General features: G+C 46.9%; 5 protein-coding genes and 4 pseudogenes across 5 annotated transcripts; 6 read left to right on the plus strand and 3 right to left on the minus strand.

Annotated features, from left to right (window-relative positions):
* Positions 1–14,337: 14,337 nt before the first annotated feature.
* On the plus strand, positions 14,338–15,279 carry LOC130609417 (olfactory receptor 1019-like). The gene has a single exon (XM_057428365.1). The coding sequence runs from the start codon at positions 14,350–14,352 to the stop codon at positions 15,277–15,279; it is 930 nt and encodes a 309-aa protein (XP_057284348.1). The 5' UTR covers positions 14,338–14,349.
* A 3,588-nt stretch (positions 15,280–18,867) lies between these two features.
* On the plus strand, positions 18,868–19,692 carry LOC130609408 (olfactory receptor 1019-like). Its single transcript, XM_057428360.1, has one exon. It carries the CDS (start codon positions 18,868–18,870, stop codon positions 19,690–19,692), a length of 825 nt encoding a protein of 274 aa, XP_057284343.1.
* Positions 19,693–24,286: 4,594 nt separating this feature from the next.
* LOC130609409 (olfactory receptor 1020-like) lies at positions 24,287–25,254 on the minus strand (annotated as a pseudogene).
* Positions 25,255–34,450: 9,196 nt separating this feature from the next.
* On the plus strand, positions 34,451–35,365 carry LOC130609411 (olfactory receptor 1038-like; annotated as a pseudogene).
* Positions 35,366–36,958: 1,593 nt separating this feature from the next.
* Positions 36,959–37,912, plus strand: LOC130609412 (olfactory receptor 8I2-like). Its single transcript, XM_057428361.1, has one exon. The coding sequence runs from the start codon at positions 36,959–36,961 to the stop codon at positions 37,910–37,912; it is 954 nt and encodes a 317-aa protein (XP_057284344.1).
* A 3,413-nt stretch (positions 37,913–41,325) lies between these two features.
* Positions 41,326–42,943, minus strand: LOC130609413 (olfactory receptor 1052-like; annotated as a pseudogene).
* A 7,706-nt stretch (positions 42,944–50,649) lies between these two features.
* Positions 50,650–51,590, plus strand: LOC130609414 (olfactory receptor 1038-like). The gene has a single exon (XM_057428363.1). It carries the CDS (start codon positions 50,655–50,657, stop codon positions 51,588–51,590), a length of 936 nt encoding a protein of 311 aa, XP_057284346.1. The 5' UTR covers positions 50,650–50,654.
* A 10,537-nt stretch (positions 51,591–62,127) lies between these two features.
* LOC130609415 (olfactory receptor-like protein COR3) lies at positions 62,128–63,213 on the minus strand. Its single transcript, XM_057428364.1, has 2 exons — positions 63,148–63,213; positions 62,128–62,808 (listed from the first exon to the last, which is right to left on the minus strand). Exons 1-2 carry the CDS (start codon positions 63,211–63,213, stop codon positions 62,128–62,130), a joined length of 747 nt encoding a protein of 248 aa, XP_057284347.1.
* A 3,757-nt stretch (positions 63,214–66,970) lies between these two features.
* The window catches only part of LOC130609416 (olfactory receptor 1020-like), a 13,892-nt pseudogene continuing 10,103 nt past the window's right edge, over positions 66,971–70,759 (plus strand).

Below are 70,759 nucleotides of genomic sequence, written 5' to 3' on the forward strand. Positions count from 1 at the left end.
CCCCAGCACCATGGATGCGGGTGGCTTCCTGCATGCAAGCCCATGGCTGCCCTCCCATCAGATGAAGCCTGCGGGTGAGCGCTGCAGGTACGTGCTGAGGCAAAGGGGCACCCCCATGGGTCAGCCCCCAAGGATCTGAGCCTAATCCTGCTGCATCCCCATCCCTGCATGCTGGGGCTGCTCTCTCATTAACGGTGTCCATCAAGGGATGGGGCTTCCCATGGCAAAGGGGCTGGAGGCTCCTCAGCTGCCAAGGTCCACCTGGAACTGCACAAGAGCGAGCTCTGGGGCTGCCTGCAGGGATGGATCCATCAAAGCACAGGAAATGCAGGCAGATGCTCAAGCTCTCCTGCTCACATTCCCGCTTTAGGGCACTGCAGCTCCCAAAGCTGCCTTGCTGTGACATCACCCATCACGTATGACGTCACAAAGCACCGGCGCTTCCGTCACGCAGCCGGGTATAAAAGCGGGGCCGTCGCTGTGTCTGGGTCAGGAGGGAAGAGCTCTGCGAGCGGTTGGGACGCTCGTGAGGAAGCTGCATTGGTGGTACCCGCACCTCAGCGGATGCAGAGAGAAAGCTGCAGAAAGACAACTCCTGACCAAGTGTGTGTGAAAAATCCTCCTCTGCCTTCCCCAAGTGCATTTTCCTCCTCATCAGAATGGGGGGAGCAGGGGGGTTACCCCATCTCATCGCATCCTAACCTCATCTCCTTGTGTGCCATCCTACAGGTCAGCTCATCTTCATCCCATTTCACCTTCGTCTGACACCATCTCAAGTCTCATCGCATCTTATGTCATTGCATCTCATCACATTGCATCCCATTGCAACTCATCGCATCACATCCCATTGCATCGCATCATAGCCCATTGCATCTCATCGCGTCTCATCTCATCTCATCTAATCTCATGTCATTGCATAGCATCCTATTGCATCTCATCTCATCTCATCTCTCTCATCTCATCTCATCTCATCTCATCGTGTCTCATCTCATCATTGCACCTCATTGCATTCCATTGCATCTCATCTCATCGCATCGCATCCAATGCCATCTCATTGCATCTCATCGTATTGCATCTCATCGCATCTCATCTAATCTCATGTCATTGCATAGCATCCCATTGCATCTCATCGCATTACATCACATTACATCGCATCTCATCACATCGCTTCCCCTTGCATCTCATCACATCTCATGCCATTGTGTCGCATTGGATCCCATTTCATCTCATCACGTCTCATCTTGTCACGTCGCATCCCTTCCCTTCCCTTCCCTTCCCTTCCCTTCCCTTCCCTTCCCTTCCCTTCCCTTCCCTTCCCTTCCCTTCCCATCCCATCCCATCCCATCCCAATCCAAGTCATCGCTCCTCGCCTCGCCTCGCCTCGCCTCTCCTCTCCTCTCCCCTCATCATATGCGGTAGAATATGATAGTGTCATATAGCATATTATAGCATCTCATAGCATAGCATACCTTATCAAAGCATAGCATAGCATATCTTATGTAGCATATTATGTTTTATCATATCATGTTACCATATGATATAATTTGATTATGTTTCATTTAATTTCATTACCATTTCATGTCCGTTTGATGTCATTTTGTTTAATATCATTTCATCCTCTTCATCTCTTAGCATATCTTGTATCATATCATGTCACATACTATGTTTTATCATGTTATATCATGTTACATCCCGTTATAGCGTCATATCTTATATAATTTCGTTTCATTTCATTTCATTACATTTCCATTTCATTTCATTTCATTTCATTTCATTTCATTCATCCTCAACATTTTCTTTCCTCTCCAAAAATAATGTCGTATCGGATCATATCATATCGTATCATATTTGTTCTTATTTTACCATATCATAACCTATCATATCATATATCTGTGCCGCGCCATACCGTACCATGCCCTACTGTTTCGTACCGTGCCGTACTGTTCCGTACCGTACCATATAATTCAATTATATGTAATTTAATTTAATTTCATTTCATTTCATTTCATTTCATTTCATTTTGTGCCATACTGTGCCGTTCTGTACCGTACTGTGCCGTACCATGCCGCGCTATACCGTACCATGCCCTACAGTTTTGTACCGTGCCGTACCCTTCCGTACCGTACCATATAATTTAATTATATGTAATTTCATTTAATTTCATTTCACATCCATTTGATTTCATTTTGTGCCGTACCGTTGCGTACCATACCGTGCCCTACCGTGCCGCGCCATACCGTACCATGCCCTACCATTTCGTACCGTGCTGTACCGTTCCGTGCCATACCGTACCATGTCATTTCATTTCATGTCATGTCATGTCATTTTGTGCCGTACCGTTGCGTACTGTACTGTGCCGTATTGTGCCGCGCGATACCGAACCATGCCCTACTGTTTTGTACCGTGCTGTACCGTTCCATACCGTACCCTACCATATAATTTAATTATATGTAATTTCATTTCATTTCCTGTCCTTCATTTCGTGTCCATTTGATGTGATTTTGTGCCGTACGGTGCCGTACCATTGCGTGCCGTACTGTGCCGTACCATGCCGCGCTACACCGTACCATGCCCTACCGTGTCGTACCGTGCCGTACCCTTCCGTACCATACCATATAATTTAATTATATGTAATTTCATTTCATTTCATTTCATTTCATGCCGTTCCGATGCGCACTGTACTGTGCCGTACCATGCGATACCGTACTACCGTGCCCTACCGTTCCGAACCATACAATTCAATTATATGTCATGTCATTTCATTTCATTTCATTTCATTTCATTTCATTTCATTTCATGTCCATTTGATTTCATTTTGTGCCGTGCCGTGCCGTACCGTACCGTTGCATACCGTTGCGTGCCCTACCGTGCCGCGCCATACCGTACCATGCCCTACCGTTTCCTACCATGCAGTACCGTTCCGTACCGTACCGTACCATGTAATTTCATTTCATTTCGTTTTTGTGCCATACTGTGCCGGTCTGTGCCGTACCTGTGCCGCGCGATACCGTACCATGCCCTACTGTTTCGTACCGTGTTGTACCGTTCCGTACCGTACTGTACCGTACCATATAATTCAATTATATGTAATTTCATTTCATTTCATTTCATTTCCATTTGATTTCATTTTGTGCCGTGCCGTACCGTTGTGTACTGTACCGTGCCCTACCGTGCCATGCCCTACCGTTTCACCGTGCCGTATGTACCATGTCATTTCATTTCATTTCATTTAATTTCATTTCATTTCATGTCCATTTGATTTCATTTTGTTACGTGCCGTGCCGTGCCGTACCGTTGCGTGCTGTACCATGCCCTACCGTGCCGCGCCATACCGTACCATGCCCTACCGTTTCATATGGTGCCGTACCTGTTCGTGCCATGTCATTTCATTTCATTTCATTTTTGTGCCATACTGTGCCGTTCTGTACCATACTGTGCCGTACCATGCCGCGCGATACCGTACCATGCCCTACCGTTTCGTACCGTGTCGTACCGTTCCGTACCATACCATATAATTCAATTATATGTCATTTCATTTCATTTCATTTCATTTCATGTCCATTTGATGTCATTTTGTGCCGTACGGTGCCTTACCGTTGCGTACTGTACTGTGCTGTTCCGTGCCGCGCGATACCCTACCATGCCCTACCGTTTCGTACCATGCCCTACCGTTCCGTACCATACCGTACCATATAATTATTTATGTAATTTCATTTCATTTCATTTCATTTCATTTCCATTTGATTTCATTTTGTGCCGTGCCGTACCGTTGCATACCGTACCGTGCCCTACCATACCATATACCATACCATACCATGCACTACCGTGTCGTACTGTGCTGAACCGTTCCGTGCTGTACCGTACCATGTCATTTCATTTCATTTCATTTCATTTCATTTCATTTCATTTCATGTCCATTTGATGTCATTTTGTGCCGTACGGTGCAGTACCGTTGCGTAGTGTACTGTGCCGTTCCGTGCCGCGCGATACCGTACCATGCCCTACCGTTTCGTACCATGCCGTACCATTCCGTGCCGTACCGTACCATGTCATTTCATTTCATTTCATTTCATGTCATTTTGTGCCATACAGTGCTGTTCTGTACCGTATTGTGCCGTACTGTGCCACGCCATACCGTACCATGCCCTACCGTTTTGTATCGTGTCGTGCCGTTCCGTACTGTACCGTACCATATAATTTAATTATATGTAATTTCATTTCATTTCATTTCTTTTCATTTCATTTCATGTCCATTTGATGTCAATTTGTGCCATATGGTGCCGTACCGTTGCGTACTGTACTGTGCCGTTCCGTGCCGCGCGATACCCTACCATGCCCTACTGTTTCGTACCGTGCCCTCCCGTTCCGTACCGTACCATATAATTCAATTATATGTCATTTCATTTCATTTCATTTCATTTCATTTCATTTCATTTCCATTTGATTTCATTTTGTGCCGTGCCGTACCGTACCATTGCGTACTGTACCGTGCCCTACCGTGCCGCGCCATACCGTACCATGCCCTACTGTCTCGTACAGTGCCGTACCGTACCATGTCATTTCATTTCATGTCATTTCATGTCATTTTGTGCCAGACAGTGCCGTTCTGTACTGTACTGTGCCGTACCGTGCCACGCCATGCGGTACGATGCCCTACCGTGTCGTACCGTACCATACTGTACTGTACCATATCATTTAATTTTATGTAATTTCCTTTCCTGTCCTGTCCATGTGATGTCATTTTGTGCCGTATGATTCCGTACCATTGCGTACCCTACTGTGCCATTCCGTGCCGCGTGATACCGTACCATGCCCTACCGTTTCGTACTGTGCCATACCGTTCCGTACCGTACCATATAATTTCATTATATGTAATTTTATTTCATTTCATTTCATGTCCATTTGATGTCAGTTTGTGCTGTACGGTGCCCTACCGTGCTGTTTCGTGCCGTGCCATACCGTACCATGCCCTACTGTTTCGTACCGTGCCGTACCGTACCATGTCATTTCATTTCATTTCATTTCATTTCATTTCATTTCATTTCATTTCCATTTGATGTCATTTTGTGCCGTAGCGTTCCGTTGTGTACTGTGCCGTACCGTGCCGCGCTATATGGTACCATGCCCTGACGTTTGGTAATGTGCCGTACGCTACCGTACCATACCATATATTTTAATTATATGTAATTTCATTTCATTTCATGTCCATTTGATTTCATTTTGTGCCGTACCGTTGCATACCGTACCGTGCCCTACCGTGCCGCGCCATACCATGCCATGCCCTACTGTTCCGTTCCGTACCGTACCATGTCATTCATTTCATTTCATTTCATTTCATGTCATTTCATGTCATTTTGTGCCGTACCGTTCTGTAGTGTCCTGTGCCGTACGGTGCCACGCGATACCGTACCATGCCCTACCGTTTCATACCGTGCGATACTGTTCCGTACCATACCATATAATTTAATTATATGTAATTTCATTTCATTTCATTTCTTTTCATATCCATTTGATGTCATTTTGTGCCATACAGTGCCATACCATTGCGTACCGTACTGTGCCGTGCCGCGCCATATTGTACCATGCCCTACCATTTCATACCGTACCATACCATATAATTTAATTATATGTAATTTCATTTCATTTGATTTGATTTCATTTGATTTCATTTCATTTCATGTCCATTTGCTGTCATTTTGTGCCGTACGGTGCCTTACTGTTGCGTACCGTACCGTGCCCTACTGTGCCGAGCCATACCGTACCATGACCTACCGTTTCGTACCGTGCCCTACCGTTCCATGCCGTACCGTACCATGAGGAAGTGTGGACTGGATGATCAGGTCGTGAGGTGGACTGTGAACTGGCTGAAGGAGAGAAGCCAGAGAGTTGTAGTCTATGGGGCAGAGTCTAGTTGGAGGCCTGTAACTAGTGGAGTGCCTCAAGGGTCAGTACTGGGACCGGTATTATTTAATATATTCATCAAGGATTTAGATGAGGGAATTGAGTGTACTATCAGCAAGTTTGCTGATGACACTAAGCTGGGAGGAGTGGCTGACACGCCAGAAGGCTGTGCTGCCATCCAGCGAGACCTGGACAGGCTGGAGAGTTGGGCAGGGAATAACTTGATGAAATATAACAAGGGAAAGTGTAGAGTCCTGCATCTGGGCAGGAACAACCCCAGGTTCCAGTATAGGTTGGGGAACGACCTGTTAGAGAGCAGTGTAGGGGAGAGGGACCTGGGGGTCCTAGTGGACGCCAGGATGCCCATGAGCCAACACTGTGCCCTTGTGGCCAAGAAGGCCAATGGCATCCTGGGGTGTATTAGAAGGGCGGTGGTTAGTAGGTCGAGAGAGGTCCTCCTTCCCCTCTACTCTGCCCTGGTGAGATCCCATCTGGAATATTGTGTCCAGTTCTGGGCCCCTCAGTTCAAGAAGGACAGGGAGCTGCTGGAGAGAGTCCAGCGCAGGGCAACGAAGATGATTAAGGGAGTGGAGCATCTCCCTTATGAGGAAAGACTGAGGGAGCTGGGTCTCTATAGTTTGGAGAAGAGGAGACTGAGGGGTGACCTTATAAGTGTCTATAAATATATAAAGGGGGAGTGTCACGAGGACGGAGCCAGGCTCTACTCGGTGGCAAACAATGATAGGACAAGGGGTAATGGGTACAAACTGGAACACAAGAGGTTCCACTTAAACTTGAGAAGAAACTTCTTCTCAGTGAGGGTGACGGAACACTGGAACAGGCTGCCCAGGGAGGTTGTGGAGTCTCCTTCCCTGGAGACATTCAAAACCCGCCTGGACGCATTCCTGTGTAACATTATCTAGGTGTTCCTGCTCCGGCAGGGGGATTGGACTAGATGATCTTTCGAGGGAAGAAAGTTTCTTGTTATCCCCAGCTAATTAATCTCTGATGGCTTGTTATGAAGAATGAGGGAAGTCACATCCAAGTCTTCTGAGAAGCTTTCATGGTGATGAGGAAGCTTCCTTGCTAAACCCCAGAAGGTCTTGTTAAAGCTGATGGCTCCTGGAAGGGTGGTTGGTCCCCAAGGACCACTTCTTGCTTTGGCAAAGTGAGCAGCATCACTTGTGATGGAAACAGCTGTGAGTGCTTGCATTGTAAAAGCCTGGATCTCTGGCCTGCTGGAGGGCTTTCTGTGCCCATACAAGCTTGGTCCTACTCTCTCTTTAAAGACACATCCCTGTCTTCATGGCATGTGCAGGTAATGTGGTTCTTCCTAATGGGGTGCTTGGTCCCTTCCTGCTTTTGACCCCTAATAAAGGGAGCTGGGGAAGCTCATTGCATTTCTCCTCACCTTTGGACCTGCTCAAGGACGCCTCATACTTTAAACTTCTTGTCATTATTTGCCTTGGGATGGATTTGCTTGTGTCTCTTAAGCTGTGAGGCAAGTTGAAGTCCACTACATCCATCCTCCGTGCCTGACTGGGTTTAATAAATGTGGTGTTCCAACCATTATGTGTTTAGTATTGGAGAATAAGCATGGGAATGGGGTCACCTGACTCAACATCTGAAATTCCTTGTCTAGTTATGAGATAGTCAGGTCCCTTCTAGAATGGATGGGAATAAGAGGATGCTTTATCACATCCTAGGACAGTTGGTGAGGATGGATGTGGTCCAGAGCAGGTCTGAACATCAGAAGGACTTGTACCATGCACTCTCTGTCCATGGTATATGCATCTCTGAATATCTTTCTCTGGATTAATGTAATTCCAGTCAGGATGTGAAGGCCTCCTGGAGGTCTAACTGGATCAGCTGCCTCCCTCAAACCTATTTTCAGTTTGTTTTAATCCAGAAGACAGGACAAGAGGAAACTGCCTCAAGCTGCGCGAGGGCAGGTTTAGATGGAGCTGAGGAACAATTCCTGCCCCAGAGGGTGCTCGGGCATTGGAACGGGCTGCCCAGGGCAGGGCTGCACCAACCATCCCTGCAAGTGTTCACACACTGTGGAGATGTGTCCCTCAGTGCCATGGGTTAGTGGTGGCCTTGACAGGGCTGGGAATGGTTGGACTGGATGAGCTTGAAGGGCTTTTCCTACCTGGTTGATTCTAAGAGTCTAAAAGGAGCCCAGTTCATGCAGCCTGACCCCAGCCTCTGATGGGGATGGAAACACAGTGAGGGGAGGTTGCTCTATGTGTGTGTGTGTGTGTGTGTTCAAACTTGAACTCTTGAAACTGCTCTCTTTATCTGAACAAATACTAGAGATACAGAAACACACCTTCACTGAGCACAGGTGGAGACACAAAACTCTGATTGAATGACTCAACTTTTATTCATCTAAATTTGAAGAAAATGAAACTACTTCAGATCTCCTAATCCCTCCTCCCAACACTCTTAAAAGAGGTATTTTAGTTTTCCTTTCAGTTGGACTAAAACTTCATAAAGAAAAAAGAAAGATAATGTAAGAGCCAAGAAACCACTTTTTTGCATGTTTTCTTATAGGTGGTGGTGGAAACTATCATTTCAGTTGCAGGGAAGGAGACAGATGCAATGAAATGCCCCAGGTCAGGTTTGCTTGCCCTCATACAGATATGTGGTGCCATTTGCTCTGTCCTGAAGGGCCAAGGACATTGCCATGCACTTGACATGTACATCATGCAACCTTCAGGAGGGTTGGGTCATTCTGGAGCAACATTGAAAGCTCAGAGGCACACCCAAGGGCATCTCCAGTGTGTTAGTAGTCAATGTTCAGGCAACTGAAGTCAGTCTCAGATGCCTTTATGCTTCCTGATATGGGTTGCTCCAATCTGACCTGCTCTACCCATGCTCATGTGTATGTTTCATTGGGATAATAGTCTAGGACTACGGAATTGTGTGTATGTGGTGCTGGCATCATTGTGAAGAAATAACTGGGACAGCTCAGGAACAGGCACATGTTATTTCATGACTTCTGGTTGCCCAAAGCAGTGGTAAATGCTCCATCCCTGGCAGTGCTCAAGGTCAGGTTGGATGGGGCTTGGAGCAAGCTGCTCTAGTGGAAATTGTCCTTGTCCATGGCAGGGGGCTGGGGCTGGATTAGCTTTAAGGTCCCTTCCCACACAAAACATTCTCTGACACATGGAGCTCCAGTTGAGCTACTGATTTGGGCATGAGTAATGAATGTTTAATTCAGATAAAGCACAGTGCGAAGGTGATGTGCAACAATCCCAACTGCTGCTAACATCCCATTTTATAGCAGATATATTTTGCATATGGGGGGAGGTGGAAGGGAGAGGAGGTCTGTCTGCACAGTGCCATCTCCTCTCCATCATGATGAACTTCAAGATCAGAAGAGCTTATGTCCCTTGCATGGGCTGTGAAAAGTGACAAAGGAAGACACAAGCAAGACAAGGTCGGTGCGCTTCTAGCTGTGTGCATCCTTGGGGACATAAGCCCTGGGTTTCGTCCAGAGACAAAGAACTGAGCAGCACACCCAGCAAAGGAGATGCTCTTTTCCTCAGAGATGCAGTTCAGAAGGATCTTGGGGGTGTAGACAGAGGAATACCAGAGGTGCAGGAAGGACACATTGCCAGTGAAAAAGTACATTGGGGTATGGAGGCGTGAGCTGCAGTATATCACCACTATGAGGGTGATGTTGCTCATGAGGGTGGTGATGTAGGCTAAGGTGAACACCATGAACAAGAGAAGCTGCAGCTTTGAGTCAGTGGTGAGCCCCAAGAGGATGAAGTTGGTGACTGAGCTGTGGTTCCTCTCTTCCTTGGTGAGGGAACTGAACTGGAGACATGGATCCCAGTGGCTATTTCACAGCTGCAGTGTGGGGTCTTGATCATGGGTTAAGAGAAGGGCTTCTATGGTGCTGGCATTGCTGTCTGTACCAAGACACAGCTGTACACACAAAAGAGAAAAGCAGAGTAAATTCTGTATTGAGAAGACCTGTTGTGCTGATTTTGCTTGTGCTATTTTATCGGAGAATGATGGAATGGTTTGGAGAGGACCCTAAAGCTCATCCAGTTCCAACCCCCTGTCCAAGGCAGGGCACCTTCTATTAGAGCAGGTTGCTCCAAATGCCATCCAACCTGGCCTTGAGCACTTCCTTGCATTCCCTCACTTCTATGAATATGAGATCTCAATTTCGATGTCACATTAAATTGCTCATACATTAAGACTCTTTAATTAGAATTTCACATGGAGAAACTGGAGATAGAGGCTGAAGACAAATGCATGTAGGGTCACCATCTGCTACAGCCCAACACAGTTTGATTAGATTCACTGTCATCAGTCCTACCACTAAAAGCATTGTCTCATTGATTATTCCCTTTTGCATGAGCAAACACTGAAGGGTTGGACGTGCACCTAAAAGCCTTAAATACAAGTCTGTGTATGTTAGGACCTCTGGTTTTAGGCACTTTACTGAAAGCAGCAGTTATTCAGTGCTAGTGTGTGTTTGCACAGCTGAGTACAGGCACAGAAGCTGGAATTCATCTCACCTGACATTGCCAGCCTAAAAATGAATGACTTCAGCTCTTCCATAGCCAATGGAAGTGATAGACTCTTCCATAGGAAGACCAGAAGATGAGCTGTGGCCTGCTGCTTCCTTGCAGTTTCCTCTATGCTCCAGTCAGGTTTGGAGGACCCTCTCTCAATTGCCTCTCATGCTGGATGCTCCTCAATGGGCTTGATGATTTTCTTATCTGGCCTCATATGTTGATTCTAATGTTTGTCATCAGGTACCACAAGGGGTGGGCAGAGAGATGAGGAGACAAAGAAAAGAAAGATGAATCACCTGGAAGATTTACCTTCTTGGCTAATACGATGCTGTACCCCTTGTTGACCCTTTTTACCTGCGAATACTCACTCATGGTCTCGTCCAGCAAGATCCCATGTGCCCCACGGAGCCGTGACCTAGAGCATATCACCACCATGAGGGTCCAACGTGGAATCACAAGTTTAGAGACCACAAGAACAAAAGCACGCTGAAGATCTCTGTTTGACAGCCCCACAGCAGCTCACCTCCCAGGGCAAAGCAAGCAGGTACGGCCTCTCCTGTCCCAGCATTGCCTGTGGTGTGTGGTTGGGGATATTTCTCCATTGCTTCATTCTGTATTTCCTTAGGTACCAGGTCCCTGAAGCAGATACTCAGTGTGGCCTTTGCCCCCAGTGAAGTGTTGCTGCACAGTTGTGCACCCCCCAGAGACACCTTCAGTTACTCCCTGCACCCACAAAGACAATTTCAGAGCTTTCATAGCTCTCCATGTTATGGGCTCACTGTTTCCATCTTGGTAGCTCCAGAGCAAAAGCGCAATCTCAAGAACATCCATGTTCTTTACATTGAGCTGATTATAACTTTTTATCAGTCTGAATGTGGGAGGAAACAAGAACTCTTCCTAGGAGTCTTCCCCAGAGCATCCTTCAGCTCTGTGCTCCTGCAGATGTGGATCTGGGCTCTCAACATGGGGATTATCAAGGTGAAGTCAACAGGCACCAGGCTGGACAGAGTCTTGGGCGACTTGGCTTAGTGTGAGGCATCCCTGCCCATGGCAGGGGGTTGGGCTTTCAGGTCTTTTTCCACCCCAAACCATTCCATGATTCTATGGCACCCCTTTGTCCTGGTGCAGGGAATAACTTGAGCTCTGCAGTCAACAGTGAGAAGTGGGAATTTCTGGGTAGTACTCAGTTCAGCTATTCAGGGTGGTTGTTTTGGAGTAAGGTGAATTGCTTCTTAGAGGACCTGGCAACAACAGGGTGAGAATGGTCAGATGAAGAACCAAGCCTGTAGATGACAACATTCAGCTAAATCGTGCTCAGATTTAGCTGGTACGCTCAGTATAAGCACTGAGTTAGTTATAAATGATCTGTCAAAGAAAAACCCAAGCACAGCAACCCCAAATGTTCTTTCCAATTGAATTCTGACATTTCTTCCTGGAGTCCTGCAGGCTGAGAGGCACCAGGAGAAATACCATCCTAATGCATTGGACTGGCCTGTGCATTACATGCTAAAGCCACTGAATGATTCATTTCATCCCCTTTTAGACAACTCAGGGCCCATCAAATCAGTGTTGAAACAATATAGATAAGAGTGGAATGAAATGAAGCTTCAAGTGCAGCTGATGAGCATTTTCTTATGCATTTGCATATGTCTGGGTGTCTTCTCTCATTCTCATGACAAATGTTTGGGAGTTATGGACCCAAAATGGATCTATTTAGGGAAAGAAGCCACACAGACTCGATAGACTTATTTTTGGGGGTAGGTTTTGCTTTGTGCATCCCTTTACAATAAGCTTCACTGGAGGATTTTGGCATCATGGCAAACTTGAGCACAGATTGTCTTTTTATATAGCTCCTGAGTGACTAAGATTTAATGAACGGAATAAGGAGAATGATTAAAACCAACAACCCAGACACAATCAGGCAGACATCATGATGCCTCAAGCTGATGATGCTTTTCCTACCTTAGGTACCTGCCAGAAAATGTTGCTCTTGTCCTTTTAGACTTCAGTTGTGCTGGAAAGCTGAGCACATCATTGTGTGTAAGTGAGCTGTGAATATGGGATGAGGTTGACCCCTCTGTGTTGAGATGCTGTGAGGGCAGTGTTCAAGGCCAGGTTGGACACAGGGGCTTGGAGCAAGCTGCTCTAGTGGAAGGTGTCCCTGCCTGTGGCAGGGATTGGAGCTGGAGGAGCTTTAAACTCCCTTCCAAGACAAACCAGGCCGGGGTTCTATGAAACAAACTAATAAGCGGGACACCTCCAGCTCCATAAACTAAAATCTCTGGAAGAAAGTAGACAGGGCGGTGTTTCGTGAATCCATGCACCAAGACCAGAGTGTGGTGGGTCATATGTGTCACGACACTTCAACCTAGTGGACAGATATCAGTGAGATGAATTTTGTTCAGGTACTACTGCAGTTCTGGTATTGATTTGAGTTCAGGTGGTTGCTGTTTCCTTGCTCTTCTCATCAATGCTCATAGCAAAATGGAAGAAAAACTCCCGTGAAATGATAAAAACCTGGTGTGGGGACAATGACTCTCTTAGTCAAGTCAGCAAAGGCAAAAATCAACATTTGGAGTGGGTTTTACAGGAAGATGTTAACGAGGGGCAATGGTGAGAGTAGGAATGGGTCCAGGAACTGTTCCTTGCATTGCCGAAATCCTGTTTATGTAGCATTAGGAAAGCCAGTTGAGAAAGTTATGAGAATAATCGGGGTGAACCATGTAGACATTCTCTTGTCATTCACTCCCTCTCCTCAACGTGGGAGCAGGGGGAAGACATCTCCTTAAATCCACATATTTACATCAAATTGTTCCTGGGCTTTCTTAGTGCACCTGGAGATGAAGAGATTGATACTCTGGGTGGATTTTGCTTGTTGTCAAGCTTCTATTCCCCATGGAGTGGAATGCCTCTGAGGTCTCAGAAATCAGTATAAATATATCCTGAACACTAGAAATTACAGAGGGCACTTGTCTGCCCTTGCAAGATGCAGCAGCAAATCACCCTTCTAAGGAAAGACTGCTAAAACCCATTCTCAACATCTGCTTGAAGATGAATGTGGCTTCAGTCATCATCTGGAGGAACAGCCAAACTCATCCCAGGCGCTGAAGGAGCTGCATGGACCCTCCAAGTTTCTCCATCATCACTGTGCCACCTTAAATTTAATTTCTTATGGACCGTGTCTGCTGAAAACTGTGTGTTCATCTCAGCTTTAAAATGCCCACACTTCTGCTCTGCTTTGCTTCGCAAAGGGAAAGGAAAGTCAACAGGAAAAAGATTTCTTCAAGTGGAATTGTTCCATGTTGGTTTTAGAAAACAGCAATTATTTTCCAAACGTACCTGTCATTTCCTAAGGAAAACTCAAAATGCATTCAATGGCTGTGCTGGTTTGGGCTAGGATAGAGCAAATTGTCTTCGTAGTAACAGCTATGGTGCTACGGTTTGGATTGGTTCTGAAATGGTGTTGATAAGTCAAGGGTGTTTTAGTTATTGCTGAGCTGTGTGGGGCTTAGTTGCCATCTGTGGTTAAACCTCGACCATAGAATAGTTAGGTTTGGAAAGGACCTTAAGATCATCCAGTTCCAACCCAGCTTCCAAGAATTGCCCAGTTATTGACCTTCCTGCTGCGTTGAATGTGCCCAGGAAGGCAGAAAGAGGAGCGATGAAATGCTGAGCTAAACCCAGGTGGGTGTTCTCACTGTTGAGCTTGAGGGTTTGGTTTTAAGACCCTCTTGTAGCCACTAGATGGAGGCTTGGCTCTTCCAAGAGCTATCCAGAGTCCAACTGACCCTCTAGCAGGATGGGTTCTGCTTCCCTTTGTTGACACCGAGGAAGCTGAGGGTCCTCTTGAGCTGCCCGCATCGTTGTCTGTTTTGCTTGTGTCCTGCAGGTTGATGCATTACAGAGGATGACACCCGTCAATCACACTGATGTGCATGAGTTCATTCTTCTGGGGCTGACCACCCACCCAGACCTCCAGGTCCCCCTTTTCATGGCTTTCCTGGCCATGTACATGGTGACCCTTTTGGGGAACTTTGGGATCATTGTATTGATCAGGACCGATCTTCACCTTCACACCCCCATGTACTATTTCCTCAGCCATTTGGCTTTTGTCGACATCTGCTACTCCTCCGTCATCATCCCCAAAATGCTGGTGCAGATTTTGACGCTGGAGAAAACCATCAGCTTCTCGGGGTGCGCAGCCCAGCTCTGCTTCTTTGTCACTTTTGGGGTCACCGAGTGCCTCTTGCTGGCTGTGATGGCCTATGACAGGTACGTGGCCATCTGCAAACCCCTCCTGTACCCCACCATCATGTGTGGATGGATGTGCTGGTGGCTTGTGGCTGGTTCCTATGTTGTTGGTGTCTTCCATGCGGTGACCCACACCACTTTCATCTTTACCTTCTCCTTCTGCCACTCCAATGTTATCAACCACTACTTCTGTGACATTGCCCCACTCTTAGCTCTCTCCTGCTCCAACACCCACTCCTACGAGGGGGTCATCCTTGCTCTCGTCAGCATAAACTGCCTCAGCACCATGACCATCATCTTTATCTCCTATGCTTATATCCTCCCCTCTGTCCTGAGGATCCGCTCAAAGGAGAGCAGGAGAAAAGCCTTCTCCACTTGCACATCCCACCTGATGGTCGTCACCACGTTCTATGGGGCAATCTTGTTCATGTACCTGCGCCCCAGCTCCACCTTTGCTTTGGATGAGAACAAAACGGCCACGTTGTTCTACACCATCATGAACCCCACGTTGAACCCCTTGATCTACAGCCTGAGGAACAGGGAGGTGAAGGCTGCCCTCCTGAGAGCAGTTGGGAGAAGGCAGTGAATGGAGGAAGCTGGTGACCAGGAGGGTGTTTCCTTGTTGCTGTTGTTGAGCAGGACTCATTGCAGCACCGAGGTCTCTGTGAAGGTGTATTGAGGTGATTACTCTGTAATTTCTCTCTCATTTACAAGGTATCTGACACTGATTTGGCATGTAACACCTGCCTAGATGAAGGTGGGTGAGATGAAGCCCAACCTCATTCATCACCAATGGTCAATGAGCACAAACAGCTCCTCCAAACACCTTGATTCATCCTGTTCATCACATTGCTCTGTTCAGTCACTGCAGAGACAGCATGGACTACCCTGGGCGTGGGTTTCCAGGTTGCCAAGGTTCAGAGGTGAACTCAAAAGAAGAGCCAGAAATTCTCTTCTTCTGGAGCGTCTCTGAAACCCAGTGCCTACCGGGATGGGTGAGAACGGAATAGACCCAAAGGACCACAGGACATCATATAATCAGTTAATAACTCAATCACACAAGTCTCCACTGTACTTTCTCATGATAAGGCTTGTGGCACCCTCAAATAAAGCTTTCCCACCCAAAACTTGGTTCCTACAAGTGAAATTGCAGGTCAAGCTGGAGGTGTTTGGTCCTTTGAAATCTCACAGTGTTGGTGCTAATTTACCTGCCAGTTTGGGCAATTTGAGCCTTGTCTTTGCTGCTCTTCTGCAAATGTAAACAGCTTAATCACAAGTTGGGTCAATATCGATTGTTTCAGCAGTGATTGAATCATCAGCGTTGGATTTCCCAGCTCTTAAAGCTCTCTGTCAAAGAAGCAAACCCGGGTAAAAAATACAAGTAACCAACTTTAAAGTTGGGATAAGCTATGTTCTTGCTCAAGTAAATCTTTCAGCAAGTGGGTATTTCCTCCCAAGCGTAAGAACCAGGCACCTTTATATGTAATTCACTCTGTTGTAACTCCAATCTCTAAAGCAAATCGCATGAATCAGAGCCCAGAAATGCCTGTTTGTGTCCCAGCAATGGAAATCTGTGTGCATGCATGTATTTATATGGATATCTAGGATTATGAGATGAAACCTGGAATCCAGAGTGGTTTGGGGTGAAGGGACCTTAAAGCTCCTCCAGCTCCAAGCCCTGCCACGGGCAGGGACACCTTCCACATGGAAGGAGCAGCTTGCTCCGAGCCCCTGTGTCCAACCCGGCCTCCAACGCTGCCAGGGATGGGGCAGCCACAGCTCCTCTGGGCACCCTGCGCCAGCGCCTCAGCACCCTCACAGGGAAGAGCTTCTGCCTAAGAGCTCAGCTCAGTCTCCCCTCGGGCAGGTTAAAGCCATTCCCATGGCCTGTCCCTGCAGGCCCTTGTCCAAAGCCCCTCTCCAGGGAGAAGGATCCATGCAGGAAGACCAGCTTTATTCCAATTTGGTTTGGTTGAGTTTAGTTTTCAGTTTAGTTTTTATTTATTTTAATATTTCATATTATTTTCTTTTAATTTATTATTCTAGTCTATTCTCTATTTCAGCTAAGGTAATTTATTTTAATATACATTTTTGTTTGCTTTTTATGTTTCCTTTTAAAGTTTTATTTTATTTTTATAATTTTTAAGTCTTATTAATTTTAATTTTTTATTCCATATTTTAATTTAACTTTTTTATTTTATTTTCATATTCCTCTGTCATCCATCTATGCACCCCCCCATACACAGAGTAATATATTAATAATTGCACTTCTCCCAAAGGAAGTTCTGTAAAACACTTCTCAGCCAAAGCACCTCGGAGGTCTCAGTGGATTAGAGACAAGGGTTATAAAGCAATTACACCATCAGGGGGGACAGAGAGAGCATGTAAGTGTCCTCGTCATCTCTCGTACCTTAATGTGAAGCAAGGAAGAAGAACCAAGCTGTCACTGGTAAGGACAAGGTGACATCCGGATTTGTTTTATCGCTGGAGCTAGAAGGTCGTTTATAATTTTAAGGGGCTATACAGTATCATAGAATCCCAGAATTGTTTGTGTTGGAAGGGTGCTTAAAGCTCATCCAGTTCTAACCCCTGCCAGGAGCAGGGACCCCTTCCACTGGAGCAGCTTGCTCCAAGCCCCTGTGTCCACCCTGGGCTTGAACACTGCCAGGGATGGGGCAGCCACAGCTCCTCTGGGCACCCTGTGCCAGCGTCTCCTTGTGCAATACAATACGTTTTTATTAGACAGACCATGAGGAGCTGTTTATTTCATGGCAGAGCAAGAGGACACCAGAAGAAGGAAGATCACAGAGCACGTGGATTTTGTGAAGGCTGTTGTACCAGTTATAATGGTTTGGTTATTTTTTAATAGCAGCAGATAGCAGCTAAAATACAAGTTATAATAAATCCTTTATCACTGCAATGCCGGTGATCCCACCCTGATTAATTCTGTCACGCTGCAGGCTTTACATAGAGCTAAACCCGTGTGCTTCTTCCATAGGGATGAATGGTTTATCTGATTTTCCTTTCTGAATATAAGCCAGGCTCTTTGATACCAGTTTTACAGGGATTGCTGATGGGAAAGCCGTGCTCATTGCACTGCAGAGATTTGCTGACAGTGACGCACACCCCGTGAGCAGCACAGTGCTTTCCATGATCTTAGGCTAATATTGATCTGCTATTCCCAAGTTTTCCTGTCTCTTTTCTTGGTCTCTTCTATGTGTTTATGTTACAGTGGTTCCTTGTGGACCCCTGTGGAGGCTGCTCCATATCCCCCCCGATGCTGTGATTAAAAGGCAGGATGCCATGGTGTATTTTCATAGAACGCTTAAATATGGATTTTAGAAAGAGGAGGTGTAGGAAAAGTTGATAAAAAGGAAAAGATCTGTTGTGCCATTTTTTGGTTTTAATGGTTTCTTTTCTCCCTCATGATGGCACTTCTCCATTTCTATATACCCAATAGAAGAGTAACCCTGAAATAGCAAAATAGATGAAAAGTTACTGAAGAATAAATGGGGTTTTCCTGTTTTATGTCTGCAGTGTGCAAGCAAAATCGCCTTTAAGGAAAACCTCTATGGGGAAGGCTCCCTAAGATGCCAAATGTTCTATTCTACTTCAAAGGTTGATGATCTGAAAGGTCTTTTCCAACTCAGTTGATTCTATGATTCTAAGTCCTAGAATTACAGAATCACAGACTGGTTTGGGTTGGAAAGCACCTGAAGTTCAGCTAGTTCCAACCTCTCAGGCTTGGGCAGGGACATCTCACACTAGACCGTGTCACCTCTAAAGACATGGTCTAGTGTGAGATTTTCATTATTGATGTCACTAATTCATTACAGGAAGCACCGAACCTCTTCTTTTACACTTTCTTTGTTAGAACTCGGGAGGGTTACCCTGGAATGTGATATGTACCATGAGTATACATCAGGGAGACGTGTATTAGAATGAATGGAATAGGGAACACTTGGCAGAGTGACTGCTACCAGAATAAAACATTCATTGCTTTGCTAAACTGGTTTTTGATGAATGTTGATGCAAATGAAGCAGATATCTGATAAGGAGAGGGTTTGCCATCCAGACATCAATCAAAGGATTGATGGCCTTTGTAGGTGCTGAGTGTCTCCATTAACTGTTTCTTATGGCGCTATGAATACGTCTTGCAGTGCTTTAGGAGAAGATGGCTGAGGAAAACCAAAGCAAGCAAGTGACAGAGCTGACTCTTGTGGGACTGACGGACAACCCGCAACTGCAAGCGCCTTTGTTCGTCCTCTTCCTCCTCATTTACTTCATCACGCTGGTGGGGACCCTGGGCATGGTTGTGCTCATCAGGAGCAGCGCTCAGCTGCAGTCCCCCATGCACTCATCCGTGGTGGCACCGCGGACGTTAATGAACCTTCTGATGGAGAAGAAAACAATCTCTGTCATCGGCTGCGCAACCCAGCTTTACTTCTTCGTAGCCTTTGGCACCACCGAGTGCTTCCTCCTGGCCGCGACGGCGTACGACCGCTTCATGGCCATCTGCAAGCCCTTGCTGTACTTGTCCATCACGTCCCACGGGCTCTGCATGCTGCTGGTGGCCACTTCCCATGTGCTTGGCCTGCTGCACTCCTGGGTGCACACAGAGTTCACCTTCAGCCCGCCTTCACGCCAGCCAGCCAAGGTCAACCACTTCTACTGGGACCTCATGCCTGTTCTGGCCCTCTCCTGCTCTGACACACGTGTCAGTAGGTGTCTGATATTTGTCCTTGGTGGGCTGGTGGAGATGGTGACCGTCTCGGCCGTCCTGGTCTCCTACGCCTTCATCCTCGCTGCTGTCTCAAGGATCAGCTCTGCTCGGGGCCGGTACAAAGCCTTCTCCACGTGCACCTCACACCTGGCTGGAGTCACCATCTTCCACGGCTCCATCCTCGCCCTGAACTTCCGAACAGGGTCTGGCAGCAGCCTAAGCACGGATAAGGTCTTTGCTGTGCTCTACTCTAACAGCCCCTGCAGAACAGGGTAAAGAGGCCCATGTCCAGCTCTTCCTGCCAAAAGGGGCTTTCGTTCTGAGGTATCAGAAGTACTTAATGAGAGGACCTCTGTCATGTATTTGATGTGAGAAGTTTGTGTCTACAGCCAAGGCTTTCTGCTTTTTGTAGGTCCCTTCTCTGCAAAGATTGAAGCAGAATCATGCAATGAAGCTCTCAGTATAAAACGTATTTCCCGACCCTCAAGCCTGTTTCTTATATTGCTGGAATTCACCATTGTGCCTCCCCTGCACGTTAGACTGAGGTTCCTATTGCCAGTTCACTGAGTCGGATCCACCACACACAGGACTATGGCATTCAAGACTTCCCTTGGAAAGGTAGCACCAAGTGTGGGTAAACCTTTGAGCATTTCAGTTGTCTCTGCTTTGGAAACTTTCTTAAACCCAAGAGGAAATAAGGACACCAGAGTGGGGTAATTCATCAGACAGTGATGAGCCCTCCACATGACGCTGCTCATCTAGACTCCTGTTTCCACAGAAGCTCGGATCAGATGATATTTTGAGGTCCAGCCTGGGCTTTCTGTGGCTCTATGATTCTATATGTACAGTCTAAGCCAAAATATCCAACAAAATGGTAGAAAACAAGGTGTGGTGAAGGTTTTGAAGGAAGCTGTCCGATATCAAAGGTCTCTGTCCTGCCAAGTTCTTAATGGCATCAAGCATTTAATGACATCAATTCTGGCTTCTTCACTGACTGCAAGTAGGAGCCATGTTCCCCCACATGTAAGACAATGTGTTCTCTTAATACTGTTGTTTTTCAGTGCACATAAACAGTGTGTTCATTATAAACATACTTTCCAAATAGAAGTTAATTCCTACTCACATCAGCTAAAGGATTTTTCCCCCATCAGTGTGTTTTGGCTTCTTTGAGACCCGGATAGCTCTCAATTACCATTGATTCTGTGTTCAGGATTGTCTTTCATCAACAGAACCTTCCCACAGGCTTAATTCTTATATGAAATCCACTACTGGGTGTTTCCCAGTGTGCTTGAGCATGAGCTGGGCATGGACATGGGATGTGGGTGCTGATCTCGAGCTGGAATTCCATTTCTCTCACCATTTAGGTAAAAGGTCATGTCAAATGAATATAAAATACCCCTTAAAATGAATGGGAGGAGACCTGATGTGCCCAAATTTTCCTTTACACTGGGTGGTCTCGGCACAGTTCATCATCCTGTGTTATGAATGATATTGTCTACAATTTTTTCCTTTATGTATAATCTATTGTAAAGCTGCAGCCTGGGGAGGGATTCGCCCTGATATTCAAAAGTGCAGCTTGAGAGCTTGATTCCCACCAGCTTCTTCTCTTTGAAAGGCACAAACAAATGCCATGAATCTTCTGAAACCTTTTCTCTGACTCTTTTTCAGCAAGCAAATGTAAAACTACACTTGCTCTTCCCTCCCACCCCAGCAGCTTTAATAAAGAGCTCACAGGTAAGAGTGAGGAATTTTATTGGAGCAGAGAACAAGGTCAACAATCTTGTAAGAAAAATAATTACGAGTGACAAAAGTTATAAATGAATAAAGCTGATTGGTGTTTCCTGTGAGGAAAAGGAGCCTGGGATAATTGAGGGTAATTTCTCCCTACAGACTGGTGCCTACAAACTGAATTGAAGTTTGAGGTTCCTTCTCCTCTTGATTTCCTTCCAAGGAGCATGTGATGGCTGGGTCTCTTTCTCATTACATACTGTCATTGACTTCTGTGCAGGATCTGTGGAAGAACATAAATAAAGTCATGTGGATTAGTGAAAATCTCATTGTTTTAGTGCATCGCAGTCTTCCTCAGTTAAGATGAACTGTTCATGTCCTGGATGACAGAGCTCTTTTGTGTAGCCAGTGGTTGAAGAACCTCCTTGTGCACTTGACCAGAGCCCCCTTCACGTCCTTGTTCCTCAGGCTGCAGATGAATGGGTTGAGCATGGGGGTGATCATGGTGTAGAAGACGGAGGCCACCTTATCCAGGCTCCTGAGGCTAGATAGCGGTTGTAGGTACATGAAAAACGTTGTATCATAGAATAAGCCAACAACCATCAAATGGGACGCGCAGGTGTGGAAGGCTCTGGCCCCGCTCTGTGCTGAGCACGTCCCTTATGTGGAATCCTTTGATGAAGACCTGCTGAGCTGGTGACTCTGGGCTTCCACTGTATTCAAGGATGAGAAATGGGCATTTTGAGGCAATGATCAACTATCCCAGGGTGAACTAACAGGCTTTTATCCCCCTGAGCAGCCTCAGCTGCGGCTCCATCCCCACCCTCCGCCCATTTGTCCCCCTTCTCTATTTAATCTCAGCCCAGGGAGGTTGAACTTCGTAAGAGGAGTTCCGGTTCCCAGTTTGGCAGGAGGTGTGCACACCTGTGGAATCCTCTGATGAAGACCTAGGTTTGCTCATAGACTTCCCTAGCAATTGCTGGACCTGACCGTGGTTCAGGGCCTGATTTGATCTGACTTGGCCTGCTCTCGTACCTCTCTTGTCATCACCAACTTGCCTGATGATTTGGAGTCTTGGCTGAACTTGGCCCAGGTCTCTGTTCCTGCCCTGCTTCTCTTGCTCAGGTACTGTGGGGTGGTCCCTGCGCCCCATGGTGCTCCCCTTTGGCTCTGTTTAAAGAGATTAAAGAGAGAAACCCCTGTGGTACTGGCCAGGTTTCTGCAAACCATCCTTGGGTGGCATGGTTTAGTGTGAAGTGTCCCTGCCCATGGTAAGGGGGCTGGAACTGGATGATCTTAAGGTCCTTTCCAACCCTGACTATTCCATGATTCTATGAAATTAAAACCTTTCTCTGGCTGCACCCAACAGCCCAGCCAGAGCTCACTGCTCTTGCACACGCTCTCCATTCAGACCATGTCCCTGCATGGGCAAATTAGGAGATAGTCTTCTCAGTGAGGAAAATAGAGTAATCAACTGAGCATTCCATTCAGTGTTATTCTCTGGTCATTAGTGTCTCCTCCATTTCAAAATATGATATTAGAATTATGGTCTTTAGTAGATAGGCAGCACTTTTATTTGGAAATGGGTTTCAAGTCTTAGTAAAGACTCTTTAGTCTTTCCAGCTTCAATGTTTCTTTGCTTTGAAGATGCTGAGGTGCCATCTCTAAGAAATGCTCTTTCTCGGTAACTTCAGGACAGTTTCTGATCTTGTTCTATTCTGTCCCCCAGAAGAGAAGAGGCTCATCTCAGGTTGAGGAATTAACAGCTCCAGATTTTTAACTTACGAAATCACTAACGAAATTTTTCAGCTAAAGCTGAAGGGGAGAGAAAACAAGATTGCCATCGGTGATGTGCCCAGTGAGGCTGCTGGCATCGTATCCCAACCGTCTAAGATAGAAAGTAATAACCGGTAAAGGCAGGAGTCTGGGGTAGATGCAGCCAAACATTGGCACCCAACACCCTGTAGAACTGAACAGAGAAGAAAAGGAGACTTGGAGGGTTTCCTTCTCCGAAGCTCGGATTTATAAAGCAAGCCAGGAGGTGAGAAAATCATTTTTTTCTCAGGATAGAGATGATTCTGTGCAGTACAGTCATGCAGATCCATCCATTGAGTCCAAGTGGAATTGTCATGGGAAATGTCATGGGAATTCTAAATACAAGTGGCTCTGTCAGCTTCCTTTGCTCTCGCTGCCTCCCCAAAGGGCCCGTATGCTTGTGCAAAGGAAACCAAAGGTAGTAGTAAAAAGATTAGAAAGTAAGAAATCGCTTTCTTGGGGAAAAATAGGAACGACAGTATGAATTTATAAAATGAGCTTAAATACTGGAGTCCAGTGGGAAAAACCCCTATACAGTTATATCCAGTGTAGATGCCAGGTATGTTTTTCCCAGGGCTGACCAAAAGGCAGCATATCCCCATAGCCCAGCACTGCAGCAGGCTTCCAACAAATCCCTCTTGCTGAAGGATCACTGCTGCCACCTTCCATTTGGACAGTACCCTCCCAGTCAGCTCTCTTTAGGAAATATCTAAGGGTGCTCAGGCACTGGAACAGGCTGCCCGGGGCAGAGCTGGAGTCACCATCCCTACAAGTGTCCCAAACCCTGTAGACAAGGCCCTTAGTGCCATGGGTTAGTGGTGGCCTTGGCAGTGCTGGGGAATGGCTGGACTGGATGATCTTAAAGGTCTTTTCCAACCTAAACAGTTCTGTGATTCTCTAAGTCTATATGTGTCACTTTATTTGTAATACCAGTTTTATACCTTTTATTTGTATTCCTCCGTCACACATATATATATTTACACACATAAACGCATATTACACATATTGGAGCTGAGGGACAAGGTCAAGAATCTTGCAAGAGAAGTGGATATTTCTCAGTGACAAAAGTGAGAATTGAATAAAGCTGATGGGTGTTTCCTGTGAGAAAAAAAGAAACCTGGGAAAATTCAAGGTAATCTCTTCCTACACGCTGGTGGCTGAGAAGTGAAATGAAGTTTGAGGTTCCTGCTCCTCTTGGTTTCCTTCCAAGGAAGATGTGATGGGGGTTCTATTTCTCATTAAATACTCTGACTAATGTGCAGGAACTATGAAAGAGCCTACATAAAGTCATGAGGATTAGTGGAAAATCCCATTAGTTTAGGCGTTCTCACTTGATGTAGAGTATCCATGTCCTGCATGATACAAGTCTTGCGTGTTGCCACTGGTTGAACAACCTCCTCCCGCACTTCAGCAGAGCCCCCTTCACCTCCTTGTTCCTCAGGGTGTAGATGAAGGGGTTGAGCATTGGGGTGACCACGGTGTAAAAGATGGAGGCCACTTTATCCAGGCTCCCATGGCTAGAAGAAGGTTGTAGGTACATGAAGAATCCTGTCCCAAAGAAGATGGAAACAGCCCTCAAATGGGAGGCACAGGTGTGGAAGGCTCTGGCCCTGCTCTGTGCTGAGCACATCTTCATCAAGGTGCGGATGATAGAGATGTAGGAGAGCAAAATGACCACGCTCATCCCCACCGCGTTGATGGTGGCAAAGGCAAAGATGACCATCTCGCTGCTGTGGGTGTCGGAGCACACGAGCTTCAGCACAGGAACTTCGTCACAGAAGTGGTCGATGCGGTTGGGACCACAGAAGGAACCTCCAAACACACACCATGTGTATGTGATGGCACTGAGGAAGGCAAATAGGTAGGATGATGCTATCAGCTGCCAGCAGACGTGGCTGGAGATGATGGTCACATAAAGCAGGGGCTGGCAGATAGCAACATGCCGGTCATAGGCCATCATGGCCAGGAGGTGACACTCAATAGTAGCAAAGGTGAGGAACTGCATCATGCAGCCAGTGAAAGAAATGGTTTTGTCCTCTGATAACAGGTCTGCCAGCATCCTGGGGGAGATGACTGTGGAATAGCAGATGTCAGTGAAGGCAAAAGTGAGGTGAGGAAGAAGTACATGGGGGTGTGGAGGCTGGGAGACACCGGAACCAGGATGATAATGCCAAAGTTCCCCACCAAAGTGACAATGTAAATCATTAAAAACAGGACAAAAAGAGGGGTCTGCGCACATGGTCTCTCTGTAATTCCCAACAGGATGAATTTAATCTGAGTGTGATTTCCTCCCATGACCAGGTGTTACCTACCAAGGCAAAAGGAAGGAAAACATCAAAATCATTGCAAACAGAAATTCACTTTTGGACCATATTTAACTACAATCGATCACCAGTTTAACTGCCATGTTTTGGTGGAATTAATATTTTGTATTGTATTTTTTAAACCCAAATTATATGATTTTGTTCTTCATTTGAGGTACTTAGAAAAGAACAGAGAGTGCGATGAAGCAAAAAATGCCATTTTTGTTCTTCTATGCTGAGAAACATAAACTATGGATTTATTCAAGCACCTGATTTTTCAGGTTTGAGTGAAGAATCAGATCTTTACTCACTTTCAGATTGGAGGCAGTTTGTGTCAGAAGACAGCTTAGAGGAACCTCATAGGAGCACACATAAACCTTGAGCAAGAGAAAGTCACATTCCCATTGAAATCGTAGCTTACACATTAATGACCTCCAGATATTTTCCCTTGGCTTTTAACTCTAATGCCAGTCTTACAATAGCATATATCAAAGTGTTATACATAATTCAAAAAGGATAAAATTCACATTGCTAAAGTCATGATTTCTACCTTTCTGAGTTCCAGCATGCTGAAGCATCCTAAACCTATGGGCATTATGTTGCTTGCCTTAAAAAAGAGTTGGTGTTATAAGAGGCTGATTCCAAAGGCTGATTTGTTAGTGACCATATTCTGCTGACAATCTGAAATGCTGCATTTCTTTATAACAGAATGAGATTCATCCTCATTTAACTCTTGGGTAATTCAGTGAATCTTGCTTTAGCTGCTGATGTAAAAGAAACACAACCTGCATCAGACATTGCTCCCTCTTCTTATAAAGGAAACCCACATTGGTAAGGCTGTTTTCTGACACAGCTTTACCAAAGAGGATGCGAGAACATGCAGACACAAGCCCACCGCCTCAGTGCAGGTGAGGCTCTGCTTTGTGTTGTTGTTACCTCCTGTGCCTTCCCTCTGCCACCGACTGATGGGAGCCAAGGGTTTATCCCCATCGCAGCAGAGAACATCTACGTGCCGGCATCAGCTCTGTTCAGCACCTGATGTGAAGAGAGGGGAGCTCCTGCCAGACTCCAAGAGCCCAGCTTGTGGTGCTGGGGCTGTAAATACAGTTGCATGTGCTCTCCTGGGAGGAAGCCTCCAGGGCTGCTCATGCTTTCCCAGAGGAAAACAAAGAGAAGGAAAAGCAAAGGGTGTGAAATCACCTCTGAAAGGCATTGTGGTGCTTGGGCATCTGAGAGTCATGGAGTGCATGAGCTGTCTTTGAGCACAGCTACACAGCAGCACCAGTGATGAGCAGCTCTTGGGATGCTTCTGACATACTTGTGGATTATGCCAAGCATTCTATCTCTCATTGCCAACAGAATAAGAATGGGTTTAGAGACATTTCAGATCTTGTAGAGGGTCCCTAAATGCGACAGGAACCACAAGTGACTCCTTCTCTGGAGCTGCTGCTGATATCCCTCTGTGAACACTTGAGCCCCAGTGGGATTATCCACATATAGTGCCTGGATGTCCAACACCTGAGCTTGTGCTTTAGGGCTTCCACTGTATTGAAGGATGAGAAACGGGCATTTGAAGCAGTGATGAATTGTCCCAGGGTGAACTAATAGGCCTTTATTCCCCTGAGCAGCCTCAGCTGGGACTTCATCCCTACCCTCCACCCATTTACTCCTCATCTCTATTTAAGCTCAGCCCAGGGAAGTTGGGCTATTTTTGAGTTTTTGTTTTCGTTTTAGCAGGAGTTGTGCACATCTATGGGATCCTTTGATGGTGACCAAAGCTTGTTCATGTATCTTCCTAGCAATTGCTGAACCTGATCGTGATCGGGGGATTGATTTGATCTGTGTTGGCTTGGTTTGGCTTGGTCTTGGACCTTGCTTGCTTGACACCCTGGAATCTCGGCTGACCTTGGCCCAGGTCTCTGTTCCTGCCCTACTGCTCTTGCTCAGATACTGTGGGATGGGTCCTGCACCCCATGGTGTTCTCTTTTGGTTCTGTTTAGACAGATTTAGAAGACAAACCCCTGTGGCAGTCTCCAGGCTCCTGCAGACTAGAATCCGTCACCCTCTGCACCCAACAGCCCAGCCAGTGCTCACTGTTCTGCCAGTCCCTCTCCGCCCAGATCCTATCCCTACATGGGGAACATAGGAGATAGTCTATTCAGTGTGGGAAATTCGAGTGAGAAATCAAACATTACATTCAAGTGTTATTTTCTGGTCCGATTTCAAAGGCCTCCGTCCTTCCCAACTTTTCAGCATTTAATTGCATTGACTGTGGCTCCTTTGTTGACCACAAGTAGAAGACACTTTTCCCCCGACCTAAGTCACCATCAACAGGCTTAATTTGTAAGTGACATAGACAATTTGGTTTTCCCTGGTGTGCTTTAGCATGAGCTGGTCATGGACATGGCATGTGGGTGCTTATTTCCATTTATCTCACCATTTAAGTAAATAGGACTTAAGATGAATGTACAACACCCCTTAATATGAATGGGATGAGCCCTTGATGTGCCCAAATCCTCTTGACCACTGGGTGGTCTCGGCACAGTTCAGCATTCTCAATTATGAATTCATTGCTTACAATTCCCTCCTTTGAAGTGAAATCTCTTGTGAAGCTGCAGCCTGGGGAGGGATTCCCCCTCATATTCAAAGGTGAATGAGGCCAGGAGCAACCTGATGTTACCATGAAGACCGCAGGACATAGTTATTGTTCAGAAAGGACATCTAGGAGGTCACTGTTCCTATGACTGGCAAATTATACACATAAACACATACGTATGTGCGCATATATATAGAAACACAAATGCATCCTAAGCTACATATTTCTATATAACACAATATATTCTTGTGTTAAATGTGAACACCAACACACACGATACTGATTTTCCTTGCCTCAGTTTAGCTGGGGTCTCAGTGATTTATGGGCTGGGTGGGGGAGGCAGCTCCTATGAAAAGCTTTTCCCAGGAAGGATGGAAACCCAAGATCTAAATGGATGATCTGATGTTCTAATGCAGTTATGGCTTCATCTGATGAAAATAGGCTGGAAGCTCTTGGAGATTCAGGAGAGACATTCTTGTGTGGAAGCTAGGAAGATGCCTTCAAGAGATAATCCCCTTGATTTGCTGTGCAGATATCCAGTGCAATGGGATATCGTGCGTGAGTCAAGTGAGTGAAATTCTTCAACAGGTCTGTGTTTGGAACCAGGCTGCTGAGTTAAATCACAGTCAAATCGGCCTTTGCCACCTCTATTCCGGCAGCTGTAGAACTTCACCCTTTCATTTTCCTCCTCAAGTTCTGCCTTTCTCAAAGCCTTTAAGAGAAGCTCCAAGGAGTTTTCTAATTTATACCCACAGTGGTTTGTTAAAAACAAGGGCAAGAATGCTATCAGTAGAGTTTGCGCAGGAGAGCTGCACTTTGGTTTGAGGCAATGGGGATTAAAGAAACCCAAAGCAAACATGGGAACACACCAACACCCTGAAACAATGTGAAAATTGAAGGTAATGCAGCACCCCTTCCCTTCTCCTTCCTTAATTCCCAGTAAATTAAAGGCTCTTTTTCCTTCATCTCAATGACTTTTCCAAAACCACCAAAGGAAAGCTACAGTACTTTTAGTCTTATGAAAAAACCAGTGCTGTCTTCAGAGAAACTTGATCACAGGGGATCAAGGGCAGAGCTGATGGCTTGGTTTGTGTCACATCCAACCAAATCAAAGGGCACAGGGTGCTAATTGTCAAGTTATCCCATTCCAGTTCAAATAAAGGCATGGTTTCCACTGTCCTGTATTTTCCAGACTTTTTCCTTCCTTGCCAGATACAAAAGCCCTGAATTGGCACTGTAGAATTTTTCCTATGCAAGAAGTCATTCCCGGCACAAATTGCAGCTCCCCCATATCTTGGTTGCTATAAAATCGTGATGCCACCAGGGAAAACAGTCACCACAGGGCTCCCCACGCACCCAAAACTTCCCCATTTCTTCCGCAGCTCATCACTCAAAGGTGAGAGATGTCCCTGATCCAGTTGTGTTAACAAGCTCCTCTGGGAATGGATTTGGAGCTGATGGGCTGATAGGAAGGAGAAGGCTTGGCTGAGTCCTGGATGGGGATTTTCCACCTGTGTTCACTTGAGCTGTGGCATCACCAGTGGGAAAAACACTCTTTAATCCAGGGGAAAATAACCCAAACAGGGATGTGACCCTGGCCAGCACTAAGGAATAAGTCTTTATTTATACTTTAGTCTTTATAAACATATATGCTATGTGTGTATATATATCAAAACACAATATTATGTAACCTATATATTTATATATAACTATATATTCTTGTTCAAATCTTTAGTCTTTATTTATACTTTATTGTTTATATTATACTTTATTCTATATATTTATATATTATACTTGTTTATGTTACTTTATTTATATTTTATTCTTTATTTATACTTTACCAGGCTGCTGAGTTAAATCACAGTCAAATTGGGCTTTGTCTTTATTTATACTTTAGTGGTTTGTTCTTTATTTATACTTTATTCTTTATTTATACTTTATTCTTTATTTATACTTTATTCTTTATTTATAGGAGAGATTCTTTATTTATACTTTAGTCTTTATTTATATGGGCTTTATTGTTTATTTATAGTTGGATTCTTTATTTATACTTTAGTCTTTATTTATACTTTATTGTTTATTTATACTTTATTCTTTATTTATACTTTATTCTTTATTTATATTTTATTCTTTATTTATACTTTATTCTTACACTTTACTGAAGTTACCAGCCTGAAGCCGGCTCGTACTGTTGCCAGCAGGACATGACAGTATCCACATATGCCTGCTCTTTAGATGCCCATTTCCCCTTCAAAGCTGTATTCATCTACTTCTGAACAAAATCCATTCCTTTTTCTAAGTGATTTTTGTTCCTTCTTGGTACCATTGCTCTCTGTGGTCACCTCCAAGAGGTGCAAAATGGTCACAGGAGTCCCTTTAGGTATCAAAAGGCAGAAGTTTTGAAATAAGCGGCTAGAAAATCATGGATCAGGATTTCTTATACAACACCACCACCTAGTGGACGTTGCTGGGAATAGCCACTCCTTTAAGATAAAAACTTTCTCTTATGTGCTGGGAAGCTTTGGGTAGCCAAGTGGCTTGTTCTTACCCAAGAAACTGAGAAATAATAGATAAATAAACTAAGGCCATCATGTTGCCTCTACAGTTGGCTGATCCTATGTAGGCAGTTTATTTCCTGACCCTGTTAAAGCAATGTCAGATGGTTTAACAGCTCCAAAGTCCCCTCACGTTTAGAAATGAATCCCTAAACCCCACTTTTCCTAATGCAGTTCTTGGCTGAGGCTTCAGGTTTTATGAAATGTAGATTATTGTAGAGTCACAGAGTGGTTTGGGTTGGAAAGGAGCTTGCTTCCAACCCTCTGCCATGGTCAGGGACACCACACACTAGACCCAAGACTCTCTCCAACCTGGCCTTGAGCACTGCCAGGGATGGGGCAGCCACAGCTCCTCTGGGCACCCTGTGCCAGCGCCTCAGCACCCTCACAGGGAAGAGCTTCTTTGTTATCTGTAACCTGAACTCCCCCTGTTTCACTCTGAACCCATCACCCCTTGTCCTGTCACTGCAGTCCCTAATGAAGAGTCCCTCCCCAGCATCCCTATAGCCCCCTTCAGACACTGGAAGCTGCTCTGAGGTCTCCACACAGCTTCTCTTCTCCAGGCTGAACAGCCCCAATGCTCTCAACCTGGCTCCACACAGGAGCTGCTTCAGCCCCTGCTCATCCTCGTGGCCTCCTCTGCACTTGATCCATGTCCTCCTGATGTTGAGGATATCAAATTCACTCAGCCTTTAAATGTTTTTTTTTTCATTAAATAGTCTGTGCTCTCCATACACAATTTGAGGTGCTAATTCCTGGTGTTTTAAATGATTCCCTTCTCCATCAGCTGTTTCCTCTAGATCCACACATCCCTCTCAGAAAGTGTCCCCATCGCACATCTTTACTCCTGACAAAGCCATCCCAGATTTCATAATGGAAGCAAACGAAAACACATCAGATCTCAAAACAGGTAAGGTCTCAACCTTTATCCCATGGAGGTGAAGGATTTAATTCCTTGTTGTTGATGTATGTAAATCACACCCATCACCACCTAAATAATCCCTGGGGAGCAGCTGGGCTTATTTAGGTGCTCTCTGATGGTGAATTAAATGGGTGAGGATGCCTATACAGTACCCAAGTTCCTGGGTTACTGGTGGATCCATCCTGGTAAGCTGCATGGGGTAGGAAACCCACCTTTTGTTACAGAGCATTAAGTGCTAGGCAGGAATAGCCAGGGTCATTCCCTACTAGGGCTTTTGGGGAGTAAAGAAGTGACTTCTGTCCTTTCCTGGAAGGCCCTGCAGCCCCCTCTCATCTTTGGGAGCACAGTAACGGAAGCATTTCTGATTGAAAAGTAAAGGCAGCTGCTTCAAAATGAAAAGGAAGTTGTGCTTTTATATTTTCATTCTAAGTAGCAGCATAAACTGAGATAAAGGAGAGCTGGATTTCTCCTATGCTGAGGGTTGAACACTTCTAAGAGCGCTTCCCAAGAGGTAATCTTGTTTTTGAATACGGATGTGACACACTACATACTGCTATGTACTAAACCACGTTCGGGGATTTTTGAAGGCTGGATAAAACTCTTAAAGGGGCTGATATTGTTCAGGTAACACCTTCCGGTGCCATTCATTTTAAAACCTGTTGGGTGGATCCTGACCTGGCTCTTGGGAGCCCTTTGGGCTGACCCTTGCCTGCTCTGACAGCTCCCTGGCGGTTAATGTGTAATCCCCTGCCTTGTTTCACCCCTGGCTCGGTGAATACCACAAAGGACAAGGCTCTGGAAGGACGGGTAGATGCTGCATGGGGGAAGACAGAGCAGCATTACCCTGCTAGCTGGAGCCTGGAGAAGCTGGGAGTATTAAAACCCATTTCAAGTGGATCTGAGAGCAAAGAGGAAGAAATCCCTGCTATGAAAACCCTGCTTTGTCCTGTGGCATCCACAGGCCTTGTAGCAAACCTTACCTCCTCTGCTTTATTTCAGGGCAGCAGAAACCATCCCCTTGAGGAACCAGAGGGATGCTGGTGCTGTGAGCATGGGGCTCTTTTGCTTCCTATTTTAAACGATCCTTTTCTTCACTCATTTGATAGTTTGTGCTGTAAGACTCTCGAAAGAGCAGCTAGCCAAACAGTGTGTTATAGCTCTAGAGAGCTGGAACCTTCCCCTTGTTCCTGTTCTGAGATCTTGAGGATAGCATCCACCATGATGGCTTTGGAGTGTTAGACGGGAGACTGAGCTGAGCTCTTAGGCAGAAGCTCTTCCCTGTGAGGGTGCTGAGGCGCTGGCACAGGGTGCCCAGAGAAGCTGTGGCTGCCCCATCCCTGGCAGTGTTCAAGGCCAGGTTGGACACAGGGCTTGGAGCAAGCTGCTCCAGTGGAAGGGGTCCCTGCCCGTGGCAGGGGTTGGGACTGGATGAGCTGTAAGGTCCCTCCAACACAAATAACTCTGGGATTCTATGGTTCCATGAGAGCAAGCTCACTGCCACCTAACCAGGAGGTTGTGATGCAAGGTTTTGTTTGGCTGTAGGATCATAACAGCATCTGGACGTTCTCCTATCCATAATGTCAAGAGTTACATCTTGGATAACACTAGCAACAGTCTGCTTGGTGAGTCCTAGGGCAGCTTGTTGAAAGCTTGGACAAAAAGCAAGATGCTACCAAATTGGAGTAGGAAAGCCACAAATGGAGCTCCTTTCCCCAGGAATACAGGGATAAATATTCAGTTAACTCTTCAGCAGAGTGTGGACCCACAACCTGCATGGATAATATCTAAACGAGGGCGGCAAGGTATGGGTTTTCAGATTAATTTATCTCCATTCCAGTGAGTGTGCTCAAGCTGCAGGGAGATGTGATTGCTGGGGGAAGCTGTCGTGTATAGCACAAGCTGCAGCCTTAGAAACACCCCAGGTTTCATATCTGCGCCTTGGATCACTTCAGACCAAGCACTTGGTTTGTCAAGCAAGAAAAAGCGAGGGTGAGCCTTTGTTAATTGTGAGCTTCAGGTCAATTGTCCCCTGGCAGGAGATGTGTGTGTCTGGGCAGGTGGATGCTGCCTCAGGGGGAGGATTGAGCCCCAGACCCAAACAGTTGGATTTTCATTACTTGGGTCACATCTTCCAGCTCCGTGGTGATGGCTCAGGAGCTGCTTTGCCTCCAGCATCTCTATGTGAGCAGTGAAAAGCAGCTCTACATCCCCATTAATAACACCAGGAGATCACACGCGTTGCTCACAGGACACCTGAAATGAGGAGTCTGCCTCTGGAGGAGGAACTCACCCCTTCAGCAAAGGGTCATCGAATAATGATGGCTCTTAAGCATGGCTCTGCTGGTCAGATACCAGCCACGCACACTCCTGCTTTGCTCTCTGCTGTAACTCTGTCAAGTGATGATTAACGTTAGGCAGGAAAAATCAATGAGGATTCATTCTGCCTGTCGTAAGCTGTGATTTTAGGAGCTGCTGGTTTCTCCCTGGGAGAATTTATCTTTGATCAAGCCTGAATGTGTCTTTTGTCTCCACGTTAGGCATCGTGTCTAAAGCAAAGTGAGGCGAGAAATCCTGGCTCTGCACCATCCTACCCTAAGGAAAGCCACATTTGCTCTCAAAGAGCTCCTCCTGGGACACAGAGAACAGCTATTTATTCCTCATGTACTCACACAGGACTGGCAGCACCCAAAAGATGAGAAATAATTGACTTTTCCTGGCAGTTACTCAGGAATTCAAGGACTTCCATGTGCCAATGGCTTGAGAGGAACTATGAGGAGCCCTGCAGTTTATTCATTCTGGTGTTGCCCTCCCTCCTTTGCCTTAAAATACCTACTAGCTTCCAAGTGTGTTGCTGATGGTTGTGGTGTTTAGCCTTGGGAAATTTGCCTTTTCCCCTCTCAAAGAGAATTTACCTTATATTGACTTATTTATATGTATGTGTGTATATGTATGTATATATACACACTTTGCGTTGACTTAAAGTGGTGTAACTGACTGATAGACAAAACGTGACATTCTTAACATTATTGAGGGATTTGGGCCTATTCAGCATTTCAATTTGAAGACATAAATCAGGCAAACTGCTTATAGGTTCACTGGGGTTGAAGATAATTATATGTCCCCCTCTGAGTTTATTCCCCTGGGCTTCACAAACAGGGAAGACATACAGGTGATGTGCTTTGTCTTATTCCTTGCCATCTATGTGGTTACCTTCATAGGAAACCTGGGAGTAACTGCATTAATCAGAATGGATTCCTGCCTACACATCCCATGTACTTCTTCCTAAGCCACTTGTCTCTCCTGGATGTCTGCTACTCCTCTCAAGCCTTGCTCAGTGTTCTAGTGGAGAGGAAGATGATTTCCTTCATTAGATGTGCCACTCAGCTCTTCTCCTTTGCAACCTGTGCCACCACCGAGTGCTACGCGCTGGCTGCTGTGGCTTATGATCGCTATGTGGCCATTTGTAACCCCCTTCTCTACTCCATGGTCATGTCCCAAAGGCTTTGCATTGGGATGTTGGCTGGTGCCTACTTAGCTGGCGTGATCAGCTCTGCCATACACACGGTTTCCATATCTCGTCTCCCATTCTGTTGGTCCAAGACGATCAATCACTTCTTCTGTGATGGACCACCACTGCTAGCCCTCTCCTGCTCTGACACCCCTGCCATTGAGGTGATGGTTGCTGCCATGATGGGGTTCAATGTACTGAGCACCACGGTCTTCATCCTCATCTCCTACTTCTCGGTCCTTTCATGCGGATGCGGTCTGTGGTTGGTTAACGCAAAGCTTTCTCCACCTGTGCCTCTCACTTCATCTCCATTGTTTGTACTATGGCAGCTCCTTCTTCATGTACCTGCACCCCATCTCCAGCCAGTCCTCGAAGCATGACGAGGTGATCTCCATGCTGCACTCTCTGGCTGTCCCCATACTGAATCCACTCATCTACAGCCTAAGAAATGCAGATATGAAGAACGCCATGAGGAAAGCAAAAAGTAGAGTCCTCTGCTCTTTGTCCATTCATGGTTCCTAGTCAGCTGAATGGAGAGGGCTACGCAGCCCTGGTGAGGAGAACAAGCAGGCTGGGTATTGCACCTTCCAGGATGGCTGGATATTGCACCTTGAAGAGGATGGTTGGATATAGCACCTTCAAGGATGGGTGGATATAGAACCTTCAAAAAGCAGGGACTAAACATACTTGGAAGCATGACACCTGGAAAACATGCTTTTCCTTAAACCAAGGCTACATTCTGTGCTGGCATGGACAGGACTTTCTGTGGCTGCAGCCTGAAACCTGACAGTGACTGTGTCCTGGAAAGAAAGTTGTTGTCCAAAGTGATTGTTACTTAAATATTACTTGAAATTAATATATTTTATTATTTAAATGCTATTAAACATAACAATAAACTTTATTTCAGGGTTCAGAGAGCAAAAGGGAGAAGGTGGTGGCTTTGCCCTGCTGGCATCAAACCAACTGGTATCTGAGCTCATGTTTTATATTAGCAAATGATTTCTGGTGTTATTTCTGGGTTTAAGGAAATGTTAACTGATATTTCCAGGTATTTCAACTCCAGACCACAAGGTTTGGTCACGTGAAATGACAAAATGGATATTGAGGTGAGCCGTTAAGCAGAAGTTTCTCCCTGTGAGGGTGCTGAGGCGCTGGCACAGGGTGCCCAGAGAAGCTGTGGCTGCCCCATCCTTGGCAGTGTTCAAGGCCAGGTTGGACACAGGGGCTTGGAGCAAGCTGCTCTAGTGGAAGATGTCCCTGCCCGTGGCAGGGGTTGGAGCTGGGTGAGCTTTAATTTCCCTTCAACCCAAACCATTCTTTGATAACCCATGGTGTGAATAAAAGTGCCCTAGTATGGGGTAGGTTTGCCTCAAAACCACCAATGTTCCTGACCCCATCTACAACTGATTTAGCGATATTTTAGCATGAGAATATCCAAGCTAAAGCCTTAAAATTTTGGTTTATATATGGTATATTTTGTGGTTTACACCCTTAGGTGGATATTTGGGTTGGTCATAGGAAGCTCACTGCATTCACAGCAAAGCTCTGCTGGAGCCAAGTCCACCGCTTTCCCTTAACATTGTGCAGGGTGGGGGTTCTTCAAAAGCAGATAAACTTAGAACTTAAGACAAATTTCAAGTACATGGCTTTGTGTGGTGTTGAAAAGGATACAGCACAAGTAATGAAGCTACAGAAGAGCACGGATCCACTCTGAAAAATACAAAAAAAAAGGGGAGAAAAATAATCCTTCAAATTCACAGAAATCAGTGAAGAAAATACATTTTTTTTTCTGTTTTCCACATTTTGTGATGTACTTATTTGATTTTATTGTATTACGTTTGGATATACATGATGTTTCTCACTGTTTCATTAGTGATGTGTGTATCAATCACTGTAGAATTATTCTCTTTTAATTTCCGGTCGGGTAATGAGCTCCTTCACCACTTTGACTTCAGATCTTGAGCTACAGACAGAAATACACCATTACAAATACACCGTTTTCTATTGAATTTACTTTGTGGATTATACTCCAACTAAACTTCCACATTATTTCTCTTGTAGGGATGTATTTCAGTGATCCCTTTCATTTCAATCCAAATCCATCAACTTGTTGAAATGACGGATACAGGAAACCTCACGGTTCTCTCCGGCTTCATCCTCTTGGGTTCCTCTGATGCCCCAGAGCTACAATCCACCATCTTCACAGTCTTCTTATCCCTCTATGTTTTCATGGTGCTGGGGAACCTGACGATGATCCTGCTGATCAACACTGACCCCCACCTCCACATCCCCATGTACTTCTTCCTGACCCACTTATCTTGCATGGATGTTTGCCTTTCCTCCTCCATCATCCCAAAAGCTCTGGAGACCTTCCTGCTGGGGAGAAGCCACATCTCCTTTTGGGGTTGCTTTGCCCAGATGTATATTTTCGTGGCTCTGGCTGTCTGTGAGAGCTTCCTGCTTGGGGTAATGGCTTACGACCGATACACGGCTGTGTGCAAGCCCCTGCTCTACACCATTGCCATGACCAGGGCGCGTTGCTATGGCATGATGGTGCTGGTGTACACCATCGGGTTCCTCACCTCCCTGGTGCACATCACGCTGGCGGGGAGGTTGTCCTTCTGTCAGGCCAGGAGCATCAACCACTTCTTCTGTGAGCTGCCCACCCTCCTGCAGCTCTCCTGCTCGGACACAAGCACAAATGAGGTCTTGCAGGTTTACCACGCTGTGTTAAACACCGTGGGCCCTCTCCTGATGATCCTGGTGTCCTACACCTACATCCTCCGCACCGTCCTGCAGATCCCTTTGGCCACGAGGAGGCTGAAGGTCTTCTCTACCTGCGCCTCCCACTTGGCTGCCATCACCAGCTTCTACGCACCCGGGATCCTCACCTACGTCCAGCCTCATGAGGCATCCTCATGGGATCAGGCAAAGCTGGTGTCGGTGTGTTACTGCATCCTCACCCCAACCCTTAACCCCCTCATCCACAGCCTGAGGAACAAGGAGGTGAAGGGGGCTCTGAGGAGGCTGTGGGAGCGAAAGCTGCTGCCACATCTCTGCAGGGTTTGAAAGCACATTTGGAGCCCTTCAGTACTGTGGAGGTAAGGAAGGAATATGTGGGATATGTGATTGTGGAACTGAGCATTACTGGCCATTATTTACTCACTACTGGTCACTATTACAGACAAGGAGGTCACACAGCAAGTGCAGGGTATGGAGAAGCAGCACAACGAATGGTTCTCTTCAAACAGGTTCAGGTGGTTTCAATCGTGACCTGAACCTTCAATAATTCATCCAAATAAGTATCAGGTATTTAATAGCAGGACTGAGACAGCACCATGTGTTTTGTGTTTAAATTGTTCTAAATGAAAGCAGAGCCCACAAAAAGGAGGCTCAGACTTCACATAAGGCACTGACCACTGTCTCCATTGCCTGCTTTCTAAGCATTTCCTCAATGATGAACTGGGGGAAGGTCAAGAGGATTTGATACAGCTCTGGTGTCCTCAACACAAAGTGGACGCGGAGCTGCTGGATCAAGTCCAGAGGTGCAACAAGGATGCTCAGGGGCTGGAGCAGCTCCTGTATGGAGCCAAGCTGAGAACATTGGGTCTGTGCAGCCTGGAGAAGAGAAGCTGCTTGGAGACATCAGAGCAGCTCCCAGTGTCTGAAGTGGGCTACAAAAGACCTGCAGGAGGGCTTTGGCCAAGGGCCTGTAGGGACAGGCCAAGGGGAATGGCTTGAACCTGCCCGAGGGGAGACTGAGATGAGCTCTTAGGCAGAAGCTCTTCCCTGTGAGGGTGCTGAGGCGCTGGCACAGGGTGCCCAGAGGAGCTGTGGCTGCCCCATCCCTGGCAGTGTTCAAGGCCAGGTTGGACACAGGGGCTTGGAGCACCCTGCTCTATGGAAGGGGTCCCTGCCCGTGGCAGGGGTTGGAGCTGGAGGAGCTTTAAGGTCCCTTCCAACACAAACCAGGCTGGGATTCTGTGAAATAAAGCTCTGACAGTCTGTTGGTCAACAAAGCCCTTGTGGGAAATGGGGACGAGTCATATCTGAGCCTCTGCTCTGCTGAGAATTTAAGTAGGGGTGTAAAGGGCCTGAGTGCTGTTAGGAGGGAGGATCAGGGGTCTTCCTCCCTCCTGAACATCCAGGGTGCTGCTGGCCTCGGTCCCCTGACGAAGCTGATGGAGCAAGTGCAGTACCCAGCTGTCTGCTTCTGGGACTTCAAGCTGCATTTTTCACCCTGGACATGCGCACCCAGGTATTCTCAGTGCCTCTTTTTGCCTTCATGTAGTTCTTTTCAATAATCTTTGAATTATAATTATTCTTCTTTTGTAAATTTGATTGAGGGTTATTTCTCCCTCTGTTATATTGATTTTCCCACTTCACAAGCCTTTGCTTTAGCCCAGTACCTTCCTGGGTAGGTCTCTGCAGAACTGGTCTTGGAGGTGCTGATGCAGCCAGAAGGAGTTTGGGAAACGAATGGTTTTCTTCAAACAGGGTCAGGTGATTTTAAGCATGGACTGAGCATTCAAGAATTCATTCAAATAAGTATCAGTTTTTTAATACCAGGACTGAGACAGCACCATGGTGTTTTGCGTCTAAATTGCACTAAATGAAAGTAGTTCCCAAAAAAAGGAGGCTCAGCCTTGAGGTAAGGCAGTGACCACTGTCCCCACTGCCTGGTTGATAACTGTTCATCCCAAACGAGCTTGAAGATCTGAGGGAAGGACCAAAGGCTCAATACAGGTCTGGTATCCCCAGCAGTTCTGATACAGTTTTGGTGTCTACAGAATCATAGAATCGTTAGGGTTGGAAAGGACCTTAAGATCATCCAGTTCCAACCCCCTGCCATGGGCAGGGACACCTCACACTAAACCATGGCACCCAAGGCTTTGTCCAACCTGGTCTTGAACACTGCCAGCGATGGAGCATTCACAACCTCCCTGGACAACCCATTCCAGTGCCTCACCACCCTCACAGGAAAGAATTTCCTCCTTAGATCCAATCTAAACTTCCCCTGTTTAACTTTTAACCCGTTACCCCTTGTCCTTTCACTACAGTCTCTAATGAAGAGTCCCTCCCCAGCATCCCTATAGGCCCCCTTCAGATACTGGAAGGCTGCTATGAGGTCTCCATGCAGCTTCTCTTCTCCAGGCTGAGCAGCCCCAACTTCCTCAGCCTGTCTTCATACGGGAGGTGCTCCAGTCCCTGATCATCCTCGTGGCCTCCTCTGGACTTGTTCCAACAGTTCCATGTCCTTTTTATGTTGAGGACACCAGAACTGCACACAATGCTCCAGGTGAGGTCTCACAAAAGCAGAGTAAAGTGGCAGGATCAGCTCCTTTGCCCTGCTGGTCACGCTCCTTTTGATGCAGCCCAGGATACGGTTGGCTTTCTGGGCTGCGAGCACACACTGAAGTCGGCTCATGTTCATTTTCTCATCGACCAGCACCCCCAGGTCCTTCTCTGCAGGGAACATAAGAAGGCCATGGAGCTGCTGCAGTAAGTCCAGAGGAGGCCACAAGGATGCTCAGGGGCTGGAGCAGCTCCCGTATGGCACCAGGCTGAGAACACTGGGGCTGTTGAGCCTGGAGAACAGAAGCTGCTTGGAGACCTCAGAGCAGCTTCCAGTGTCTGAAGGGGGCTACAAGGATGCAGGAGAGGGACTCTTCATCAGGGACTGTAGGGATAGGACAAGGGGTGATGGGTTCAAACTGAAACAGGGGGGATCCAGATTGGATTTGAGGAAGGAATTCTTCACTATGAGGGTGCTGAGGCGCTGGCACAGGGTGCCCAGAGAAGCTGTGGCTGCCCCATCCCTGGCAGTGTTCAAGGCCAGGCTGGACACAGGGGCTTGGAGCAAGCTGCTCCAGTGGAAGGGGTCCCTGCCCATGGCAGGGGTTGGAAGTTGAGACCTTTTAGGTCCCTTCCAACATAAACCAGTCTGGGATTCTTTAATACCTTATATGAACATCCAACACATCTATCCCATGTAAGTGAGCTGGAGCAGTGCTAAGGACCTGTGACAGGCACACATAGGTTAGCATGTGGCCAGAAGCGTGTCCCAGCTAAAATCTTCCTGGGATGTTTGGTCCTCACATCTTTTCCTTTTTGGATGCTCGGTACCACGTCTGTGCTTTGTGGATTTGACCATGTCACATCCCCTTCTGTATGTCATCACATTATTGAGGAGGAAGATGCTCTAAATGAGACAGTAGATGGAGGGGTTTTAACATTTAATCCAAACACACCATTTCTGTTTAATGAACTGTACAATTGCTGGAAGAACATGTACGTGTATAATGACAAACTGAATAAATTTGTGGTTTAAAATAAGCACCTTTGCAAACTGTGGCCTTCTGCAAAGAACTGTGATGAATAATGAATGAACGTCAACAGCAACCAGTCAAAATCTAATTTAAATTGGTGTGAAGTGAAATGCTCACTTTATAAGCTTTTAATCAAAGTTTCTGATGGAGTTTTCATGAAAAATAGAGACATTTGGACAATTCCCTCAAGAAAAGAGAACACAACATGTGAAGCAACTTATTCAGATAGAATAAGAGAGGGACTCTTCATCAGGGCCTGTAGGGACAGGCCAAGGGGAATGGCTTGAACCTGCCCGAGGGGAGACTGAGATGAGCTCTTAGGCAGAAGCTCTTCCCTGGGAGGGTGCTGAGGCGCTGGCACAGGGTGCCCAGAGGAGCTGTGGCTGCCCCATCCCTGGAAGTGTTACTTAGCCCAAAGTAATGTGATGTTTTTCGGATGTACCTCCTCAAAACCCTTCATCCCCCTTTGAACTTGCCTCTGGATGAATGTCTGCTTGAATCAGTGCAACTTCCAAAGCTAAACTGAAGAGGGAAATTCCTCATGGGCTTATTTTTACCAACTCCTATGATATCACATCTATTTCCCCCCCCCAAAAAAAAACCCAAGAGATGACAAGAGAATATTTATCAGAGACCTACATTGAGGGGATGCTTAACATCACTGAGCCTCTGCAGAGTTTAAAGCATGGTTAGGATGTGCTGTACCTGCTCCTGTAAAGACATTCAGTTCCTTCCTCCTCCAGACAGCTGACACAAAACGAGTTAAAAAGGGAAAGAGTAGGAGTTCTATCAACCAGTTGGGGCTGGGTTGGTCAATGAGCAGCTCGCAATGAGGTTATTTGCTGTTGCTTTTCTAAGGGTATCTTTAACATCCTTGTTCCTCAAGCTGTAGATCAGAGGGTTGAGCATAGGGACAAGGAGGGTGTAAAACACAGCGGTGACTTTCTCTGTCTCCAGGGAGTACTTGGAAGCTGATTGCATGTGGCTGAGCCCAGCAGGGACATAGAACAAGGTAACGGTCAGGAGGTGGGAGGCACAAGTAGAGAAGGCTTTGTGCCTTCCTTCAGCAGACCTAATCCTCAGGATGGACAAGAGGATGTATACATAGGAGGTGATGATGAGGACGAGCACAGACATGGAAATGCTCCCATGAAGAATTACAAGCAAAAGCTCATTGAGGTGGCTGTTGGAGCAGGAGAGCTTCAGCAAAGGGTTAGCGTCACAGAAGTAATGGTTGACGGTGTTTGGACCGCAGAAAGGCAACAGCAGCAAGCAACAGGTTTGGATTAGGGAGTTCAAAATCCCCCCCATGTATGATGCAGCCACCAGCTGAACACAGACCCCCTGGGGCATGGAAACCGTGTAGAGCAGTGGGTTGCAGATGGCTACATAGCGGTCATAAGCCATCCCAGCCAGCAAGAGCACCTCTGTGGTCACAAACATGAGGAAGAAGAAATGCTGCAGGAAGCAGGCAGGGTAAGAGATGGTTTTGTTTTCCACCAAGAAGGCAAGAAGCAGCTTTGGAGAAAAGACAGAGGAGTAGCAAAGATCGACAACAGAGAGATTGCAGAGGAAGAAGTACATGGGGGTGTGCAGCCGGGGGCTTGTCTTGATCAGTGCCATCAGCCCAAGGTTGCCCGTGAGAGTGATGAGATAAATCAGGAAGAAAATTACAGAGAGGAGTCTGCCTCTTGGGCTCGCTTGTCAGGCCGAGGAGGATGAAGTGGGTCACTGCGGTGTGGTTGCCTTCAGCCCTGTTACTGTATTGCATGGCAGCATCCCTGTGGGAAGGAGGAAAGATGGAGTGAAATAGGGAAGAGCAATGCCATGTGGCTTGCATATACTCTGTTAGGCTGGACATTAAACAATAAAGATTTGATAGTTGAGGCAACACTTAACTGTGGTTCTTGGTGAATCTTCACAGGCAGAGAAGCACATCCAAAAACCCTTCAGAAATCTCTTAATCATGAGGCTAAATCAGACCTTTTCTTTTAAAAACCCAAACCCAATCTTTGAAAACTGGAGAAGTGAAGAACTTGCAAACTTGTCATCACATTTCATTAGGGAGGCAGAAAAAGGGACTGTGCATTCCATTTGCTCCATGAGAAAGACTGAAAACATCTGAGTGTGATGCCCCAGGAGCCCTGAATCCATCACCCCAGCTCTGATACAGCATTGCTGGATCCCCAGCTGCCCACAACAACTCATTGAGATACTCGAGTCTCAGGTTTCCCTGTCAGCCTGGGGCAGAGAGTCCTGTCCTAGACAGCAAAAATAGGCTGAGCTGGCACATTGCTGTCAGTAGAACTGTAGAACAGTTAAGGTTGGAAAGGACCTTAAGATCATCCAGTTCCAACCCCCCTGCCATGGGCAGGGACACCTCACACTAAACAACCTCACCCAAGGCTCTGCCCAACCTGGCCTTGAACACTGCCAGGGATGGAGCATTCACAACCTCCCTGGGCAACCCATTCCAGTGCCTCACCACCCTCACAGTAAAGAAATTCCTTCTTAGATCCAATCTAAACTTCCCCTATTTAAGTTTTAACCCATTCCCCTTTGTCCTATCACTACTAGCAGTTTTGGTCAGGTTCCAGCACAGAGAGAACTATTCCCCTCAGTGTGGCAGATGAGTCTAACAGAGAGTCAGTGCACTTAACTTCTGTTATCTCCTCCAGCTCAGGTATTAAAAGGCTTTAAACTAGATGTGTTGGGGGAGGGGAGCATCATTCCATTCCAACACACCCAGTCAGTTGCCAGAACCTATAATAAATGCTCGGAGCAATGTAGAGATATTCCAGCCGCTCCAGCCAATGAGATGGCTTCATTTGGAGCTCGGCTCAGATGCCTCCATACAAACACCCGTAGCATGGGGAACAAACAAGAGGAATTAGAGATGTGTGCACGTCTATGGGGATATAATGGGAATCACAGAAACATGGTGGGACGGCTCCTATGACTGCAGTGTTGGGATGGAAGGTTACAGGCTCTTTAGGAAGGACAGGCCTGGCAAGCAGGGAGGGGGAGTTGTCCTTTATGTTAGGGATAGGCTGGAGAGTATGGAACTCTGTCTGGGGACAGGTGAGCAGTCCACAGAGAGTTTGTGGGTCAGGGTTAAAGGGAGAACAGCTATGGGGGACATTACTGTGGGGTCTGTTACAGACCGCCTGATCAAGGGGAATCTGTGGATGAAGCACTCCATAGATAGGAAAAGCCTCACGCTCACAGGCCCTTGTTCTTATGGGGGACTTCAACCACCCTGACATCTGTTGGAAGGACGGTACGGCCCAGCACAAGCAATCCAGGAGGTTCCTCGATTGTGTGGAAGACAACTTCCTTCTGCAAGTAACAGAGGAGCCGACAAGGAGAGGTGCCATGCTTGACCTCGTGCTCACCAACAGGGAAGGGCTCATTGGAAATGTGATGCTCCAGGGCAGCCTTGAATGCAGCGATCATGAGATGCTTGAATTTGAGATCCTCAGGACAGTGAGAAGAGCGTGCAGCAAGCTCACTGCCCTGGACTTCAAAAGAGCAGACTTTGGCCTCTTCAGGAACCTGCTTCGGAAGGTTCCATGGGATACAGCCCTAGAGGGCAGAGGGGCCCAAGACTCTTGGTTGATATTCAAGGATCACCAGCTGCAAGCTCAGGAGCGTTGCATCCCAACCAGAAGGAAGTGCAACAGGAGGGCCAGGAGACCTCCTGGGATGGATAAGGAGCTCCTGAGGAAAATTCAAACGAAATAGAGGCTTATAATAAGTGGAAGCAAGGACAGGTGGCATGGGAAGAGTACAGGGATGTTGTCCGGGAAGCTAGGGACCAGGTTAGGAAAGCTAAGGCCCAGTTAGAATTAAACTTAGCTAGAGGTATTAAAGATAACAGGAAGGGATTCTACAGGTACATAGCAAATAAAAAACAGACTAGGGAGAATGTAGCCCCCCTCAGGAAGCTCTCGGGAGAACTGGCTCCACAGGATTTGGGGAAGGCTGAGGTTCTGAATGACTTCTTTGCCTCAGTCTTCATTGGCAAAGGCTCTGACCAAACCACCCAAGTCTTGGAAGGCAGACACAGAGACTGTGAGAATGAAGACCTTGCGCCCACTGTAGGAGAGGATCTGGTTCGAGGCCATCTTAAAAATCTGAACGTGCACAAGTCCGTGGGTCCGGATGAGATCCATCCGCGGGTCCTGAAGGAGCTGGAGAATGAAGTTGCGAAGCCGCTGGCCGTCATATTTGAGAAATCATGGCACTCAGGTGAAGTTCCCGATGACTGGAAAAAGGGAAATATAACCCCCATTTTCAAGAAGGGGAAAATGGATGACCTGGGGAATTACAGAGCAGTCAGTCTCACCTCTGTGCCTGGCAAAATCTTGGAGCAGATTCTCCTGGAAGGCATGCTAAGGCACATGAAAATCAACAAGGTGCTTGGTGACAGCCAGCAGGGCTTCACTGAGGGGAAATCCTGCCTGACCAATTTGGTGGCCTTCTATGATGGGGCTACAGAACTGATGGACAGGGGTAGAGCAGTTGATGGCATCTACCTGGACTTGTGCAAAGCATTCGACACTGTCCCACACGGCATCCTTGTCTCTAAATTGGAGAGGCATCAATTTGATGGATGGAGCACTCGGTGGATAAAGAACTGGCTGGATGGCCGCATGCAAAGAGTTGTGGTCAATGGCTCAATGTCCGGCTGGAGACCAGTAACGAGTGGGGTCCCTCAGAGATCAGTGTTGGGACTGGTCTTGTTCAACATCTTTGTCGCTGACACGGACGGTGGGATTGAGTGCGCCCTCAGCAAGTTTGCCGATGACACCAAGCTGTGTGGTTCGGTTGATACCCTGGAGGGAAGGAATGCCATCCAGAGGGACCTCGACACGCTTGCGAGGTGGGCTGATGGCAACCTCATGAAGTTTAACCATGCCAAGTGCAAGGTCCTACACCTGGGAGGGAGCAATTCCAGGCACAGCTACAGGTTGGGCAGAGAAGAGATTCAGAGCAGCCCTGTGGAGAAGGACTTGGGGGTGCTGGTCAATAAGAAAATGAACATGAGCTGGCAGTGTCCCAGAAACCAACCATATGCTGGGCTGCATTAAAAGGAGCGTGACCAGCAGGTTGAAGGAGCTGATCCTGCCCCTCTACTCTGCTCTTGTGAGACCTCACCTGGAGCATTGTGTGCAGTTCTGGTGTCCTCAACATAAAAAGGACATGGAACTGTTGGAACAAGTCCAGAGAAGGGCCACAAGGATGATCAGGGGCTGGAGCACCTCCCATATGAAGACAGGCTGAGGAAATTGGAGCTGTTCAGCCTGGAGAAGAGAAGGCTGCATGGAGACCTCATAGCAGCCTTCCAGTATCTGAAGGGGGCCTATAGGTATGCTGGGGAGGGACTCTTCATTAGGGACTGTAGTGACAGGACAAGGGGTAACGGGTTAAAACTGAAACAGGAGAAGTTTAGGTTGGATCTAAGGAGGAAATTCTTTCCTGTTAGGGTGGTGAGGCACTGGAATGGGTTGCCAGGGAGGTTGTGAATGCTCCATCCCTGGCAGTGGTCAAGGCCAGGTTGGACGAGGCCTTGGGTGATATGATTCAGCATTAGGTGTCCGTGTCCACAGCAGGGGGGTTGGAACTAGATGATCTTAAGGTCCTTTCCAACCCTAACGATTCTATGATTCTATGATTTTATGATTCTATTATTTCCATGGTTTTCCCCACTCAAGGTCAGGAAGGCATTGGCAGGCTGCTCCTCACAACTCTGAGACTAAGAAATGAACTGGACATCATGTTCTGTAGGTAATGGAATGCTTTTGGATGTATTTGAGGGGATTCATAGAATCCCAGACTGGTTTGGCTTGGAAGAGAGCTTAAAGCTCCTCCAGCTCCAATCCCAACACCTTCCACTGGAGCAGCTTGCTCTAATCCCCTGTGTCCAACCTGGCCTTGAACACTGCCAGGGATGGGGCAGCCACAGCTTCTCTGGGCACCCTATGCCAGCACCTCAGCACCCTCCCAGGGAAGAGCTTCTGCCTAAGAGCTCATCTCAGTCTCCCCTCTGACAGGTTAAAGCCTTCATGGGGATTATGGGGAGCCTCCTTCTACAGCCACACATGAAAGGAAAGTGCATGTCACACAGATTCCCACCAGAGATCATCCAGATCCCCTGGCAGTGCACACTGGGAGCAAACGCCCACAGTCTGGGCATCATTTTGGCTTCCAATTCTTTCCAGAGCCACATGCTCCCCTTTCCCTCTCTCTCCAGCAGTAAAACCATTCACAGGAGCCGCAGGACACCGTGCAATGTTGCAGATGAGCATCCTCCATTCTCCTCCTGCTGTCAGCTCTGCCACTCTCACCTCCTCATCTCCCTGCTCAATACCAGCGCTGCAGCCACAGCAGGAGATGGATGGGGCCGAGCCTGCTCTGCAGGGCATGGGATATGTGTATGGATGTGTAGGGATGTGGTGGACATAGGGGGGTGTGCACGGATATGGTCCCTCCTTGCTTTGCATCAGTCCTGGTCCCAAATCCTCACACTGCTCACACTGCCCTCATGGGCACCCTGCAGGACATGGGGGGCAGAGGGTCTCCTCTGCGCTATGGACATAAGACAGGATTTAAGATGGACATAGGAAGGATTTAAGCACTGATCCCTAAGAAGTTAAAGCTGAGTCCCAGTTTGGAGGCAGCTCCATGCAGAGCAGGGAGGGGTTTCAGCCCTTGCCCAGTGCCTCCATCACCAGGGCACCAGCAGGGGCAGAAGCCATCAGCATCCCTATGAGAATGTCTCCCATTTCCTGCAGAGCCCCAGCATCCTTCATCCTGCCCCATGGTGAGCAGTGAGGTGCTGGAGTTTGCAGTTTGAAAGAATGCAGGTTTTAAGTCTTAATGCAGGTTTTAAACTATCACCTGGAGATGCTGACAGTTTTGGAAGATATTTTTGACAGGCTAGCAAGGAGCCAGGTAATAATGGTAAGTGTAGATCAGAAAAGACCAAGACGTAGGGGAAAAAAATAGCCACTACGGGCAATAAAGGCGTGTAGATAAATCAGATTGTCTGTGGTCTTGTTGCACAAACAAGTCTTAGGAAGAAAGCAAGACTTGGAAATGATTCCAAACCAAGCCTGCAAGCCTAAGGAAGAGGCTGGGGAAACCAAAGTGCTTGGTAAAAGTGAAGCTCTGGTGTCCTCTGTCACAAAACCAGCAGATAAACATCGTCCCAAAGATACTTCCAAACCAAAGTGTTGCCAGCCTACTGAAGACTGAAAGTCTAATGTTATAGTTGGTAAAGGAAAAGGCACTAAGGAAAAGATAACAACACTTGAATGTAAGGATCAATTTGTTACTCTACTTTTCATCACTGAAAAACTACCTCCTAATTTGCTCATGTAGGGACATGTTCTGGATGGAAAATGACTGTCAGAGCAGTGAGCTCTGGCTGGGCTGTCAGGTGCAGAGGGTGATGGGTTCTACTGTGCAGGAGCCTGGGGTCTGCCACAGGGGTTTGTCTCCTTTATCTGTCTAAACAGAACCAAGGGAGAACTCCCTGGTGCAGGGACCATCTCACAGTACCTGAGCAAGAGAAGCAGGGCAGGAACAGAGACATGGACCAAGTTCAACCAAGGCTCCAGAGCATCAGGAAAGCTGGTGATGAGGAGGCAGATTCAAGACCAAGCCAAGTCAGGTCGAGTCAATCCCTTGTTCAGGATCAGGTGAAAAAATTGCTAGAAAGATAGATGAGAAAACCTAGGTGACCACCAAAAGATTGCATAGGTGTGCTGAACTCCTACTGAACTGGAAACCAGAACTGCTCTAGTAAAGCTCAATCTGCCTGTTCTGAGCTTAAATAGAGATGGGGAACAACAGGAAGAGGGTGGGGATGGAGCCCAGCTGAGGCTGGTCAGGGGGATAAAGGCCTATTAGTTCAGCCTGGGACAATTCCTCCCTGCCTCAAAATGCCTGTTTTTCATCTTTGAATACAGTGGAAGTCCAGAGGCACCCGCTCAGCTGTTGGACATCCAGGCACTACATGTGGGTAACCCCATTTGGGCTGGAAAACTGGGTTCACCCTCCACAGAGGGACATCAGCAGCTCCAGAGATGGAGTCACTTGTTCTTCATGTCCCTTTTGAGAACTGTGTGCAAGATCTGGAATGTCTCTAAACCCATTTTCATTGTGTCAGTATGTTCAGACCAAAACATTTGCACTGTCCACAAGTATGTCAGAAGCATCCTATGAGCTGCCTATAACTGCTGCTGTGCAGCTGTTCTCAGGCACGGCTCATACACTCCACATCTCTCAGATGCCCAAGCACCACAATGCATTTCAGAGGTGATTTCACACCCTTTGCTTTTCCTTCTTTTTGTTTTTCTCTGACAAAACATGAGCAGCCCTGGAGGCTTCCTCCCAGGAGAGCACATGCAACTGTATTTACAGCCTCAGCACCACAAGCTGGGCTCTTGGTGTCTGGCAGGAGCTCACCTCTCTTCACATCAGGTGCTTAACAGAGCTGATGCTGGCACATAGATGTTCTCTGCTGCATTGGGGATAAATCCTTGGCTCCCAACACTCGGTGGCAGAGGGAAGGCACAAGAGGTAACACCAACACAAAGCAGAGCCTCACCTGCACTGAGGCAGTGGGCTTGCGTCTGCATGTTCTTGCATCCTCTTTGGTAAAGCTGTGTCAGAAAACAGCCTTACCAATGTGGGTTTTCTTTATAAGAAGAGGGAGTAATGTCTGATGCAGGTTGTGTTTCCTTTGCATAGGCAGCTAAAGCAGATGCACTAATTTGTTCAAGTGTTAAATGAGGAGGAATCTTACTTTGTTATAAAGAAATAAAAATTTCAGATTGCCAACAGAATATAATCACTAACAAATCAGGATTTGGAATCAGCGCGTTTTAAATATCAACTCTGTTTTTAAGGAAGCAAATTAATGCCCATGGGTTTAGGATGATTTATTGTCCATTTAACCAATGTTAATGTTATCTGTTGTTAATGATCTCAAATAGTTTGATAAATGTGATTTGGTGACATGAATGATAATTAGAAGTCAAGGCAATATACCTAGAGGACATTAATGTGTAAAATGGGATTTCACTGGGACTGGGACTTTCCAGGTTTACATTCACTGCTATGAGGTCCCTGTGAGGTGTCTTCCAGCACAAATTGCTGCCAAACCGAAAGTGAATAAAGATCTGATTCTTTCAGCATACCTGAAAACACACGTGTTTGAATAAATCCATAGTTTTAGGTATCCCAGCAACAAGTGCCATTTGTTGCTTCTACGTGCTCCCTGTCCTATTGAAAGTACCACAAGTGAAAAACATACATATAATGTGGGATAGAAAATACAGTAAACTATATTAATTCCACCAGAACGTCAAAGTTAAACTAGTGACTGACTGTAGTTAGATCCACTCCTGAATATCTCTGTTTAATCAGTATGGTGTTTTAATTCCTTTTGTCTCAGCAGGTAACACCTGGTCATGGGAGGAAATCACACACAGACTGAATTCATCCTGTTGGGAATTACAGACAACCCATATGCACAGACCCCACTTTTTGTCTTGTTTCTATTGATTTATATTGTCACTTTGGTGGGGAACTTTGGGATCACCGTCTTGGTTCGGGTGTCTCCCAGCCTCCACACCCCCATGTACTTCTTCCTCACTCATTTTGCCGTCATTGACATCTGCTATTCCACAGTCATCTCCCCCAGGATGCTGGCAGACCTGTTATCAGAGGACAAAACCATTTCTTTCACTGGCTGCATGATGCAGTTCCTCACCTTTGCTTTCTTTGCTACTATTGAGTGTCACCTCCTGGCCATGATGGCCTATGATCGGCACGTTGCTATCTGCCAGCCCCTGCTTTATGTGACCATCATCTCCAGCCCTGTCTGTTGGCAGCTGGTAGCATCATCCTACCTATTTGCCTTCCTCACTGCCATCACCTACACTTGGTGCACGTTTGGAGGTTCCTTCTGTGGTCCCAACCGCATTGACCACTTCTTCTGCGAGCTTTTCCCTGTGCTAAAGCTCGTGTGCTCTGACACGCACAGCAGTGAGATGGTCATCTTTGCCTTCGTCACCATCAATGCAGTGTGTGCAAGTGTGGTCATTTTGCTCTCCTACATCTCTATCATCCGCACTGTGCTGAGGATGTGCTCAGCACAGAGCAGGGCCAGAGCCTTCCACACCTGTGCCTCCCATTTGATGGCTGTTTCCATGTACTTTGGGACAGGATTCTTCATGTACCTACAACCTCCTTCTAGCCACAGGAGCCTGGATAAGGTGGCCTCCATCTTCTATGCTGTGCTCATCCCCATGCTCAACCCCTTCATCTACAGCCTGAGGAACAGGGAGGTGATGGGGTCTCTGGTGAAATGCAGGAGGAGCTTTTTCAGCTGCTGGCAACACTGAAGCGTTCTGTCATCCAGGACATGAACAGTTCATCTCAAGTGAGAAAGCCTATAGGGCACTAAAACAAAGGGATTTTTCCCAATAATCCCCATGATTTGATGTAGATTCTTCCACACTTCCTGCACAAAACTCAATTACAGTTTTTAATGAGATATAGATCCCCCAAATCACATCTTCCTTCCTTGGAAGGAAACCAAAAGGAGAGGAACCTCATACTTCATTTCACTTCATAGTTAGCAGCCTGTAGGAAGAAATTACCCTGAATTATCCCAGGCCTCTTTTCCTCACAGAAAACACCAATCAGCTTTATTCAGTTATAACTTTTGTCACTGATAAAGATCTATTTTTCTTGCAAGATTCTTGACCTTGTCCCTCAGCTCCAATAAAATTCCTCACTCTTACCTGTGAGCTCTTTATTAAAGCTGCTGGGGTGGGAGGGAAGAGGAAGTGTAGTTTTACATTTGCTTGCTGAAAAAGAGTCAGAGAAAAGGTTTCAAAAGATTCATTGCATTTGTTTGTGCCTTTCAAGGAACAGAAGCTGGTGGGAATAAAGATCTCAAGCTGCGCCTTTGAATGTTAAAGGGAATCCCTCCCCAGGCTGCAGCTTCATAGGAGATTTCATTTAAAGGAAAAAGTTATAGACAATATAATTCATAATGGAGGATGATGAACTGTGCTGAGACCACCCAGTGTTAGGGACATTTTGGGCACATCAAGATCTCCTCCCATTCATTTTAAGTGGTGTTTTACATTCATCTGAAATAACCTTTTACCTAAATGGTGAGAGAAATGGAATTCCACTTGGAGATAAGCACCCATATCCCATGTCCATGCCCTGCTCATGCTCAAGCACACCGCGAAAACCAAATTGTCTATTTCACATTAGAATTAAGTTTGTCGGAAGCTTCCATAAATGAGACAACAAAGAATTGATGGTGACTGAGAGCTGTCTGGGTCTCAATAAAGCCAAAACACACTGATGGGGGAAAGTATCTTTCCCTTACCTGCTGTGAGTGGCAATTAACTTATATTGGGAAAGTATATGGATGGTGAACAGAATTTTTATGTGCTCAGAAAAACAACAGTATGAAAGCATAAACTGTCATAGGTGTGGGGGCAACGTGGCTTCGACCTGCAGTCAATGAAGGAGCCAGAATCTGTATCATTAAATGCTAAAGGGCTTGGCACCTTGGATATCAGAGGGCTTCCTTCAAAACTTTCACCATATCTTGTTTTCTTCCATTTTGTTGGATATTTTGGCTTACACTATACATATAGAATCATAGAGCCACAGAAAGCCCAGGCTGGGCCTCAAAAGATCATCTGGTCTGAGCTTCTGTAGAAACAGGAGTCTAGATGTGCAGTGTCATGTGTAGGGCTCATCGCTGCTTGTTGAATTACCCCACTCTGGTGTCCTTATTTCCTCTTGTGTTTAAGAAAGTTTCCAAAGCAGAGACAAACATTTACCCAGACTAGATGCTACTTCACTAATAGAGGTCTGGATTGCCATAGTCTTGTGTAGTGGAACCTGCTCAGTGAGCTGGCAATAGAAACCTCAGTTTAAGATGCCGGGGAGGCAGCATGGTGAATTCCAGCAACACAAGAAACAAGAAATGAGAGCATCATTGAGAATTCTGTTTTTTGCAGAGAAGGGATCTATAAAATGCATTTCCCACATCAAATACATGAGAGGGGTCCTCTGCATAAATGGTTCTGATACCTCAAATAGCAAGCACCTTTTGGGCAGGAAGAGCTGGACATGGGTCTCTTTGCCCTGTGCTTCAGGTGCTGTTAGATCAGCCTAAATGTTTTGGAGAAGGATATTGGTTTTTGAGGAGATGATTCAAAACTGGGCCTCTATTGACATGAACATTAAAGATGATATTCATATGACAGCCTTGTTAACCTAACAATTAGTTAGCAATTCTCATCTTTAGATACCATATAGTCCCTTCAGATCATCCAGTCCCAACCCCCTGCCACAGGCAGGGTCACCTTTCGCTAGAGCAGCTTGCTCCAAGCCCCTGTGTCCAACCTGCCCTTGAACACTGCCAGGGGTGGAGCATTTACCACTGCTTTGGGTAACCAGAAGTCATGAAGTAACGTGTGTCTGTTCCTGAGCTGTCCCAGTTATTTCTTCACGATGATGTCCGCACCACACAGACATAATTCCATAGTCCTAGACCATTATCCCAGTGAAACATTCACATGAGCATGGGTAGGTGGATCAGATTGGATGAACCATGTCAGGAAGCATAAAGGCATCTGGGACAGAGTTCAGTTGCCTGAACATTGACTATTAACACCATGGAAATGCCCCTGGGGCTCCCTCTGAGCTTTCACATGTGGCTCCAGAATGACCCAACCCTTCTGAAGGTTGCAGGATGTACATGTCAAGTGCTTGCCAAGGTCCTGGGCACTTCAGGACAGAGGAAATGGCACCACATTTCTATATAAGGGAGACCAAACCTGACCTGGGGCATTTCATTGCATCTGTCTCCTTCCCTGCAACTTAAGTGATAGTTTCCACCACCACTTCTAGGAAAACATGCAAAGAAAGTGGTTTCTTAGTCCTTCAATTATCTTATATGTTTTCCCCCTATATGAAGTTTTAGTCCAACTGAAAGGAAAACTAAATTAACTCTTTTAAGACTGTTGGGAGGAGGGATTAGGAGTTCTGAAGTAGTTTCACATTCTTCAAATTTAGATGAATAAAAGTTGAGTCATTCAATCACAGTTTTGTGTCTCCATCTGTGCTCAGTGAAGGTGTGTTTCTGTATCTCTAGTATTTGTTCAGATAAAAAGAGCAGTTTCAAGAGTTCAAGTTTGAAGACACAAACACACAGAGCGTCCTTCCCTCACTGTGTTTCCATCCCCATCAGAGGCTGGGGTCAGGCTGCATGAACTGGGCTCCTTTTAGACTCATTGAATCAACCAGGTTGGAAAAGCCCTTCAAGCTCATCCAGTCCAAGCACTTCCCAGCCCTGTCAAGGCCACCACTAAGCCATGGCACTGAGGGACTTGTCCATAGGGTGTGTGAACACTTGCAGGGCCGGTGCCTGCAGCCCTGCCCTGGACAGCCTGTTCCAATGCCTGAGCACCCTCTGGGGCAGGAATTGTTCCTCAGCTCCAACTAAACCTGCCCTGGTGCAGCCTGAGGCCATTTCCTCTTGTCCTGTCTTTTGGATTAAAACAAACTGAAAATAGTTTTGAGGGGGCAACTGATGCAGTTTGACCTCTAGGAGGCCTTCAGATCCTGACTGGAATTAGTTTAATCCAGAGAAAGCTATTCTGACATGCATATACATGTCCTTCTGATGTTCAGACCTGCTCTGGACCACATCCATCCTCACCAGCTGTCCTAGGATGTGATAAAACATCCTTTTATTCCCAACCACCCTAGAAGGGACCTGACTATCTCATAACTAGACAATGAACTGCAAATGTTGAGTCAGGTGACCCCATTCCCATACTTATTCTCCAATACTAAACACATAATGGTAGGAAAACCACATTTATGAAACCCAGTCAGGCACGGAGGATGGATGTAGTGGACTTCAACTTGCCTCACAGCTTAAGAGACACAAGCAAATCCATCCCAAGGCAAATAATGACAAGAAGTTTAAAGTATGAGGTGTCCTTGAGCAGGTCCAAAGGTGAGGAGAAATGCAATGAGCTTCCCCAGCTCCCTTTATTAGGGGTCAAAAGCAGGAAGGGACCAAGCACCCCATTAGGAAGAACCACATTACCTGCACATGCCATGAAGACAGGGATGTGTCTTTAAAGAGAGAGTAGGACCAAGCTTGCATGGGCACAGAAAGCCCTCCAGCAGGCCCGAAATCCAGGCTTTCACAATACAAGCACTCACAGCTATTTCCATCACAAGTGATGCTGCTCACTTTGCCAAAGCAAGAAGTGGTCCTTGGGGACCAACCACCCTTCCAGGAGCCATCAGCTTTAACAAGACCTTCTGGGGTTTAGCAAGGAAGCTTCCTCATCACCATGAAAGCTTCTCAGAAGACTTGGATGTGACTTCCCTCATTCTTCATAACAAGCCATCAGAGATTAATTAGCTGGGGATAACAAGAAACTTTCTTCTTTGTTAACAAAGTTCACTTCTATAGGTGCACTGCTTGACAGAGGTGGCTCATGGCCAAAGCCAGAGGGTTGAAGGGTCAGTGTGTTGGCATGCTTGTGTATTAAGGACAATTTCATGGGCCTGGATCACAGAATCCCAGACTGGTTTGTGTTGGAAGGGACCTTAAAGCTCCTCCAGCTCCAACCCCTGCCACGGGCAGGGACCCCTTCCATAGAGCAGCTTGCTCCAAGCCCCTGTGTCCAACCTGGCCTTGAACACTGCCAGGGACGGGGCAGCCACAGCTTCTCTGGGCACCCTGTGCCAGCGCCTCAGCACCCTCACAAAGAAGAACATCTTCCTTGTCTCCAACCTGAATTTCCCTGTTTCAGTTTAAACCCATCACCCCTTGCCCTATCTATACAGTCCCTGAAGAAGAGTGAAATTCAACATGCCATCAAGCATGGGAGAGGCAGCATGACCAGGGTCAAACTAGATCCATCACCCATCAAACCCTTTTGTACCTGCTTGGTTAAAGAGGAAGGTGGTGGTGGATGCAGTGCCTGCAGCTCCTCCTGGAGACCATGCGATGGGTTGAAGGAGAGATGCTTGGGAGCAGGATGCTCCAGGCTGGCTGGTGGAGGGGTTTTATCTCACAGGAAGCATTACCTCAGAGGCTTGTGTTGTGCAAACTGCTCTCCCAAAGGACCCTCCTCCATCGGATAATTAGTTTGACTTGATCAGCAAAACAACCTCTCAATTCCTGTCTCCCCAAACTCCTTCTGGCTGCACCAACACCTCCAAGACCAGTTCTGCTGCAGAGACTACCCAGGAAGACAGGCCCAGGACAGTTTGCTTTGCATTTCCCCATCTATCACACACCTCTTCCTTTCAGTGTTTCCCTGAGGAAGCCCTTTACATCCACAGAGATCATCTAATATTGCATTGAAGGGAGCTGAAAACAAGCACAACAAAGCATCCTCTGTGTGGATGGGGATGGGGAGTCCTTTCCATCAGATGCATTTATTTCCATACACTTGACTAGTGATTGTACAACACTTTGGTCAAAAGCATTGGCTCAAAACGTGGCTGCTTTGAGGATATAGCAGGATGAAGTCAGATTTCCCAGTCTTCATCTGAAGAACCCTGAGTGCGGGTGTGTCCCGAATGCTTCTCATGAAGAGACATTATAAAACCCTTAGTAGAAATATTAAATGATAACCTTGTCCCAGACATTTAGAAAAGACAAAGGATGGAGCAGATAGAAGAGAAAACGAAGTTATGCAAATGTGGGGAAGGAAGAAAGAGAAGAATGCAGATGGCTTTAGATGTTTTCAATGTCAACCTGTTTTTCTGCTGGAAGGCACCAGACTGACAGTCCAGGAGATGCACTGGAGGAGGGTAGAAAAGGATTTCTGAGTGGTTTTGAATGTCTTTCTTCCCCATTGGGTACTGGGCTAAAGCAAAGGCTTGTGAAGTGGGAAAATCAATATAACAGGGGGAGAAATAACCCTCAATCAAATTTACAAAAGAAGAATAATTATAATTCAAAGATTATTGAAAAGAACTACATGAAGGCAAAAAGAGGCACTGAGAATACCTGGGTGCACATGTCCAGGGTGAAAAATGCAGCTTGAAGTCCCAGAAGCAGACAGCTGGGTACTGCACTTGCTCTATCAAGTTCATCAGGGGACCCAGGCCAGCAGCACCTTGGGTGTTCAGGGGGAAGGAGGACCCCAAATCCCCCCTCCTAACAGCACTCGGGCCCTTTACACCCCTACTTAAATTCTCAGCAGAGCAGAGGCTCAGATATGACTCGTCCCCATTTCCCACAAGGGCTTTGTTGACCAACAGACTGTCAGAGCTTTATTTCTTAGAATCACAGCCTGTTTTGGGTAGGAAGGGACCTTAAAGCTCATCCAGTTCCAACCCCTGTCACGGGCAGGGACACCTTCCATAGAGCAGCTTGCTCCAAGCCCCTGTGTCCAACCTGGCCTTGAGCACTGCCAGGGATGGGGCAGCCACAGCTTCTCTGGGCACCCTGTGCCAGCGCCTCAGCACCCTCACAGGGAAGAGCTTCTGCCTAAGAGCTCAGCTCAGTCTCCCCTCGGGCAGGTTCAAGCCATTCCCCTTGGCCTGGCCCTACAGGCCCTTGTCCCAAGCCCCTCTCCAGGTTTCCTGCTGGCCCCGTCAAATACTGGAGCTGCTCTGAGGTCTCCACACAGCTTCTCTTCCCCAGGCTGAACAGATCCAATGTTCTCAGCCGGGCTCCATATGGGAGGAGCTGCAGTCCCTGAGCATCCTTGTTGCATCTCTGGACTTAATCCAGCAGCTCCATGTCCTCCTTGTGCTGGGGACACCACAGCTGTATCAAACCCTTTGTTCCTACCCTCAGTTCATCATTGAGAAGATGCTTATGAAGTAGGCAATGGAGACAATGGTCACTGCCTTACCTCAAGGCTGAGCCTCCTTTTTGTGGGCACTACTTTCATTTAGTACAATTTAGACAGAAAAAAAACATGCTGTTGTCTCAGTCCTGCTATTAAATACCTGATTCTTATTTGGATGAATTATTGAAGGCTCAGGCCACGCTTAAAACCATCTGAACCTGTTTGAAGAGAACCATTCGTTGTGCTGGTTCTCCATACCCTGCACTTGCTGTGTGATCTCCTTATCTGTAATAATGACTGATAACGACCAATGATGGCCAGTAATGCTCAATTCCACAATCACATATCCCACATATTCCTTCCTTACCTCCACAGTACTGAAGGGCTCCAAATGTGCTTTCAAACCCTGCAGAGATGTGGCAGCAGCTTTCGCTCCCACAGCCTCCTCAGAGCCCCCTTCACCTCCTTGTTCCTCAGGCTGTGGATGAGGGGGTTGGGGTGAGGATGCAGTAACACAGCGACACCAGCTTTGCCTGATCCCATGAGGATGCCTCATGAGGCCGGACGTAGGTGAGATAAGAAGATAATAACAATTGAATGTAAGGATCAATTTATTACTCTACACACCTCATTCAGAAGGCTATCTCCTATTTTGGCCATGTAGGGACATGATCTGAATGGAGATCTGGACTGCCAGAGCAGTGAGCACTGGCTGGGCTGTTGCGTGCAGAGGGTGACGGGCTCTACTCTGCAGGAGTGACACAGGGGTTTAACTTTTGAATCTCTATAAACAGAGCTAAAGGAGAACACCCTGATGTGCAGGGACCATCCCACAGCACCTGAGCAAGAGAAGCAGGGCAGGAACACAGACCTGGGTCACGTTCAACCAAGTCTCCAGAGCATCAGGAAAGCTGGTGATGAGGAGGCAGATTCAAGACCAAGCCAAGTCAGGTCGAGTCAATCCCTTGTGCAGGGTCAGGTGAAAAAATTGCGAAGAAGATAGACGAGAAACCCTAGGGCACCACCAAAAGATTGCATAGGTGTGCTGAACTCCTACTGAACTGGAAACCAGAACTCCTCTAGTAAAGCTCAATCTGCCTGTTCTGAGCTTAAATAGAGATGGGGGAACAATAGGAGGAGGGTGGGGATGGAGCCCCAGCTGAGGCTGGTCAGGGGGATAAAGGCCTGTTAGTTCACCCTGGGACAATTCCTCCCTGCCTCAAAATGCCTGTTTTTCATCCTTGAATACAGTGGAAGTCCTGAGGCACCCGCTCAGCTGCTGGAATTCCAGGCACTACATGTGAATAACCCCATTTGGGCTGGAAAACTGGGTTCACCCTCCACAGAGGTGACATGGTGCATTCCAATGTAAGGAGATAAGTGCTTCCCTAAGGACATTTGAGGTGATTCCTAAATCCAATCACTAAGTACCCAAAGAAGGGGAGGTAGCTGCTACCCAGCATTTGCTCAGCTGCCTTTAAACCAGATTTAACTACAGTGAAAGCAGCTCCACCTGAGAGTGGGGAGCTAAAGCCATTAGGAGCTCCTCAGCAGGAATGCCAGAAGCCAGGCACCTCATTGCCTGCTCATCATGACCCAGCAGGAAGATGCATTGCAATGCTGGCTGCTGCTTCTGCTTCCTGGAGCATCATGTGCTGTTTGCTCTGCTCTCATGGTCAGATGATAACCCCATTGAAGGCAGTGGCAGCCCTTAGACACAGCAAACCACTGGTTTCCTTAAACACACACAACAAGGAGCAAAAAGCTTTCCCTTCTGAGAGCAGCAGCTCCACTGTGAGGCCACAATGAGCAGTGATAGGGTTGTAGCCACAGACTTGTGTTTTTAAGACACTAAAAGCTCATGTTCCTGTTTAAACACTTGGTGATGGTGAAGGAGAGCGCAGCTGGACATAAATTCATTGAATATTGTTGTAGAAGGCACCAGAGAGACCTTAATGTGGCCTTTGAATACCTTAAGAGGGACTACAAGAAACCTGGAGAGGGGCTTTGGAAAAGGGCCTGCAGGGACAGGACAAGGGGAATGGCTTTAACCTGCCAGAGGGGAGACTGAGATGAGCTCTTAGGCAGAAGCTCTTCCCTGGGAGGGTGCTGAGGCGCTGGCACAGGGTGCCCAGAGAAGCTGTGGCTGCCCCATCCCTGGCAGTGTTCAAGGCCAGGCTGGACACAGGGGCTTGGAGCAAGCTGCTCCTTCCATGTGGAAGGTGTCCCTGCCCGTGGCAGGGGGATGGAGCTGAATGAGCTTTAAGGTCCCTTCATCCCAACCCATTCCATGATTCTATGATTTCAGGGACAGAGAAAGGATTAATGGTGTCACATTCTTTTTGACTTGATGCCACCAGCAAGTTCTCCATGTGCTTTATCTTGAAGATGAGGGTAAATCTGAGATTTCCTGTTGGGAATTTGCAGCATGGGAAATTCCCGTTAGAAACAGAGGGAGGGGGAAAACTCCACTTTAAGAGCAGTCAAACACTGATATAGAGGCCAGGGAGGGTGTGAAACCTCTGTCTTAGGTTGTCCCAAAGCCTGAGGAGGACAAAAACCATCATCTGGGTTAAATAATAACCGGAGAATTATCAGGAAGCTTTGGGAACAAAGCAGGATTAAGCTGATTGATCCTGGGTGCCTGTTAGGTGTGGGTTGTTAAGGAATCAGCAAACACTTTGATCCTGGATTGATTCAATTCAATCATGGAGCTTCTCCCTCCAGCCCAAGTTATTTCATGTCTCTAGTACAGCCCTAAGGCTCAGCCACGGCTCCAGGTTTCACCATGGTCCTGGCAGTGGCTGCAGCTCTATGGGCTGAAGTAATGCACACAGTGCAGTATTTTGGGGTGGTTTAGGGTTGTGTCCATCATCATTCAGCTCTCTGAGCAGGAAGGCAGCAGGAGAGGCGTCAGGGCAGGCAATGCCATTGCTCCAGGCTGCCATGGGCTGCCACGTAGGAGGTCTGAAGGCTGATGAGCAGCACCACAGTTCCTGCGCTCTGTTGTGATCATGGAGATCATGGCTTCTATTGCTGCCAACAGGGGGATGGAAAGCAAAGGTGCAGAGAGTAGATGGGGATTCCTTTATATTTTCTGCCCTTTGGTGTGGATTCATCGCTATCACGTCTTAAAACACTTTCAAAGCGTTTTCATTCATAACAGAGGTCACACAAGTACCATATTTCACTTAAATTCTTTGCTGTCTGAAACGAAATGAGGTGAATGGTGCTGGAAATCATTGAATGAGGTTTGTACATCAAAAACGAATAATACTGCCTGCATGGCATCACACTTATTTGCTGTCATCTCTATTTCTCTTGCTGAAGGTATTTTTGTCCTTTTCTTATTTTTGTCCTTTTCTTAAGGCTTTCAATGAATTTAACAACGCTGTCTAGAAATGTAATTTGATTCAGTGCAACAATAGAATTCACTCTCTGTTTATTCTCATTTGCCAAGCAAAAGGGAGAGCAAAAAGGAAAAGAGCTTTAAGCTCATCAAGCTCAACCGTTCCCCAGCACTGCCAAGGCCACCACTAACCCATGGCACTGAGGGCCTTGTCCATAGGGTTTGTGAGCACTTGCAGGGCTGGTGACTACAGCCCTGCCCTGGGCAGCCTGTTCCAATGCCCGAGCACCCTCTAGGGAAGGAATTGTTCCTCAGCTCCATCTAAACCTGCCCTGGTGCAGCTTGAGGCCATCTCCTCTTGTCCCATCCCTTGTTCCCTGGGAGCAGAGAACAGTCCCCTCCTGGCTCCATCTTCCTGTCAGGTAGGTGTAGAGGGCAATAAGGTCCCCCCTTATCCTAAGATGAAGAGACTTGTAGTTGTCTACCTGAGTCTTGATTAGGTGAAATAAATGACTAATTAACCAACTAGGTGAAATTAACTATTAAATATATTTATCAAAGTTTAGAGAATGAAATTATCTGTATTCTCAGTCACATCAACCAGTGCATCACATAAGGCTGGGTGCAGATGACCCCCAACATGTTATCCATACTTAACCAAAAGCTGAGCATCTACCCTCTACATTTCCATTCTATCGGGCCCTATATTTGGAGAGTTCAAGATCATTTTATTTTTGTGAGCCTCCTCAACGCCTCCTTCACCTCCTTATTCCTCAGGCTGTAGATCAAGGGGTTCAGCATGGGAGTCACCACGGTGTAGAGCACCACAGCCCATTTATCTGCTGCTCTTGAGCTGTCTGAGCTGGGGAATGAATACATAAAAAAGCATGCCCCATAGAGGATGCTGACAGTGGTGAGGTGGGAGGTGCAGGTGGAGAAGGCTTTGTGCTTGCCCTCGGCTGAATTGATGCTCAGGATGATGGCGATGATGGCCACATAGGAGAGCAGGACAACCAGGATGCTGGACACAACAAAGAGAGTTGCTGCAGTGGTCAGGATGATGTGGCTGAGGGTGGTGTCAGAGGTGGAGAGTGAGATGAGAGGGGAAATGTCACAGAAGAAGAGGCTGATGGCGCTGGAGCTGCAGAAGGACAGGGTGGACATGCTGATGGTCTGTCCCACACCATTGGTCAGCCCCACGAGGTACGAGCCAGTCACCAGCTGGGAACAGCACTTTGGGGACATGACAAGGGGGTACAGCAGGGGATGGCAAATGGCCACGTAACGGTCATAGGCCATTGCAGCCAGCAGGAAGCATTCAGTTATCCCAAAGATATCATAGATGAGGACCTGAGCTACGCACGCAGCATAAGCAATGCTCTTCTTCTCTGCCACCAAGCTAACCTGTGTTGATTAGTTTGGAGAACAAGTGTACCCAGAGGAGATGACCTCAGCTTGAGCGAGCAGCAGGACTTTGGGCTCCCTTAGAGCAAACCACAGAACAACCCCACCTTTCACATCCACTTTTGGAGCATTTCTGAGGTATTTAAATCTCCATAAGGGCCATGGTTGACATTATCATGGCAGGTAGATGAGGGGAACCTCGCCAATGGGAGCTGGTACCAGCATCCATCAGCTGGCTTTCCACCCATCTTCATCAGTCATAGCTGCTCAGTAGCCCCTTGCTAACGGTGAGGTAAATGCTGTCCTCTACTTCTTGTCCATGCAAACATCAATGCTCACCTCACCCAAGGCACTCAGATTGGTCAGGCGTGACTTGGCCTTGGTACCTCTGTGCTGGCTGCTCATGGTCACCCTCCTGTCCTTCCTCTGTGTGGTGACGGCTTCCTGGGGAATTTGGTTCTTCACCTCAGTGGGGATGGAGGCAGCCCCAGTCCTTGTTCTCTCCCCGATGATGACATTCACCTTCTTCCACCCATCGTGTTGGAAGCACAAGAGACAAAGGAGAGCCTGAGGGAGCGGTGCCCAAAAGTGGAAGGAAGGAGATGGGGAGGAACAGTGAGGAGTGTGGTAAAGGACTGAAATGGGCAGCAACAGGGGAAAAGGGCCCTTCTGAAGGGATGCTTTAGGGTTGCCCCTGTCGCTGGTGGCTCTGATGGATGCTCCCAAGCCCATCACAGAATCCCAGCCTGGTTTGTGTCAGGTTAAAGCCTTCATGGGTGTTGTGGGGAACCTCCTTCTACAGCGAAACATGAAAGGAAAGTGCATGTCACACGGATTCCCACCAGAGATCAGCCAGATCCCCTGGCAGTGCACACTGGGAGCAAACCCCAACTATCTGGGCACCATTTTGGGTTCCAGCCCCTTCCAGAGCCACATCCTCCCCTTTCCTTCTCTCTCCAGCAGTAAAACCATTCACAGGAGCTGCAGGACATGGTGAGATGCTGAGGATGCGCCCCCTCCATCCTGCTCCTGCTGTCAGCTCTGCCTCTCACACCTCCTCATCTCCCTGCTCAATACCAGCCCCAGAGGCACAGCTGGAGATGGATGGGGGAGAGCCTTCTCCGCAGGGCATGAGATATGTGTATGGATGTGATGGACATAGTAGGTGTACACGGGTATGGTCCCTCCTTGCTTTGCATCAGTCCTGGTCCCAAATGCTCACACTGCTCACAAAGCCCCCATGGCCACCTTGCAGGACATGGGAGGCAGAGGGTGTCCTCTCCATTATGATGGCCATAGGAAGGATTTAAGCACTGATCCCTAAGAAGTGAAAGGTGAGTCCCAGTTTGGATCCAGCTCCATGCAGAGCAGGGAGGGATATCAGCCCTTGCCTCCATCACCAGGGTACCATCAGGGGCAGAAGCCATCAGCATCCATATGAGAATGTTTCCTGTAGAGCCTCAGCATCCTTCACCCTGTCCCATGGTGTGCAGTGAGGTGCTGGAGTTTGCAGTTTGAATGAAGTCATAATGCAGGTTTTAAGCTATCACCTGGAGATGCTGACAGCTTTGGAAGATATTTTTGACAGGCTAGCAAGGATCCTGGTGCTAATATCCAGTGTGGATCAGAAAAGACCAAGACACAGGGAAAAAAACCCAGATACTAAGGGCAATAAAAGAGTGTAGATAAATCGGATTGTCTGTGGTCTTTCTACACAAACCAGTCATAGGAAAAAAGCAAGACTTAGAAATGGTTCCAAACCAAGCCTGGAAACCCAAGGAAGTGGCTGGGGAAACCAAAGTCCCTGGTGTCCGTGAAGCTCTGGTGTCCTCTGTCACAAAACCAGCACAGAAACGTTGTTCTAAAGCTACATTCAAACAAAAGTGTTGATAAACTACTGAAGAATGAAAGTCTAATTTTATACTTGGTAAACGAGAAGGCACTAAGGAAAAGATAAGAACGCTTGAATGTAAGGATTAATTTATTGCTATCGTCTCCTAATTTGCTCATGCAGGGACATGTTCTGGGTGGAGAGGGACTGCCAGAGCAGTGAGCACTGGCTGGGCTGTTGGGGTGCAGAGGGTGATGGGTTCTACTCTGCAGAAGCCTGGAAAGTACCACAGGGGTTTGTCTCCTTTATCTGTCTAAACAGAACCAAAGGAGAACACCCTGGTGTGCAGGGACCATCCCACAGCACCTGAGCAAGAGAAGTAGGGCAGGAACAGAGAACTGGGCCAAGTTTAACCAAGGCTCCAGAGCATCAGGAAAGCTGGTGATGAGGAGGCAGATTCAAGACCAAGCCAAGTCAGGTCGAGTCAGTCTCTTTTTCAGGATCAGGTGAAAAAATTGCAAGGAAGATAGATGAGAAAACCTAGGTGACCACCAAAAGATTGCATAGGTGTGCTGAACTCCTACTAAACTGGAAACCAGAACTCCTCTAGTAAAGACTAATCCTACCTGTTCTGAGCTTAAATAGAGATGGGGGAACAATAGGAGGAGGGTGGGGATGGAGCCCCAGCTGAGGCTGCTCAGGGGGATAAAGGCCTATTAGTTCAGCCTGGGACAAATCCTCTCTGCCTCAAAATGCCTGTTTTTCATCCTTGAATACAGTGGAAGTCCAGATGCACCAGCTCAGCCTCTGGACATCCAGACACTACATGTGGATAACCCCATTGGGGCTGGAAAACTGGGTTCACCCTCCACAGAGGGACATCAGCAGCTCCAGAGATGGAGTCACTTGTTCTTCATGTTCCTTTTGAGGACTGTGTGCAAGATCTGGAATGTCTCTAAACCCATTTTCATTGTGTCTGTATGTTCAGACCAAAACGTTTGCATGGTCCACAAGTATGTCAGAAGCATCCTATGAGCTACCCATAACTGTGTAGCTGTTCTCAGGGATGGTTCACCCACACCATGTCTCTCAGATTCCCAAGCACCACAATGCCTTTCAGAGTTGATTTCACACCCTTTGCTTTTCCTTCTCTTTGTTTTCCTCTGCTAAAGCATGAGCAGCCCTGGAGGCTTCCTCCCAGGAGAGCACATGCAACTGTATTTACAGCCTAAGCACCACAAGCTGGGCTCTTGGAGTCTGGCAGGAGCTCACCTCTCTTCACATCAGTTGCTTAACAGAAGTGATGCTGACATGTAGATGTTCTCTGCTGCATTGGAGATAAAACCTTGACTCCCATCACTCGATGGCAGAGGGAAGGCACAGGAGGTAATACCAACACAAGGCAGAACCTCACCTGCGTTGAGGTCGTGTGCTTTTGTCTTCATGTTCTTGCGTCCTCTTAGGTAAAGCTGTGTCAGAAAACAGCCTTACCAGTGTGGGTTTTCTTTATAAGAGGGAGTAATGTCTGATGCATGCTGTGTTTCTTTTGCATAGGCAGCTAAAGCAAGATGCACTGATTTATTCAAGAGTTAAAAGTGGATGACTCTTATTCTGTTATACAGAAATGCAACAATTCAGATTGTCATCAGAATATAATCACTAACAAATGAGCCTTTGGAATCAGCCTGTTAGAACATAAATTCCTTTTTAAAGCAAGCAGCTTAATGCCCATATGTTTAAGATGCTATAGCCTGCTGTAACTCAGAAGTGTATAAATCATGAATTTACCAATGTCAATGTTATTTGATGTAAATGATCTCAAATAGTTTTGTAAATGTGATTTGGTGACTGGAATGATAACTAAAAGCTGAGGGAAAATGTCTGGAGGTCATTCATGTGTAAGCGGGGCTTTCACTGCGACTGACCATTTCTCTTGATCCATGATTAAATGCAATCCTATGAGGTTCATCTGAGGTGTCTTCTGATACAAATTGCCTTCAAATTGAAAGTGAATATAGATCTGAATCTTTGCTCAAACCTGAAAACACGTGTGCCTGAGTAACTCCGGTTTTTTAACTATTCCACCACAGAAAAACAAAAATGCCCCTTTTTGCTTCAAGAAACTCCATGTTCTTTTCTAAACACCTTATCTGAAAAACATAAAATAGATATAATTTTGGTTAGAAAATAAAATGGAAAATTCTATTTGCAGTTATTCTATGGCAGTTAAAATGGTCACTGATTGGAGTTAGATATGGTCCAAATCTGAATGTCCATTTTTGATCAGTTTGATGTTTCTCTTCCTTTTGCCTCAGGAGGTAACACCTGGTCATGAGAGGAAATCACACGCAGACTAAATTTATCCTCTTGGGAATTGCAGACAGCCCATGTGCCCAGGCTCCTCTTTTTGTCTTGTTTCTAGTGATTTACATTGTCACTCTGGTGGGGAACTTTGCCATTTTCACATGGTTCGGGTGTCTCCCAGCCTCCACACCCCCATGTACTTCTTCCTCACCTCACTTTTGCCTTCACTGACATCTGCTATTCCACAGTCATCTCCCCCAGGATGCTGGCAGACCTGTTATCAGAGGACAAAACCATTTCTTTCACTGGCTGCATGACGCAGTTCCTCACCTTTGCTTTCTTTGCTACTATTGAGTGTCACCTCCTGGCCATGATGGCCTATGACCGGCACGTTGCTATCTGCCAGCCCCTGCTTTATGTGACCATCATCTCCAGCCGTGTCTGCTGGCAGCTGATAGCATCATCCTACCTATTTGCCTTCCTCAGTGCCATCGTCTACACGTGGTGTGTGTTTGGAGGTTCCTTCTGTGGTCCCAACCGCATCGACCACTTCTTCTGTGATGTTGTCCCTGTTCTAAAGCTCGTGTGCTCTGACACCCACAGCAGTGAGATGGTCATCTTTGCCTTTGTCACCATCAACGTGGTGGGCACGAGCATGGTCATTTTACTCTCCTACATCTCTATTATCTGTACTGTGCTGAGGATGTGCTCAGCACAGAGCAGGGCCAGAGCCTTCCACACCTGCGCCTCCCATTTGATGGCTGTTTCCTTGTTCTTTGGGACATCATTCTTCATGTACCTACAACCTCCATCTAGCCACGGGAGCCTGGATAAGGTGGCCTCCATCATCTACACAATGGTCACCCCCATGCTCAACCCATTCATCTACAGCCTGAGGAACAAGGAGGTGAAGGGGGCTCTGCTGAAGTGCGGGAGAACATTCTTCAGCCACTGGCAACATAGAAGAGTTTTGTCATCTGGGACATGAACAGTTCATGTGCAGTGTGAAAGCCAATAGGGCACTGAAATACTGAGATTTTCCACTGATACTCATGACTTTACGGAAGTTCTTCCACAGTTTCTGCACAAAAGTCTATGATAGTACTGAATGAGAAACAGACCCCCAAATCACACCATTCTTGGAAGAAAACCAAGAGGAGATTGAGCCTCAAAGTTCATTTCACTTCGCAGGCCCGCTCCTAGAAGAAGAAATTACCCTCAATTATCCCAGGCCTCTTTTCCTCACAGGAAACACCAATCAGCTTTATTCACATTTAACATTTGTCATTCATAAATGTGTATTTTCATTGCAAGATTCTTGACCTTGTTCCTCAGCTCCAATAGAATTCCTCACTCTTACCTGTGAGTTCTTTATTAAAGCTGCTGGGGTGGGAGGGAAGAGGAAGTGCGTCTGGCACGGCATGTGTCCTCACACACCGCTCCACGCCTGCTGGGTTGCGGCCAACAGCGGAGCTAAAGGTTCTTCCCGGTGGCAAACACAGAGGCCAACCTAGTCTTGCCCTTGACTGTGGTAGCAGGCATTTGGTCAGCCTCAGTCCTTGCACCCTGGGTTGCGGCCAACAGCGGAGCTAAAGGTTCTTCCCGGTGGCAAACACAGAGGCCAACCTAGTCTTGCCCTTGACTGTGGTGTTGTCTGTTGTCATGCACAGTTTCACCTCCTTCATCCAGTACCAAGTCGCTACTACAGCAAGGCACACACAAATTTACATCAGCAGAGTAACTATTGCAGGATGCAGCAGCATGTCGAAGATGCTGATGGCAGTGAAGGACTAGCCAAAGAAATTTCTTACCAGTGGAATTCTCCCCCCTCTTAAATTTGTTCCATCACCTGCTTTATAACACTACCATTGTATTAAAATCTTTCTAGTTTTTATTTTAGCATTTTCTAGCAGCTACTGCAAATTTCCATACTCTAACATCTTCTTTACAAGTGACAAATCTATACAATACAAGGTGCAGTTTCTTATTGGCAACTAGCTAGTAAATACAGGTGGTTTTATACACAAAATCACAACCTCTAATAATAGCTACTTTACAAGCACACATATTCAGGATGTTACTTTTCAGTTGCCCCCAAGTGATGTTTTGCAGTTATTTGTTCTTTCTCTTCCTCTATCTCATTCTGCTTGGGGTAATCACGGTCAGCTCCTGTAGCTGAGGCATCAGGTTTATCCATTCGTCTGTCCAGCTCATGGCAAGGCTTGACAAACTTTGCAGGCAGTCACCATGGACCTGTAGGCAGGAGGACACAAATATACCCCCTCCCCAAGTTATCAGTTCTTGAGAAGCAGACAGGTTAAACTGCACATTGTTAACCAGCGAGGAGTTTGCTGCGTCACTGCTCTTCCCCCCCCCCTTTTGTGTTTTTTTGTTGTTGTTGTTTGTTTGGGTTTTTTTTGTTTTTTTATCCCTGCAAAAGCCGGCCTGCTCCGCAGCAGCTACAGCCGCCTGCCCGCTTCAGCAGCAACCATAAATACCTGCCGGCAGCCACACTTTTACATTAACTCTTTCATGCCCAAAATGTTAAACAGCTACCCCTTAAAAACTTTTACAATAAACCCAACAATACACAAAACACCGATTGCCCTCAGCACACACACGCACACACACACACACGTGTGGGATCCCACAAGCACACTCCACACAAGTTCAATATTTGAAACACGAAAAGACAATTATTACTCCCACTACAGTCCCACGTACAGAACGTGGCACAAGGACCCTGTGGAGACTAACAGCAAACCAGCTCCGAGAAGCATCATTGCAGTGCGAGGTGGCAGGCTCAACCTTAGCGGGCGTCCCCGCAGAGGCTCTGCCTCCCCCACATCGCATGAGGCTTGGGCTTTTATACTGACCAAAATGCACACTCATTCCGACACAGGTGGCCAGCCTGCGCTGGGAGAAGTGTCCAGCAGTATCTACAGAGGTCTCCAAGGGTTGATAGAAACCTGGACATACTTATATTTACCAACTTCTAGTACATGAGTATCACAGAGAAACTGTATGGGCTCCCCCTGTCAATTGCAAGAAAAGAATCATAACATATACAGCTTAAGAGGATTTTAACGCATACGTGGTCACCGTTTGTCAGGCCTCCTTAACTATTTTGAGATCAAGAGCTTCCCACTCTTTAGCCCCCTGCTGTGTAGTAAACACAGGATATGCAAAGATGCCCATTGCAGAAAATTCCCCAGTAATGATCACATATTTGGTTACCCATTGTTACAGCTGAGCGTCTCCAGGGCCAGTAAGTCTGAGCAGACCCACCCGGGAGACGAAGAGTCAGGGTCTGGAAGCAGAGGATATAAATCTGGCTCGGATTCAGGGGATTCGGGGGCTGATCCTGTGCCGAACTCGGGGTCTCCGTTGCTCGCAGCTGTGTCTTTCTTATCAGATGTCTCCCGTTCGGTATGTGGCCATCTGCAAACCTGTAGTCCGTGTCCCTGTTCGGGCGCCATTTGTAAGCGGTGAGGAGAAGCAGACAGGCCAACCCAATATGGGTGATAAGCAGCTTCTACTTTATTTGTGACGCAGTTCACACATATATAGGAGTGGTATTCAGCCACTCCTTCTTGGCATAACAGTATTGGTTAGCCCCCACAGCTTCCTCCACATTCTCCTCCCAGGTCCGGTCTCCGGCCACCTGTTGGGGCCACCCCCTGCCTTGCTTGCACTCATGGTCCTCCAGAACCTCTCTCTATGGTTCTGCTCTTGCCCAACGGCGGGATCCAGGAAAGAGTCATTCTGTAACACAATGAAAGCCTAGGCAGGAAGCGTGCCTGGGCAGAGGGTTTC

Source organism: Pezoporus wallicus, unplaced genomic scaffold (genome assembly GCF_028554395.1).
Source record: "Pezoporus wallicus isolate ANWC-B61680 ecotype Strahan unplaced genomic scaffold, APGP_CSIRO_Pwel_v1 contig_7817, whole genome shotgun sequence".
In the NCBI taxonomy this organism is placed as follows: Eukaryota; Metazoa; Chordata; class Aves; order Psittaciformes; family Psittacidae; genus Pezoporus; species Pezoporus wallicus.

Excerpts from the sequence above, each read along its gene's own strand:
- LOC130609408 (XM_057428360.1), top strand. The coding sequence starts at position 18,868 with ATGGCTGAGGAAAACCAAAGCAAGCAAGTGACAGAGCTGACTCTTGTG.
- LOC130609412 (XM_057428361.1), top strand. The coding sequence starts at position 36,959 with ATGACGGATACAGGAAACCTCACGGTTCTCTCCGGCTTCATCCTCTTG.
- LOC130609415 (XM_057428364.1), bottom strand. The coding sequence starts at position 63,213 with ATGAGCAGCCAGCACAGAGGTACCAAGGCCAAGTCACGCCTGACCAAT. Across the intron at positions 62,809-63,147 it reads ATCTGAGTGCCTTGGGTGAG|GTTAGCTTGGTGGCAGAGAA; the intron begins GTGAGCATTGAT and ends TAATCAACACAG.
- LOC130609414 (XM_057428363.1), top strand. The coding sequence starts at position 50,655 with ATGGGAGGAAATCACACACAGACTGAATTCATCCTGTTGGGAATTACA.
- LOC130609417 (XM_057428365.1), top strand. The coding sequence starts at position 14,350 with ATGACACCCGTCAATCACACTGATGTGCATGAGTTCATTCTTCTGGGG.